Raw genomic sequence first — 72,089 nt, 5'->3', positions numbered from 1 at the left:
TTTCTCATTCTGATTGTCTGCACGACACTGCAAAGTATTGCCAGTGCTAAGAGGGCTTCGACATGAAAGTGAATATCAAGTGATAAACTTATCACACCAGGTCGGGGTACTGTTAACTGTCGCTGGGCTCTGTATACTGCAGGGACAGAATCATTGATGGCCTGTGGGGTAGGGGTGAGGGAGTTAGCATCTGCACGCAACAGAAGGGATCCCGCTAAGATCCATGTGACAAAGATGGAGGTCGTCTTCATCTTCTCTTCATTCTTCTCTTCTCTTCTTGTATCCTTGAGTTCCCAGAGTCCTGTGAACACAAGCATAATACCTGTTATTATCTTGCTTAAGATCTCGTGTGGTTGTCTGTTTGACCTGTATTGCCAATTACCCTTTATAATTGGTCACCATCTCTGACTCTCTCATTTAAAAAAAAACCGAATTGCTCAACAAGACATCCTAGAAAAATACTGACACAGGGCGAGCCGTCTCGCAGCCTCTGCGATTTACCATCCCAATGTTTGAGGATGTAAATAGCATATGGAGATCAACCTAAGGGTCGCCGTGAAACAAACAAAAAAATTTCGAGCCAAAATGAGGTGCGTATGGGCCGCGGCGGGTAAGAAATGTATGGAATCCCCAGGTAGGACGGTGATCACTGCCGTATGAGCTCTACCCGAGCGTAGCTGACCTGAGGGGGAGTCCTCAGGCAGGGCGGGGATTAGGGCCGTTTCTCCACTGCCTGAGCAACCGGCAAGAACAGATAAGAATGTGGTCATTGTGGGGGTTGCAGTAATGCCTCTTCTCTCTCGAAACAGAAGAGCAGTTACGAAATGGTGTCTGGGTGAAATTTCACATTCTCAGAGGTTTCTGTGGACAAACTCGTCGGTTGTCCGTGGACAAACTTGTTCCATTAACTGCCAGGGGGAGTTAAAGGAGTGGTGGCGTGGGGCTGTGAAAAACGTGCAAATTCTAAACAATCAACACTTAACAAACAAACAAACAAACATGGTGCAGGTTCCATCAGAAAGGACACCGTATCTCTATTGGTTCCTTTTTACCATCATCTGGACACCTCATTTCTCAGTAGCGAACAGAGTCGCAAAGGGATTCGTTTGGTGGGAGTCCAACTCAATGTCATCATCTTCTCCCGGCTGCCATACTCTCGACTGGAGTAACCTTTCCGTTCCGGATGAGCCTGAACGAATTGTCTGTCGAATTGCCAGAATCGTGTGTTGAGTATGGAACTGTTGGGGTTCAATCCGTAATCATCGGGCTGTGGGTCTGGGTCAGGGGCTTTTATGTACGTAATCTCGAAGGGGTCACTGGAATCATGCTCGTAACCGCTGGGAGTGGGGCCTGGTACAGGGGGATAGTCATAACGTGGTGTGCTGTGGCTGCCGTTAGTGCTGTCGCAATCACTGTCTCTGCTGCTGCTGTTTGGGGGTGGGGAGATGCGGAGTCGTGCCTCTGGAGGTGGAGTTGAAGTCGTGTCTGAGGACGGGCTGGACTGGCTGGGGGAGGGTAGGAATGCGTCATCTGTGGGCGGGGCATGCTCATCTGCTGCTGCGAGCAAGATGTGTTGTGTGGGGTTATTCTGCGAGCCATAAGCCTTGAGCTGGTTTATGTGAAACCACGCAGACTTTCCATTGGGATATGTGATCTTGTATACCGAGAGGCTGACTGTGTCCGAAACGGAGTACTGTCCTGAGAATTTTGGGGAAAGGAATGAACTTGGGTTGTACAGGGAAAGCATCGCTTTCTGCCCTACTGCCAATTCAGTGGCATGTACTGTCTTGTCGAAACAAGCCTTGCTCTGTTTCTTCCATGTCCCAAGTCTCACAGCTGCTGCGAGTTGGGCTGCCTTAATGTTCTCTATTAGCTACTGTACAGCGTTTTCATGTGCGAGGGCTGTGACTGCGGGGCTGGCCAAATCTAGTCGTAATAAATACTCTGTTGCTTTCATGGGGATTCCGGTCATGAGAGTGTGGGGGGTGTATCTTGTGGATGTGGATACCGTGTTCCTTAAAAACATTAACGCAAATGGGAGGACTGAATCCCAGGTGCTGTTATTCTGCTGTACCATTTTCCTGAGGGTGGCTTTTAGTGTCCTGTTCATTCTTTCGACGATTCCACTTGACTGGGGGTGGTATGCAATATGGAACTTTTATGTTATTCCAAAAATTGTGAGGACGTTGTTCATAACTCGTCCTGCAAAATGAAATGAAATGAAATGAAAATCGCTTATTGTCACGAGTAGGCTTCAATGAAGTTACTGTGAAAAGCCACTAGTCGCCACATTCCGGCGCCTGTCCGGGGAGGCTGGTACGGGAATCGAACCGTGCTGCTGGCCTGCTTTAAAAGCCAGCGATTTAGCCCAGTGAGCTAAACCAGCCGTCATTGGACTCTATACTGCGGGGGAGTCCCCATCTTGTAAAGATGTGGGTGGGTTTGGATTTTTGCGGTTGTCTTTGCTGTATTCGTTCGTGATGGAAAAGCTTCTACCCATTTTGTGAAGGTGTCGATGACCACCAACACATGCTTGCATCTATTTCTGCAAGGGGGTAGGGGTCCTACGAAATCTATCTGGAGATTCGTCCAGGGACCATTAACGGGCGGGTATGGCTAAGTTGAGCCTTTTTTGCATATCTGTCCGGATTGTTCTGGGCACAATTCAAGCAATTCTCCATATAGTGTGTGACGTCGGCTTTTAAATTAGGGCACCAGCAGAGTGGTCTGAAGTGGGCTAAAGTGGGTTCAATTCCTTGGTGTCCATGATTGTCATGGAATTGGCAAATGATCTGGTTCCTGTGGGTGTGGGTGTCGCAGGCTGTGCCAGCATTTATTGCCCATCCTGAATTGCCCTTGAGGGGCAGTTAAGAGTCAACCACACTGCTGTGGGTCTGGAGTCACATGTAAGCCAGCCCGGATAAGGACGGCAAGTTGCCTTCCCTAAAGGACATTAGTGAATCAGATGGGTTTTTACGACAATCGACAATGGTTTCATGGTCATCATTAGACTTTTCATTCCAGATTTTTATTGAATTCGGATTTCACCATTTGCAGTGGCAGGATTTGAATCTGGGTTCCCAGAGCATTACTGTAAGTCTTTGGTTACTAGTCCATTGACAATACCACTATGCCACCGCCTTTCTACTAGTATGAAAAACTAGAACCAGAGGGCACAACCTCAGACTAGAGGGACGATCCTTTAAAACAGAGATAAGGAAGAACTTCTTCAGCCAGAGCGTGGTGAATCTGTGGAACTCTTTGCCGTAGAAGGCTGTGGAGGCCAAATCACTGAGTGTCTTTAAGACAGAGATAGATAGGTTCTTGATTAATAAGGGGATCAGGGGTTATGGGGAGAAAGCAGGAGAATGGGGATGAGAAACAAAACACCCATGATTTAATGGCGGAGCAGACTCGATGGGCCAAATGGCCTAATCCTGCTCCTATGTCTTATGGACTTTCCCCCTTCCCAGCCCAATCCTCTGCTCAACTCTCTAATTCTCTGTGTTTTCTTACAGTCTCTGTGAAGCTGGATGTGAATCTCTGGCTTCAAATGTTTGAGGATCTGAAGAGTTTGAGATACACCAAGATCCGGAGGAACTTCCCTGACACGGACAAGAGGTTTAAAAACAGATTCTGTGTGCTGGGATCAAAGGGATTCACATCGGGCAGGCATTACTGGGAAGTAGAGGTGGTGGGAATCGAGGCTGGAACCTGGGAATAGCTGCAGAATCAGTAGAGAGGAAGGCAGTAGTCAGTCTGAGCCCAGAGACTGGATTCTGGACCATTGGATGGATTACATAAAAGATAGATATGGAATAGTACAGCACAGTACAGGCCCTTCGGCACACAATGTTGTGCCGACCATTTATCCTAATCTAAGATCGACCTAACCTACACCCCTTTAATTTACTGCTGGCCATGTGCCTGTCCAAAAGTCACTTAAAAGTTCCTAATGACTCACCAACTGCACTGGCAGTGCATTCCACGCACCCACCACTCTCTATGTAAAGAACCTAGGGGGGATTCTCCAACCCCTTGCCGGGGGGTGACGTGAATCTCGTCCTGCCACGCCGGCTGCCAAATTCTCCGCCGATGGGTTTTGGGCGGGAGCGGGGATTGCGCCGCGCCGGTCGGGGGCTGTTGGTAGTGGCCCCCCCCCCCCCCCCCCCCGGCGATTCTCCGGGCCCCGATGGGCCAAGTGGCCGCCCGTTTTTGGCCAGTCACGCCGGCGTGGATTAGACAAGGTCCATACCGGCGGGACCTGGCTTTGAGGGCGGCCTGTGGAGTCCTCACGGGGGGGGGGGGGGGGGGGGGGGGGGGGGTGATCTGGCCCCGGGGGGGGGGGGAGCACGGTGGCCTGGCCCACGATCGGGGCCCACCAATCTGTGGGTAGGCCTGTGCCGTGGGGGCACTCTTTCCCTCCATGCCGGCCTCTGTAAAGCTCCGGAATGGCTGGTGTGGAGAAGAAACCCCCCGCGCATGCGCAGGAAACACTGCAGCGGTTCTCTTCATGCGCCAGAACACTCCAGCGCCCCTGCACATGCACCAACTTGTGCCGGCTGGCGGAGGCCCTTCGCCACCGCTTGGCACGGCTCCAACCACTCCAGCGGCGGCCTAGCCCCGGAAGTGCGGAGGATTCTGACACCGGAGTGATTCACGCCACTCTTTGGCGTGTATACGGCCCGCCGCACCGATTGCAGGAGAATCCCGCCCCCTACCTATGACATCTCCCCAATACCTTCCTCCAATCACCTTTAAATTATGTCCCCTCGTGACAGCCATTTCCGCCCTGGGAAAAGGTCTCTGGCTATTCACTCTATCCATGCCTCTCGTCACCAAGTCACCTCTCTTGCTTCTTCGCTTCTGTGAGAAAAGCCCTAGTTCCCTCAACCTTTCTTCGTAAGACATGCCCTCTACTCCAGGCTGTACCCTCTCCAAAGCATCCACATCCTTCCTATAATGCGTCGACCAGATCTGGACACAATATTCCAAGTGTGGTCTAACTAGGGTTTTATAAAGCTGCAGCAAAACCTTGCGGCTCTCAAACACAATCCCCTGTTAATGAAAGCCAACACACCATACGCCTTCTTAACAACAACCCTATCAACATGAGTGGAAACTTTGAGGGATCTATGTACGTGGTCCCCAAGATCCCTCTGTTCCTCCACACTTCCAAGAATCCTGCCTTTAACCCTGTATTCAGCATTCAAATTCGACCTTCCACAATGAATCACTTCACATTTATCGAGGTTGAACTCCATCTGCAACTTCTCAGCCCAGCTGTGCATCCTGTCAATGTCCTATTGTAACCTGCAACAACCCTCAACACTATCCACAACTCTCCCAACCTTTGAGTCATCGGCAAACTTAATAACCCACCCTTCTAATTCCCCCATCTAAGTCATTTATAAAAACCACAAAGAAAATAGGTCCCAGAACAGATCCCTGCGGGAGACCACTGGTCACTGACTTCCAGGTGGAATATTTTCCATCCACTACCACTTGCTGTCTTATGGCCAGCCAATTCTGTATCCAGACAAATTTCCCTGTATCCCATGCCCCCTAATTTTCTGAATGAGCCTACCATGGGGAACCTTATTAAATGCCTTACTGAAATCCATGTACACCACATCCACTGCCCGACCTTCATCAATGTCTTGTCACACCCTCAAAGAATTCAATGAGGCTTGTGAGGCATGACCTGCTCCTCTCAAAGCCATGCTGACTATCTTTAATCAAACTATGTTTTTCTAAATAATCATAAATCCTATCTTTCAGAATCTTTTCCAATATTTTGCTCACCACAGACGTAAGACTGATGGGTCTGTAATTCCCAGAGATTTCCCTATTCCCTTTCTTGAACAGGGGAACAACATTTGCCTCCCTCCAATCATCCGGTACTACTCCAGTGGAGAATGAGGACGCAAAGATCATCGGCAACGGCGCAGCAATCTCCTCCCTCGCTTCCCATAGTAACCGTGGGTATATCCTGTCAAGCCAGGGGTCTTATCAATCCTGATGCTTTTCAAAATGTCCAGCACATCCTCCTACTTAATATCAATCTGTTCGAGTCTATTAACCTGGTTCACACTGTTCTCATGAGCAACAAGGTCCCTCTCTCTAGTGAATACTGAAGCAAAATATTCATTTACCGTCTCCCCATCTCCTTAGACTCGAGGCACAAGTTCCCTCCACTATCCCTGATCATCCCTACTCTCGATCTGATCATCCTCTTATCTCTCACATAAGTGTAGAACGCCTTGGGGTTTTCTCGAATCCTTCCCGCCAGGGCTTTTTCATGCCCCCTTCCAGCTCTCCTCAGTCCATTTTTGAGTTCCTTCCCGGCTACCTTGTAACCCCCTGGAGCCGAGTCAGATCCTTGCTTCCTCAACCTGAAGTAAGCTTTCTTCTTCCTTTTGACTAGAAGCTCCACTTCTCTTGTCATCCAAAGGCTCCTTCACCTTATCATTCCTTCCTCGTCTCAGTGGGACAAAACTATCCAGCACTCGCAGCAAGTGCTCCTTCAACAACCCCCACATTACTGTTGTGCATTTCCCCACGAACAATTGTTCCCACTTTATGCTCCTCAGCTCCTATCTAATAGCAGTATAATTTCCCATCCCCCAATCAAATACCTTCCCATACTGTGTGTTCCTATCCCTCTCCATGACTATGGTAAAGGTCAAGGAGTTGTGGTCACTGTCACCGAAATGGTCTCCCACCGAGACATCTGACACCTGGCATGGTTTGTTGCCGAGCACCAAGTCCAATATGACCTCCCCTCTAGTCGGCCTATCTACATATTGAGTCAGCAATCCTTCCTGTACACATCTGACAAAATCTGCTCCATCCAAACCATTTGCAGTAAAGAAGTTCCAGTCAATATTAGGGAAGTTGAAATCACTCATGACAAAAACTCTGTTATTTCTGCACCTTTCCAAATCTGCTGCCCAATCTGTTCCTCCATCTCTCTGCTGCTATTGGGGGGGGGGGGGGGGGGGGGTCTGTAGAAAACTCCCAATAAAGTGGCTGCTCCTTTCTTGTTTCTGACTTCCACCCATACTCAGTAGTCAAACCCTCCTCAACTACCTCCTTTTCTGCAGCTGTGATGCACTCCCTAATTAACAGTGCCACTCCCTCTCCTCTTACCTCCCTCCCTATTCTTCTGAAAACATCGAAACCCGGAACATCTGACAGCCACTCCTGCCCCTGTGAAATCCATGTCTCTGTTATGGCCAAAACATCGTAGTTCCAAGTACTGATCCATGCTCTAAGTTCATCTCCCTTATTCCTGACACTCCTTGCATTGAAACAGACATACTTTAACCCATTCCACTGAGTGCAACTTTGCCCTATCAGCTGTCTATCCTTCCTCACAGACTCGCTGCATTCTATTTATGCCTGTTCAACAGCTACCCTATCCTCTGATCCATAGTTCAGGTTCCCACCCCCCTGCCAAACTAGTTTAAACCCTCCCGAAGAGCTCAAGCAAAGCACCCACCCAGGATATTGGTGCCTTCCAGTGTAGGTGCAATCCGTCCTTCACGTAGATCCCACCTTCCCCAGAAGATATCCCAATGATCCACATATCTGAAGCCTTCCCCCCTGCACCAGCCTTGTAGCCACGTGTTCAGCTGCACTCGCTCTCTGTTCGTTGCCTCACTTGCATATGGCACCGGTAGCAATCCTGAGATCACTACTCTGCTTGTCCTGCTCTTTCGCTTCCAACCTAACTTCCTGAGATACCCTCAATTACGACACAGGAGAGAAGATTGGTAATTCAAAGGCTTTAATTACCAGAGAACCGGACAGCTGCCGAGAAGTGTGGTCACAGCATGCTGCCCAGTGAGCATCACCTTATCTACCGTTTCCTAGGGGCGGAGTCCCCCAGGGTTCCAAGCCCGGTCTTAAAGGGCCAATGTATTAAAGCAGGGGTGGGCAAACTACAGCCCGCATGCGGGCCGCCAAAGGTCTTTATGCAGCCCACCAAGATCAAGTCATGAAAAAAATTTTTTTTTTTTAAATCAAAAAAATAAAATTTTATTTTTTAATATAAGGTTAATGGGGGGGGGGGGGGCTGTTGGGTTACTGGTATAGGGTGGATACGTTGACTTGAGTAGGGTGATCATTGCTCGGCACAACATCGAGGGCCGAAGGGCCTGTTCTGTGCTGTTCTATATGAGGCGCCCAGAATCATAACCGGGTGAAGCGCCATTTTTGAAAAGTAGAGAAAAAGAGGGCTAAAGGCAGAATGCCGCCAGGGGAAGCGCTGAGGTATATGCCGCACACTAATTGGTTACAACCGGGACGATTAATTAATATACTATGCGGCCCTTTAAAATTGTGAATTTCTGAATGTGAAATGAAAAAAATGAAAATCGCTTATAACGAGTAGGCTTCAATGAAGTTACTGTGAAAAGCCCCTAGTCGCCACATTCCGGCGCCTGGTACGGGAATAGAACCGTGCTGCTGGCCTGCTTTAAAAGCCAGCGATTTAGCTGAGTGAGCTAAACCAGCCCCTGTGGCCCCTGTGAATGTGGCCCGTGCACGGAAAAGTTTGCCCACCCCTGTTCTAGGTGGTAGTGGTCATGGGTGCTATCTAAGGAATCAATGTGAGTGCATCTTGGAGATGGTACACAAGGTTTCCACTTTTCATCAGTGGTGGAGGGTTTGAATGTTTGTGGAAGAGCATTCATGCGGGCTGCTTTGTCCTGGGTGGTGTCGAGCATCTTTGAGTGTTGTTGGAGCTTCACATCAGCTAGGCAAGTGGAGAGTATTCCGTTACACTCCTGACTTGATCCTTGTAGATGGTTGATCGGCTGAGTCAGTTGAGTTACACGCCATGGGATTCGTAGCCTTTGACCTGCCATAGTAGTCACAGTATCAATGTGGCTAGTCCAGTTCAGTTTCTGATCTATGATAACCCCCATGCAAGTCTTGATCGTTCGTGTGCCGGCCCACATGACCTGAACTGGCAGCGCTCTTCCAAAGACCCGACCCAAAAGTTCGACCCCGAGTAGGACCCAATCTCAGGAGCGCACGATCCAGCCTGTTAAGCGAGGCCAGCCCCTGGAGTGCCCGATCCAGCTGCTGGAACACCATTACCCGGCCCCGAGACCTAGCCCGACCTGGAGAGGGCCGCCCAGCACCCCGACTTACGGCCACATGGAGGAAAGGAGAAGAATCCACGTGGAGAACCGACTAGGCTTACTCCAAGGCCCGATTCCAGGAGCACCCGACCAGATCAACGCTGGAACCGAACACGGGACCTGGACCAACCTGACCCAGGAAGATCCTGCCTGCAACCCAAACCCAGATTAAAGACGCCCAAAACATTAAAGACCCCACACGAGGACCCAAAAATGCCAAAAGCTAGACCCATCCTCGCGGAACACCAGGGTCTGACCGGATCACGAGCATGCCCCCGGCGAACCACAAAATTGCAATCAGCGCCTGGGACCCTGCCAAATGTGACCACAAAATCGCAACCAATGCTCAGGACCCTGCTACACGCAACCACTTACCTTCCACAAGGTTAGACTTCTCCCATCGGATTCCAGGACCACCCAGAAGCAGCCCCCAACTGAGGAAGCGTGGGAAACGCGGCGGTCTGCAGCTGAGACTAAAACAACGTGGTTTCAAGTCTTCTCTCCCCAGCATACTCCTGGTATACATCCAAATGATCAAAAACAATCTGGATGACCTTAATGCTAGACTTACTTCTCAGAGGGAAGTAAGATACTGCTGTGTGCTCTGTTTCATGGAGACATGGCTCACCCCTGCCTCAACAGACTGCAATACAACCTGACAGCTTCTCAATGCAATGTTCTTTGATTTGACTGATGTGAACAAAGAACATTAGACTTTGTTTTATAAACAAAGCTATTTATTACTAACACCACATTAACAAATAACTAAAATTTCTAAGATGTATAGAGTTGGAAATAAATTTCCCACTAACTTGCACTAAGATACGAGCTGCTCTAATCTGTGACTGCTATCAACTTCTTACAAACACCTTCTGAAGGAAAACATGGTGTGTCCAGGTCCTGGGACTCCATACTTGCCCCACCTGCTGGTCGAATGATAGAACTGCAACAGTAAAACATATAGAATCATAGAATTTACAGTGCAGGAGGCCATTTGGCCCATCGAGTCTGCACTGGCTCTTGGAAAGAGCACCCTACCCAAGCCACACATCCACCCTAACCCCATAACCCAACCCAACACTAAGAGTACTTTTGGACACTAAGGGCAATTTAGCATGGACAATCCACCTAACCTGCACATCTTTGGACTGTGGGAGGAAACCAGAGCACCCAGAGGAAATCCACGCACACACGGGGAGACGTATTTGACCACACATTTCCTGTAAGGGATATAACTTATAATTCACATGCAGATCATAGAATTTACAGTGATGATGAACTATCCATATTATATACAGATGATAGTCTACCAATCATCACATCCTCCTTTCTTTTGAAAAGATTTTGAATCATTGGTATCTACATTCAAACAGTACACATATACATTGATTTGGTCATGTAAAACTGCATCCATGCAAACGTGGCTGTTCATCAGTTCAATTGATTAGGTTTCCGACTGATTCTGCTGCTGAACTGCCTTTGTTGCCCGATGTGGACTTTTCCTGTGCTTGTGGTATTGAAATGTGTGTTGACGTCTTGTTTTCTTTGGTCTTTGAAGAACCATTGACTTCTTGTTTCTTGAAACATCTGTTGCTGAAGTATGAAGAACTCTTGTTCCTTTCTGTTTTCTCTCTCATGACAGGTTTGGCATCTATATGCACCTTGATCTATATTTTTCTTGAGCGTGAACTGGTCCAGTTGAGACCCGACTTGCTGAGGTTTCACGAAATTTGGGTAGGTTTGCCTAAAACTGCTGTACATCCTCAACTAATTGTATTATCTCAAGGTCTTTTGCTGCCAGTTCAACTTCCTGACTTGATCGTGTTAACATTCGATAGCTTGTCCCCCACCAGGAGCTTTCTGGATCTGGGTGGCCAGCTGTAGGAATTTGTTAGCTGAGAAAGGTTGCCCATGTACGGTCTCGGTCTCTCTTTGAACCATCTATTTCCAGATCTGTCCTGACAACTTTAAACTTCATCCACTTTGGCAGTTGATTCTGTATCATACTTCGGTGTTAAATCACATGGCTCAGTCGGAGTTGATTCCAGGGCTATCTGTAATACTTGGGCCTTGGTGATCAGCCTCCTCAAATTTGGAGGCCAAAAATGTTTGTGTCTTCTGCAATTTCCTGTCCTTTTTTGTGAAGTCATTCCATAATGTCTGCTCTTTCCCAAGAGTAAGACTTTCTGCTTTGCTGCTCATACTCGTTGATTGTTTCTTTAAGCGCTTTTATTGTTGCTTCCTGATTCTTGACTTATGCAAACCCCTTATTGTATTCCTTAAGTGTATCCCACAGTTTCTGATTCTTGGTTTCTATATCTTGCATATGCTGGACTATGAGCGTGAGCTGTTGTCCTGGATCTAATGCTGGAACGGGATCACTGAGGTCACTGTTGCCGATCCGCAGAGTTACATTTTCAGATTGCAATGAGCGGTTATTCTCCAGGATAAATACCTCCAGGGTTTTGGATGTGTCCTGCATCCAGACTCTTCTGATGCTACACTTCCCATCAATTTCAGGATACTCAACTATTTTTTAACCTCTTCATGGTCAGACTGCCCTTTCAGCTTTTCATCTAGTTGCTTGAGTATGCTGTTCTTTGCACTGAGCTGCTGTTCTTTGTTATCACCGAGATTATCCATTACCACTTACAGCTCAGCCTTTTTCTCTTGCAGGCAAGTTTCCATATCTCCTGTCTTTCTATTTAGCTTTTCTTCTTGGCGTTCAGTTGCTGATTTCCTGATACAATTCACCTATGTCAGTGTGTAGCTTCTGCATTTTAAACACAGCATTTCTGTTATTGTCTTCACTTGCTTCAACTGCTTTTTTCAACTGAATACGTTTGTTCTTCAATTCAAGGCAATTCCTTTTCATGTGGTTTCTCCCTCTCTAGAGACTCAATAATTTGATGAATGGAGTTCATTTTCGTGTTCAGCAGGTTTATGATTTGCCGATTCTTTTTTGTTTCCATCAGCTGTTTCTGGTGTGCTAATTCTGCTTGTTGAAACCGAGAGGCCAGTTGCAGGGTTTCTAGTTCCCTCTTCTCCTCTAGTAGAACAACTCCTGTCCTCTCCAGTTTCTTCATGTTTAGCTCCTGGTGCTGTTTCAATTTCAAAAGCTCATCATTTTCTTTTGCAAGGCCATCATACGCTACACTTTGCCAGTTGTTTCTTGTTTGTTGCTCAGGATCAGTGCTTTTAGGCATATGTGATTTCTTTCCGTGCTTTTCAAACCCTTGTTTGTCCTGCTTGCCGCGGCATTCGTTCTTGTTTTCAAGTGTTCTGTCTGGACATTTTCATCCGATGTTTGACGAGCAGCCAACAACATCACAGCCGTGTTGCTCTTCAAGAAGGCATTTGCCTCCAGTGCCTGGAGAGTCACCCACTGAAACAGCCTCTGGCATCGCTTTGAAGACTTTGTTTCTGTCAGCTTCCGACTTGGTGTCTATGCATTGTTTCACACTCTCGAGGTCACCCGTATCTTCTAGTGGCGCCACTCTTTCAGTAGAAGCGCTTTCTTGATGCGCTGTGTGCGGAGCTGCGGCCTGAGTCTTGGATTCTTCTGTTCTGAGTCTGTTCTGACTTTACATCTATGGCTACCGTAAGCGCCATCGGTATATAGTTGGTGTCTGTATAGTCGCCGTATCGTATAATCGCTGTACTAGCTGCAGTGACTCGCATGCTGCTGCACCTAGCAGTGATCACTTGTCTGCTTCCACAATTGCAAATTTAACTGAACAATTGTGCATTCATCTCAACTTGCAGGTTACACGTTCCCAACGTCTTGATTGGTGCGCCATGGTAGTCGGTGAGATTGCAATCGTTATCCTCTATTCGTGGTTGAATCCACATTTTCCGCAGGTCTGCTTCGTTGATTAAATTCTCTCTTGCACCCATGTTCTTTTGATGTTTCTGCTGGTTTGATTAATTATGAGCGGAATAGTCCAATTATCCAAGTGGTTTGCTATTTTTCTTCTATTTCTGTGTTTTGTTGTTCAGCGCCTTCATTGATCATGTCTACAAAAAAGAGCTTTCCAGGCCATCTGGTCATTAAACCAGATTAGGGGTACACTTTGCATGATTGACAAATCACTCATTTTTTTAGTATCGGTTATCACATTAATACTCTTAGATTGCTGCATTCCTGCAATCGACAGGCATTGCTGGGCAAAATGTTTTTTTCTAACTTTCCCTAATTGTTCTCTTTCGACTCCAAAGGTATCATGTAATGTTCTTTGATTGGGCCAATGTGAACAAAGAACATTAGACTTTGTTTTAGAAACAAAGCTATTTATTACAAACACTACATTAATGAATAACTAAAATGTCTAAGATGAATACAGTTGGAAAAAATCTCTAACACTAACTTACACTAAGATACAATGAGCTGCTCTAATCTGTGACTGCTATCAACTCCTTACATACACCCTCTGAAGGAACACACATGGTTCGTCTGGGACTCCATGCTTACCCCACCTGCTGGTCGGATGGCAGAACTACAATAGTAAAACATACAACTTATAATACACATGCAGATCATAAAATTTAGTGATGATGAACTGCTCATATTATATACAGATGATAGTCTACCTATCATCACACTCACTACACCGGGTGGACCACACGACATCAACGACAAAGCAAAGGCTGGAGGGTTTAGCCTCCTAATCACCTCCTCCTGGTGTTTGGGCATGGCGACCCTGGCCTACCACTGCTCCCTGGACCTGGAATACCTGACTGTGAAGTGCCACCCATACAACCTTCCATGGGAGAGAACTCCTGCCATTATGACAGCGACCTCCGATTCCCCCCAGGCAGAAGTTAAGGAGGCGCTTGATGAATTTTACATCTCTATAAATAAGTGAAACCGAATACCCTACGGCCTTGTTCATCGTGGCCAAGGATTTAACCAGGCCAGGACATCTCCTGTTCCACCAGGAGCACCTACACTCTCGACCACGGCCAGCCAATTCATTCCCTGACTACATTTCGGAAAATCAGACCATAAGATGGTGCTCCTTCTCCCGGCATACAAGCAGAAACTTAAGACGGTCGTGCAATGCTAGTCCGAGGCAACAGAACCCCTACGCAACTGCTTAAGAGTCAGTGGACTTGTCCATATTCAAGCACTCAGTGGCCAACCTGAACGATTGTAGCACCACTGTCACAGACTTCTTCAGCAAGTGTGTAGAAGATTGCGTGCCAAAGAGGTTAGTACGTACGTTCCCCGACCAGAAACCATGGCTTAATCAGGAGATTCATCCCGACTGAAGGCCAAGTCTGAGGCATTCACAACCCTGACCTATACAAAAAATTCATGTACAACTTCCACAAAGTCATCAGGATGCTCAGAGACAATATCAGACTAAGCTAGAGTCACAGACTAACGGCACGGACTCTCGACGACAGCTCCGCCTTCAGCTCTAATCCCAACCGAGCTCACATCAAAACTCCAAAACCAAGGACTTGGCTCCTCCATGTGCAACTGGATCTTCGACTTCCTGAGCCATAGACCACAATCAGCAAGGATAAACAATAGTCGATAAACGGTAGTCCTCAATACCGGGGGCCCGCAAAGCTGCATACTTAACCCCCTACTATACTCCCTATAAACACAGGACTGCGTGGCAAAATCTGGCTCCAACTCAATCTACAGGTTTGCTGATGTCATGACCGTAGTGGGTCGGACCTCAGAATTCACAGTGCAGGAGCCATTCGGCCCATCGAGTCTGTACTGGCTCTTGGAAAGAGCACCCGACCCAAGCCCACACCCTATCCTCATAACCCAGTAACCCCACCCAACACGAAAAGGCAATTTTAAACATGAAGGGCAATTTAGCATGGCCAATACACCTAACCTGCACATCTTTTGGACTGTGGGAGGAAACCGAAGCACCCGGAGGAAACCCACGCACACACGGGGAGAACGTGCAGTCTCCGCACAAACAGTGACCCATGCTGAGAATCAAACCTGGGACCCTGGAGCAGTGAAGCAATTGTGCTGACCATTATGCTACCATGCTGCCCAAAGAACAACGATGAGGCAGAGTACTGGAGGGAGATAGACAACCTAGTGGCTTGGTGTAACAAGTCTCTCCCTCAACATCAGCAAAACTAAGGAGCTGGTAATTGACTTCAGGAAGCAAAATACTGTACACACACCTGTCTGCAAAAATGGTACCGAGGTGGAGACGTTGACAACTTCAAATTCCTAGGGATGCACATCACCAACAATCTGTCCCAGTCCACCCATGTCGACGCTACGATCAAGATAGTACAACAGCGCCTATCCTCCCTCAGGAGAGTAAGGAAATTCAGCACGTCCACATTGACTCTTACCAATTTTTACAGATCCACCATTGAAAGCATCCTATCTGACTGCATCATAGCCTGGTATGACAATTGCTTGGCACAAAACTGCAAGAAACTACAGAATCGTGAAAAAGCCCAATCCATCACACAAACCTGCCTCCCATCCATCGACTGTCTACACCTCCTGCTGCCCTGGGAAAGCGGACAGCAAAATCAAAGACCCCTCCCACCCGGCTTCATCACCCTTCAAACCTCTTCTATTGGGCAGGAGATGCAAAAGTTTGAGAACACGCATTAACAGGTTCCAAAAAAGCTTCTTTCCCACTGTCACCAGACTTCTGAATGACCCTATTATAGACTGAACTGATCTCTTCACACAATGTTTACTTAGTACTACACTCCATTCATTAATTTGTTCTTCTAAATAAACCAGAAATTAAGGCTGAAATCGGAAAATGCTGGAAAAACTGAAGTCTGGCAACATCTGAGGGGAGAGAAACAGAATTAACCTCGAGTTCATGACTTTTTCAGAGAAATTCGGACGTCGCTTTGCCTCATGATCCTGAAACTGCCCCCTGATAAGAGCCACAAAAAGAAACTTAAAACATTATGAGAATAAACCTGTAATAAAGAATATTATCGATGCGTTTCGTGGCAATGCAACTGATTAGCAGCATCACGTTCCGAGGTTTTGAATAACCACTTGGTTACTTTATCTTCCTCGATTCTTCATTAAGTTCTTCAGTCACACAAACAAACTATCATCTCAAGTCAGGTAGTATAATCTATACTCTTCATCCTGTCAAATGTCATCGGGTTTTCTCTCATTTTAAATGCCTTTTTGTGACCAGCAGAGTCAACACAACCGCAGCTGACCAAAGCGCCGTTCAGACTGCTGAGCGGTTGCCAGCTGAATATTCAAACCTGAACGGTCGCAGCCCGCGCGAGCGGCCCGAGAGCGCGGGATGTGCCAGGCTGTGATTGGAGGAGCGGCGAAGAGCGCGATCCCGAGTGGGGGATGGAATGGCGAGGCGGTCAAACACCAACGGCCACCGCGCGAGCGGCCCGAGAGCGCGGGATGTGCCAGGCTGTGATTGGAGGAGCGGCGAAGAGCGCGAGCCCGAGTGGGGGATGGAATGGCGAGGCGGTCAAACACCAACAGCCACCGCGCGAGCGGCTGAGGAGCGCGGGGAAGGACTTGCGCACGCGCAGTGGGGAGGGTGGCTCTGTTTGAAGCTGGTCTCATTGCTCAATGCATTGGAGAGCGCAGAGCCTGATTGGAAATGAAGGAAGAGGTTTTCAAAATTAAAAATGTATTCCTCTTTCACAATATTGAACCACCCATAGCTGCAATAAAAACCAGGTTAATCTATTACCTGCACATTCAAGTTACAATTCCATGGCGGGAAACAAGCAGGTTGGAAAAGTTTTTAATTTCAGACAGATAAAAAGAATGTAGGATTTATATATACACACCATCTGTAATAAAACATATTTTTAAAATCCAGTACAGGAATTGCAAAGGAAAAGATAAATGGTTGAAATCATTTAATGTGGCCCGAAGTTGTAAATGTCAATCAGGGATTTAAAGGGATAATTGATTTAAGTATTTAAAAATCTCGACTGCAGTTGGAGTTCTCAGTGATTGTCATAATATTAATGGGACGACAAGGAAGGTGCTTTTTTCAAACTACTTCCATGTAATACCTCTGCTGTGGATTTGTGCTGAGTTGGTTGAGCTCAGGAGTAGAATCAAAGAATTCCCACAGTGCAGAGGGAGGCCATTCAGCCCATCGGGTCTGCACTGGCCCTCCGAAAGAGCACCCGATCTGGGCCCACTCTCATAGAACAGACAGTGCAGAAGGAGGCCATTCTGCCCATCGAGTCTGCACCGACCTGTGGTGATCACAAGTTAACCAGATGCAACACAACTGAGCGACCACTAGAGGGAGCACGGGAGAGCCATATAAATAGATCAGGACAGGAAGTGAGGACACACTCTTCACAGCAGGGGGGCTGGTAAGCAGGACACACAGCAAGCAAAGCTGGTAGTTAGCACTGGAAGGTAGTTCTAGGTCGAGCTCTGGAAACTGAACGAACCCACAATAAAGCATCTTCTCCACACTTGAGACTGCGAGCTTTATTAAGACACGAGGAACAACACATGGTACCAGCAGTGATTTCAGGACGCTTACGACAGGACAACTCAGCTGCAGATACAGAAAGCACAAAATGGCATGGAAATCTCCTACTGGACATTTGACTGGGGAAGACATCGCTAATTCGAGGATGTGGCATGGATACCCACCTCAGCTGGACACGACTGGTAATGTAAGAAATGTCTGGAAAAGGTTTAAACAAATGTTTGATTTTTATCTCATAGCTAATGATGTAGCAGAAGCCTCAGACAAAATTAAAATAGCAATTCTCATCGAAGGGCCTGTCAATAGGAAAGTGTATAATGGATTTAAACACTCAAAAGGTCAAGACAGGAACAGCTTACAAACGTTACTAAACAAATTTGAAGAGTACTGTGAGAAATTTGAACAGCAAGGCATGCTCACAGTCCAACCTGCACAGAGACTGAGTGATGCAAGACTTAAAAAATCACAAAAAGATCAGGAAATCGCGAATGCACAGTACAGATCAAAAAGAAGAAATAACAGGAATTTTTCACAAAGCCAAAACGCTGAAATCCAGTCCAGATCGGTAAGAAAAGGTAACTTACAACTTTTAGAAAGAAAAAACGCTGAAATCCGCGATAAAATGGCGTCGGAGCACATTTTGCAGTCTCTGGTAAGCAAAGAACTACAAATCGCGTCTGCGCATGCGCCGGAACCGGAAGTTGCGCATGCGCCGGAACCGGAAGTCACGCATGCGCCGGAACCGGAAGTCGCGCATGCGCAGTTTACAAAAGATCGCGGCGCCGATCGTTATGCGCATGCGCAAGCCGCGCATGCGCAGTCAAAAAAAGTCTTCGTTGCGGACCGTCATGCGCATGCGCAAGCCGCGCATGCGCAATGGACACCGAACCGCACAAGGAAAGAAAGCCGATTTGCGCATGTGCAAGTCGTTCCTACGCGTGACGTCATGACGTCTGAGAATCCTGACCACGCCCACTTAAAAGGGAAATGCCCGAAAATTGAAAACAAGACACTTAAAGTGGTAAAACCAAATTTTCTTGCCTCAGAACACAGAAAAACGCCTGAACTTAAACCAACAGTGAAAAACAACTTGCACAAAACCTTGGAAAAAGCTGCCTTCACCACACACAGTGAAGCGAACAAAAAGAATTCCGAAACAACAAAAGATGATTTGTTTTTCGACGATTACCTCTCAGACCTGACTGGGTCAGTCGGATATGCTTATCACAGCATCAGCGACACGGTCGCAAAGCACAACACGAACCAACTCGTGGTAGATGAATCCAACCAAGATGATTTGGTTTTCAAAGAATACTACTCAGACATGGCTGAGTCAGTCGGATATGCTTATCACAGCATCAGCGACACGGTCGCAAAGTTCAACACGAATCAACTCGTGGTAGAAGAATCCAACCAGGATGATTTGGTTTTCGGAGAATACTACTCAGACACAGCTGAGTCAGTCGGATATGCTTATCACAGCATCAGCGACACGGTCGCAAAGTTCAACACGAATCAACTCGTGGTAGAAGAAGCCAACGAAGATGAAATGGGTTTCAAAGAATACTACTCAGACATGGAGGAGTTATTTGGACATGCTGATCACAGCATCAGCGACACCGTTGCAAAGCTCAACACGACTCTACTCATGGTGGATGAATCCAACACCATGGTGCCATGGCAGCTCGTCGATACATTGGATGACAGCAATACCCAAGACGAAGACGACGCCACACAGAGAGCACAGGAAGACTCCACGGAGCGAGCGATGACAGGCTCCACAGTGCGAGTGATGAAAGACGCCAACAGGGATGCAAGCAAACACTCCCCGGCGGACACCAAGCATGAACAAGACCATGAAGGTAAACCCGCTGTACCTGAGCAACCGCAAGCAGACTATGAAAGTCTACCAAGCTCACAGGAACAAGAAGAAAGAGCGGACTATGAAAGTCCAACACGCTCACAGGAACAAGAAGAAGACAATGCACCTCTGCCCACTGCATGCGAAGACAGTGACAAGGTGATCACACTCAACGTACAGGATCACAGTGAGACTGACAGTTCTCAGCTTGTCTGTACCGAAGCACAGAGCGAAAACAGTGACAAGGTGCTCGCACTCGACGTACAGGATCACAGTGAGACTGACAGTTCTCAGCTTGTCTGTACCGAAGCACAGAGCGAAAACAGTGACAAGGTGCTCGCACTCGACGTACAGGATCACAGTGAGACTGACAGTTCTCAGCTTGTCTGTACAGAAGCACAGAGTCGGGCCACCCAACAGCCCAGAGAGACAACGCCAAAAGAAAACATGCAGATTTTGACTCCAGAAGAGGAGCACCTGGAGTCCACAGAGACAATGCCGAAAGAAACCATGCAGATTCTGACTCCAGAAGAGGAGCACCTGGAGTCCAGAGACATCAAACAAAAAGAAACCATGCAGATTTTGACTCCAGAAGAGGAGCACCTGGAGTCCAGTGAGATAACATCAACAGAAATCATGAAGATTTTAACTCCAGAAGCGGAGCACCAAGAGTCTAGAGAAACCACGTCAACTGAAATCATGCAGATTTGGACTCCAGAAGAGGAGCGCCGAGAGTCCACAGACACCGCGTCAAATGTAATCAAGAAGACTTTGACTCCGGAAGACGAGCACCAAGAAAGCAAAGATGCGGAATCCAATTCTCCACAACTGATTGATGTCACCTGCACCGATGCAACATCAGATCATTCGCACCACTCGCGAGACGGAATGCTCAATGACTCAAATTATCCACTCGGGACACTCATAGAGTATAACAAGAAAAACAAAAGTCAAAAGAAACACAGCAAGAACAAAACAACATGAAGCGCGACAAGACCAACAACAATAGCAAGAAGCACAGCAGAAACGAGAACGACAACAGCAAGAAGAAAAGCAACATGAAGCGCGACAAGACAAACAACAATAGCAAGAAGCACAGCAGAAACGAGAACGACAACAGCAAGAATAAAAGCAACATGAAGCGCAACAAGACAAACAACAACGTCAGGCACAAAGATAGCGACAACGACAGAGGCAGAAACAACAAGAATGGCAACAAACACAACAAAGTCAGGAGCAAAGATAGCGACAACAACAAAGACGGAAACGACAAAAACAGCGACAAGTACGGCAACGGAAACAACAAAAACAGGAACGACAGAAACAACAGCAATGAAACAACGACTTGTACACAATGGCACTACTTGGCACATGATGGACGATGCCACAGAACACTGCAAAACGATAACAAGACTACAAACATGTCATGGGATGACAACGAATCGCACAAACTCACGTCTGCTCCAGAACAAGCAAGCACACCAGCATCCAAGGCGGATGAGACAATAAATCAACACCACAAGCACAAAAAAAAAGTCCATGCCAGTCAACATCAGTGATGTGACCATGCAAACACCTCGGGATGACGCATTGGGTACTTAAGATAACAAGGAACACCAACAACATTCACAGCGGACTTGCAATATCAATATCACCACGTCATCAACAACAAAAAGAAAAAAAAAAAAAGCTCTGAACAAATTCATCAAGTTTGGACTCATAAATGTGTTTATTAAGTTTGGACATATAAATACATTGGCTTTGTTAACCAAGGCAATAGCATCATCACTTGTATAGATACGCATATCATAAGTTACTGTTTTGTATAATTTTCCTTAATGATGTACAGAAACTATGTAATGAGAAAGAGGGGGATGTGGTGATCGTAGATTGACCAGATACAAAAACAACAGAGCAAACACGAGCGGGAGAGCTATAAATACACTGGGACAGGATGTACAATTTTCTTTAACGATGTTCAGAAAATATGTTAAGAGAAAAAGGGGGATGTGGTGATCACAAGTTAACCAGATGCAACACAACTGAGCGACCACTAGAGGGAGCACGGGAGAGCCATATAAATAGATCAGGACAGGAAGTGAGGACACACTCTTCACAGCAGGGGGGCTGGTAAGCAGGACACACAGCAAGCAAAGCTGGTAGTTAGCACTGGAAGGTAGTTCTAGGTCAAGCTCTGGAAACTGAACGAACCCACAATAAAGCATCTTCTCCACACTTGAGACTGCGAGCTTTATTAAGACACGAGGAACAACACACGACCCACCTAAGCCCTCACTTCCACCCTATTCCCCGTAACCCAATAACCCCCTCCTAACCATTTTGGTCACTGAGGGCAATTTATCATGGCCAATCCACCTGACCTGCACGTCTTTGGACTGTGGGAGGGAACCGGAGCACCCGGAGGAAACCCACGCAGACACGGGGAGAACGTGCAGACTCCGCACAGACAGTGACCCAGCGGGCAATCGAACCTGGGAAGCTGGCGCTGTGAAGCCACAGTGCTAACCACTGTGCTACCGTTCTGCCCTATCCAGTAATCCCACCCAATCAACACATCTTTGGACGCTAAGGGCGCGACTCTCCCAAAAGGAAACAAAGTCCCCTAGCAAGCACATTTAGCCGCGTGTTTCGTGGTGCTCGCAATGCTAAGAAACACATGGCTATTCAATGTGGCCTGGCAGTGTCCATATCAACTGGCAATGCCACCTGTGCAACGTGGCAGTGCCAGGCTGGCAGCCAGGTGGCACTGCCAGGGAGCTCAGGTGGCACCAGCAGTGCGAGGGCACACCCTGCTCAAAGGGTATGCAGTTGGGGCCACCGATCCCCTGGGAGACCCTACAAATGCCGTTCCCCTAGTCCCCATTTGTGGAGACCAGTGCTGAACAGTTCTCACCCAAGGTCTGCAAGGAAAAGGGGTTGAATCTCAAAGCCTCAGGAATCTGCACATTAGAGTGAGGCTTACTGCCTCACTCTATCTAATATGCAGATTTGCCAGAAAGTGATCCCGCCCATAATCGACAGGATTCGCATCACAACGTCTCGCGTTAAATCACATGAGCCGGTAGATCCCGGGGGCGGGGCCTCCTGGCTTTCAACGGCCATGCTGCACTGCAGTGAGCTGTTTTTCAGGTGCAGTGTGGCCGATGGATCGTATCCTAAGAGGCAATTTAGCATGGGAACCTGCATACCTTTGGACTGAGGAGTCTGGACTGTCAGTGACAGTGTGTGTGTGTGTGGGTGGCAGCTACAGTGTGTATGTGTGGGTAGCAGAGCGGGTGTGTGGCAGTGCGATTGAGTGAGTGTGAGTGCAGTGAAAGTGGATGTGCATTTGTGGCAGTGATGGAGTGAGCGGGAGAGTTTCAGGATTATCACTCACCATCCCACACAAGCATATAGACATGTACTCCCTCAGAGGGTGAGTGAGTGAGCACCCTGAGACTGTGAGTGAACCCGGCACACGCCCTCTCACCTGGTCATTTTTATTAATTACTCTTTCTAATCTATCAGATTACTTTCATTCTGCAGTTTTAAAAATTAATACAGCACTGTTGCTTCACGGCGCCAGGGACACAAGTTCGATTCCCGGCTTGGGTCACTGTGTGTGCGGAGTATGCACGTTCTCCCCGTGTCTGTGTGGGTTTCCTCCGGGTGCTCCGGTTTCCTCCCACGAGTCCCGAAAGACATGTTGTTCGGTGAATTGGACATTCTGAATTCTCCCTCTGTGTACCCGAACAGGCGCCGGAATTTGGTGACTGGGGAATTTTCACAGTTACTTCATTGCAGTGTTAATGTCAGCCTACTTGTGACACTAATAAAAATTATTATTATTAAACCTGCATTTGCAGACCTCTCCCTCTTTCCAATTGTCTCACTGATCCTTTTTAAAAAACTAGCTCACCAAGTGTGAATATAAAACATTTTGCAACCCTGTCTGTGTGGTGCAAGGTAGGTGGATTGGCCACTCTATATTGCCCCGTAATTGGAAGAAAAAGTAAAATAAATAAAACATTTTGCATATTCCCCTTTAAAATTGGCCACACCTATTTGTTTTGTTGCAATAATGCAATATTTTCACTGCTACCCAATCTTGGTTTATGTGGGGTGAAACCTCCACTCCTCAATGTTAATCTTAAAAATATGGGATCTTTAATCTGTGACCAACTTTGATTTTACATGAAACACAAACTTGGAAACCCCATACCATCAGCCAGTATAACAGGGACGATTCCAACAAAGTCCCACAATAATTGTCACCATCACCCATTAGCATTTTAAATCTTATCTTCAAATGAAAAATTAGCTTCAATATTTGACAGATTTCTTTGACTGACTGTGCTTTCTTGGAAAGTATTTTATAGAAGCCTCAAGGCCAGTGTCTTTTTAAAGAGCTAACCTTGAACTGGGCAGATTCTCAGCCATTTGTCACAATGCATCGTACTGAAGAAAGGATAAAGTTTCTCTGTGAATTCACACACAGCGAAAGTGTAGAGGTAAGACTTTGTGTCTGCACTATAGAATGAAACTATACTGCAATCACAACTCAGATAAACCCCAATCTTCCTGGGAATCTCATGGACATGAATATCGAATTTATTGGCAGAGTTTGCCTGAAATTTATCCTTTGCCCTCCCAATTGTCCAGAACCCTTTTCCTGGTATCAGTTCAACATCTGTTTTCCTCTCCACGGACTCTGTGGCTACTCCCAGAGTCCAATGTCGATTCCCCGCAACCTCTACCTCCCAGTAGTGTGCGCCTGATGTGAATCCCTCTGATCCCAGCACAGATTCCCAGACTGTAAACCTCTCATCATTCTCATCGACACTCCTCTCTGTCCGGGTCAATCTCACGTTCTTCAGATCCTTAGATACCTCAAGCTTTGGATTGGCTGTTTCTGTATCCAGGGTTACAGGGGCTGGATGAAAAGGGAGAATTATTCAGAGCTTAAATACAGACTGTGAGGTTTGCTTAAACCAATTAACAAAAATGTTTGAAAAACCAAATGAAACAAGAGGTATCGTAACAATAATCACAACGTGAAGAACAACCATTTACATTTCGATTGCATTCCTGGCTAATAGAAAACACTTTAAAGAAAGGCAGCAAATAGGGAACAACAGGATTTCAACAGGAAGTTTGGAGAAAAGTGTCAGAATGGACAGATTTGAGGAGAGAGATCCAAAGGGACAGGATGTGGTTGATAAAAGAACGGCCAATAGAGTTTAATTTGTGAAAGTAAGGAGAAAGCAAGGCTCAAGTTGACGAAAATGCAGATGAACGTAATAGCGATGATGCTAGGAATGTATAATTAAAAGTGGTCAATGTAACAGAGATGGTAAAAATAATAAAGATTGGGTTGGAATCCCCATATCAACGGCTACGTGCCGGCTGAAATGGAGAATTCCCGGGCGTTTTACGATGCCAAAATCGGCGCTGAACCCTCACCGTTGAGGGGCTAGCAGCGGCGCCGGGTAAAACCCCCGTGCCAAAAACAGACGGGTCAGTGGCCACGCATGCGCAAGGCGATGACCTGAAGCGCTTGCGCCGTACAACATGATGCTGGCCATGTGCAGACCCAACCTGCCAAATACGGTCCTGCAGGCCATCTCCTCCCCCCCCCCCCCCCCCTCAGATTATGCTAGGAGTCCAACAAAGGACGAGTGACAATAATTCAAGTGTCAGTCACAAAATCAAGAAAATTAGAAAATCAAACTAAATATTTCTCAGGATCTGCCCTCGAAAAGGCAAGAATTATTTCGAGCCTTGGAGAAGAAAGATACATTGTCAGTGAGCACAGGGCTGAGTAGAGGAAATGTCTGCTCAGAAGTGGAAAGGATGAAAGAGGCAGAGGCTGGTGTGTGAAGGACCTTGGCTTTTCACTAAAGAAAACCATGATTTCTGCACATTAGAGAGCTGGCTTTTTCTGGGTTCGCTGCCTGGATAGACCCCCAGCCATGCGCACAGGATCATTTTAAAGACACTGCCCTCAATTTGGCAGCCATTCCAGATGACAGATGAAAAACTGTGATCCGGATACCTGCTGTTTGCCAATATGCTGGTGTTTAAGACTCTCATCCAGCAATATAAAGGGGGGATCAGTTGCAGTCAAATTGACCTAAATATTCATCACCATAACTTGAGGATCTTACCTTCACACTCAGAAATCTTCTTCCAATCTGAAAACAGAGATAATAAACAAATTAAACTGAAGAAATCAGCATGTAAAGAATTCCACAGAAAAATAATTCATGTGCGTTTTTAACTGATGGCCGTAAACAGGAATACATACGCCGCTCGGGCTGGGCGGCTCGTATTTTAGCCGGCGCAGACATGATGGGCCAAGCAGCCTCTTTCGGTGCTGTAAACTTTCCATGATGGGATGATTCAAAATGACTCGGGCACCGGTGGTGCAGCAGAGCCACTATCCAAATCGGCAAGGGAGAAATGTGGAGCATAATCTCGTCCCACTGGGTCACTGCCCTTTTCAACATTGCATCAAATTTCATGACAATTGGGGCAGGTGCATTTTGTGTCCTGCTGATGTGCAGGGACAAGGAAGGAGATGGGACAGATCGGCTAACATCAGCCAGAGATCCTGATACAGTAGTTTCTCTGAACGCTACACACTATTGCGAACCAGCCAGCCAGGACTTGGTCCCAGGGGAAGTGGGTTTGTAGATTTAAAATTTCTGTGTCTGAACAATACACCATGAATTTCAATGTCTGTGTTACCAATTTCCTGATATTCAGAATTGATGTGGGCAGCCACAGCAAGACACACCTTACATTTTACACACACTGACGACGGTGCACAATTGTTAACACATACATAAACACACCACATACATTGCAGGAAGGGGCTGAATTAATTACATCAATTCTAAGTGTATAAAATTGCCCCCACTAGAAATCCTTTAATGTTTTCAGAAGATAGAGAGGAATTCTCGGTTCTCTCGGCGGTGGGAGGCGGGGTGCTGTTCACTGGCAGCGGGATTCTCTGTTCTCTCGGCGGTGGGAGGCTGGGTGCTGTTCACTGGCAGCGGGATTCTCTGTTCTCTCGGTGGAGGGAGGCAGTGTGCTGTTCACTGGCAGCGGGATTCTCTGTTCTCCCGGCGGTGGGAGGCGGTGTGCTGTTCACTGGCAGCGGGATTCTCTGTTCTCTCGGCGGTGGGAGGCGGTGTGCTGCTCACTGGCAGCGGGATTCTCTGTTCTCTCGGCGGTGGGAGGCGGTGTGCTGTTCACTGGCAGCGGGATTCTCTGTTCTCTCGGCGGTGGGAGGCGGTGTGCTGCTCACTGGCAGCGGGATTCTCTGTTCTCTCGGCGGTGGGAGGCGGTGTGCTGTTCACTGGCAGCGGGATTCTCTGTTCTCTCGGCGGTGGGAGGCGGTGTGCTGTTCACTGGCAGCGGGATTCTCTGTTCTCTCTGCGGTGGGCTGTTCACAGGCAGCGGGATTCTCTGTTCTCTCGGCGGTGGGAGGTGGTGTGCTGTTCACTGGCAGCGGGATTCTCTGTTCTCCCAGGGGTGGGAGGCGGTGTGCTGTTCACTGGCAGCGGGATTCTCTGTTCTCTTGGCGGTGGGCTGTTCACTGGCAGCTGGATTCTCTGTTCTCCCGGCGGTGGGAGGCGGTGTGCTGTTCACTGGCAGCGGGATTCTCTGTTCTCTCGGCGGTGTGCTGTTCACTGGCAGCGGGATTCTCTGTTCTCTCGGCGGTGGGAGGCGGTGTGCTGTTCACTGGCAGCGGGATTCTCTGTTCTCTTGGCCGTGGGAGGCGGTGTGCTGCTCACTGGCAGCGGGATTCTCTGTTCTCTCGGCGGTGGGAGGCGGTGTGCTGTTCACTGGCAGCGGGATTCTCTGTTCTCCCGGCGGTGGGAGGCTGGGTGCTGTTCACTGGCAGCGGGATTCTCTGTTCTCTCGGCGGTGGGAGGCTGGGTGCTGTTAACTGGCAGTGGGATTCTCTGTTCTCTCGGCGGTGGGCTGTTCACTGGCAGCGGGATTCTCTGTTCTCTCGGCGGTGGGAGGCGGTGTGCTGTTCACTGGCAGCGGGATTCTCTGTTCTCTCGGCGGCGGGAGGCGGTGTGCTGTTCACTGGCAGCGGGATTCTCTGTTCTCTCGGCGGTGGGAGGCGGTGTGCTGCTCACTGGCAGTGGGATTCTCGGTTCTCTCGGCGGTGGGAGGCGGTGTGCTGTTCACTGGCAGCGGGATTCTCTGTTCTCCCGGCGGTGGGAGGCGGTGTGCTGTTCACTGGCAGCGGGATTCTCTGTTCTCTCGGCGGTGGGAGGCGGTGTGCTGTTCACTGGCAGCGGGATTCTCTGTTCTCCCAGCGGTGTGCTGTTCACTGGCAGCGGGATTCTCTGTTCTCTCGGCGGTGGGAGGCGGTGTGCTGTTCACTGGCAGCAGGATTCTCTGTTCTCTCGGCGGTGGGAGGCGGTGTGCTGTTCACTGGCAGCGGGATTCTCTGTTCTCTCGGCGGTGGGAGGCGGTGTGCTGTTCACTGGCAGCGGGATTCTCTGTTCTCTCAGCGGTGGGAGGCGGTGTGCTGTTCACTGGCAGCGGGATTCTCTGTTCTCTCGGCGGTTTGCTACTCACTGGCAGCGGGATTCTCTGTTCTCTCGGCGGTTTGCTACTCACTGGCAGCGGGATTCTCTGTTCTCCAGGCGGTGGGAGGCGGTGTGCTGTTCACTGGCAGCGGGATTCTCTGTTCTCTCGGCGGTGGGAGGCGGTGTGCTGTTCACTGGCAGCGGGATTCTCTGTTCTCCCAGCGGTGGGAGGCAGTGTGCTGCTCACTGGCAGTGGGATTCTCTGTTCTCCAGGCGGTGGGAGGCGGTGTGCTGTTCACTGGCAGCGGGATTCTCTCGGTTCTCTCGGGGGTGGGAGGTGGTGTGCTGTTCATTGGCAGCGGGATTCTCTGTTCTCCCGGCGGTGGGAGGGGTGTGCTGTTCACTGACAGCGGGATTCTCTGTTCTCCAGGCGGTGGGAGGCGGTGTGCTGCTCACTGGCAGCGGGATTCTCTGTTCTCCCGGTGGTGGGAGGCGGTGTGCTGCTCACTGGCAGCGGGATTCTCTGTTCTCTCGGCGGTGGGAGGCGGGGTGCTGCTCACTGGCAGCGGGATTCTCTGTTCTCCCGGCGGTGTGCTGTTCACTGGCAGCGGGATTCTCTGTTCTCCCGGCGGTGGGAGGCGGTGTGCCGTTCACTGGCAGCTGGATTCTCTGTTCTCTCGGCGGTGGGAGGCGGTGTGCTGCTCACTGGCAGCGGGATTCTCTGTTCTCTCGGCGGTGGGAGGCGGTGTGCTGTTCACTGGCAGCGGGATTCTCTGTTCTCCCGGCGGTGGGAGGCTGGGTGCTGTTCACTGGCAACGGGATTCTCTGTTCTCTCGGCGGTGGGAGGCGGTGTGCTGTTCACTGGCAGCGGGATTCTCTGTTCTCTCGGCGGTGGGAGGCGGTGTGCTGCTCACTGGCAGCGGGATTCTCTGCTCCAGCCATACTCATGGGAATTCCCATTGATGTCACCCCACATCACTGGGAAAACGGGACCAGAGAATGCTGTCGCCAGTGGACGGCTGGGAATTCTGGCCATAGACTCTGGGAAGGAAATATTTCATTGAATGTTACAGAACGTTCGGTGATCTTGACTGTGCTGGTGCTTTGAAAGTGTCACCCAATTTCCCTCTCTCCCACTCTTTCCCTGTAGACTTCCACATTTTTCCTGTTCAAATATATATCCAGCTCTCTTTAGAAAGTAACAAAAGTCTTGCTGTTGGATGGATTGGACATTCTGAATTCTCCCTCGGTGTACCCGAACAGGCACCAGAATGCAGCGGCTAGGGGCTTTTCACAGTAACTTCATTGCAGTGTTAATGTGAGCCTACTGTGACAATGAAGATTATTAGATGCTGCTTCTACCACCCTTTCAGTAATACATTCAAGATCACAAACTCACGATGTAAAATGTTTGCACATCTCCCATCTGGTTCTTTTCCATCCCTCCTGCCGATAGTTTCTCCTTATTTACTCCATGAAAACCCTTCATAAACCTCTCTCTGTATTTGCCCATTCAATTAGCCACCGAAAGTTATGTCTGGTCATTAACAGTGCACTTTCAAAACTGACAATTGTTAAAGACTGCAATCAACCTTTCCAACAATGAACACGTCGCCTACAAATACACCAACAAAGTGTGCACATCACCACCAATCTGTCCTGGTCCACCCGCGTCGCGCTACGACCAAGAAAGCACAACAACGCCCATACTTCCTCAGGGAATTTCCGTGTCCACATTGACTCTTACCAATTTTTACAGATGCACCATAGAAAGCATCGTATCTGGCTGCATCACAGCCTGGTATGGCAACTGCTCGACCCAAGACCGTAAGAAACTACAGAGAGTCGTGAATACAGCACAGTCCATCACGCAAAACCGCCCCCATCCATCAACTCTGTCTACACCTCCCGCTGCCTTGGGAAAGCGGGCAGCAAAATCCAAGTCCCCTCCCACCCGGGTTATTCTCTCGTCCAACCTCTTCTACCGGACAGGAGATCGAAAAGTCTGAGAAATCGCACAAACAGATTCAAAAACAGCTTCTTCCCCACTGTTACCAGACCCCTAAATGACCCTCTCAGGACTGAACTGATCTCTCCACACATCTTCTCGACTGAGTAATACTACATTCCACATGCTCAACCGATGCCTGTGCCTATGTATTTACATTGTGTATATCTCGTATGTCCTATGTTTTTTCATGTATGGAATGATCTGTCTGGACTGTACGCAGGACAATATTTTTCACTAGACTTCGGTACATGTGACAATAAACCCAAATCTAAACCCAAATCCAAATTTAACCAAAACAATCTCAGTCTTTCAGGTTTTGAATTTTCCAGAGAGACTTTTTAAAAATGTTACATTTTTAAAGTGCATTCCTTTCTTTCCATCTCTTCACTCCTCTGTTGTTAATCCAATTTTTATTCCCCTCTCTTTTCTGTTTACAGTTCAATATTGAATTTATCCCCTTGCATTTACCCTCCTCAACGTTTCTGAGTTTATTCCTCAATCTCATTGGTTCAGGAGATTGACTGTTTGCTCCATCGTTCTCTCAGGTCCCAGATGGTGTTTCCCTCCTTTTGCTGTTATCAGTTGGCGTCTTCAGTAACTTTTGTGGGTGAAGCATATTTGAGGTGCAAGGTTCAGGAGAATTCTCACCAAGTCCTCCTGAAGCAACGTCTGACTCTCTGGATTGAAGTTTCATTCAGGGGATAGGAACCCAACATGTGTGCGAGTTCCAGGTCCCGAGTGGCATGGTGTGTTCTAGACACACCCACCATGATTTTGAAATGGCAGTTAAAGGCAGGGAGCAGGTTTGCCACCCTGGGCAAGATCTCAAAACCAGAGGGCCAATGGGAGGCCCGACAGCAGACACAGATTGGCAGGTCCACTGGTGGTGGAGGTGGTGAAGAAGGCCAATTTTTGACATTTTAAATGGCCACAGCTGTCTGGATGTGATCCTGGAGGGGCACCCACTTTGTGGGATAGCCAGAGATCACACCTGTTTCCTGGCAGTATGATGGGTTCACGGGAACAATCATGGGCTGCACCGTCCCAGTTCCCCGTTAACATGCTCCAGATTAATCGCATCGCCACAGGGATGAGGCCTTTATTAAAAAATGTTTTTTATGGGATGGAGGTTTCGCTGGTGAGGCCAGCATTTGTTCCCCATCCCTAATTGCCCTCGAGAAGGTGGTGATGAGCTGCCTTCTTGAACCGCTTCAGTCCCTGAGGTGCAGGTACACCCACAGTGCTGTTAGGGAGGGAGTTCCAGGATATTGACCCAGCGACAGTGAAGGAACGCCGATATATTTCCAAGTCAGGGTGGTGAGTGACTTGGATGTGGTGCCCAGGTGGTCGTGTTCCCGGGTATCCGCTGCCCTTGTCTTTCTAGATGGTAGTGGTCGTCGGTTTGGCAAGTGCTGCCTCAGGAGCCCTGACACGTTCCTGCAGTGCACCCTGTTGATGGTACACACGGCTGCTACTTTTTTTGCAGTGGTGGAAGGTTTGTATGTTTGTGGAAGGGGAGCAATCAAGCAGGCTGCTCTGACCTGGACAACATCGAGCTTCTTGACTGTTGTTGGGGCTGCACTCATCCAGGCAAGTGGGGAGTATTCCATCACATCCGGACTTGTACCTTGTAGGTGGTGGTGGGAGTCAGGAGTAGAGATACCCCCAGAATTCCTAGCCTCTAACCTGCCCAGGTAGCCACAGTGTTTATATGGTTAGTCCAATTTAGTTTCTGAACAATGGAAACATTGATAGTAGGGGCTTCATTGAGGTTAATGCCACTGAATGTCATGGGGCGATGCTTTGATTCTCTCTTGTAGGAGATGGTCAATGCCTGACACTTGTGTGGTACAAATAGAACTTGGCACTTGTCTGCCCAAGCCTGGATATTGTCTAGGCCTTGCTGCATTTGGACGTGGACTGCTTCAGTGCCTGAGGAGTTGTGAATGGTGCTGAACACTGTGCAATTTTCATTAATAGGATCCTTAATTAAATTAGTTTGCTAATAATTGCCTCGCTGCCGCTTGACCGTGCATAGCTAATCTGGTCCTGACTTGGCCTGTTTGAAGATAGCTTGGGATCAGGGTCATGGCAGAGAAATGCCACGATGACTAGTGCCAAATTGTGGGCTTGCCCGCCTCTGATCCAAACTCTAACCTGACTGAAAATCCATCCCTCTATTTCACATCAAATTATTGTTATTGTGGCAGATGCATTGGTGAATACAACTAATGCTGGAACCTGCTCAGTATATTCATATACAGCAGCTGTTTATGTAAAAGAGGATGTCCTACCTGATTCAATACGAACTTTCCACTCATCTAAAAAAATAAAAGAAATATGATAAATACATTTGATTAATTTTATCACCACAAACATTCAAATATTGGCAGGCTCTCCATATTTGAAATGGTTTGAACAATTACATTTTAACACATAGGTTTTAGCCTTGATTTCAGCTGTATCTCTCTCACCTCCAAATCAGAGGTTGTAGGTCCTATTCCAAGGACTTGAGCGCATAGTCCAAGCTGATACTCCCAGTGCAGTACTAAGGGAGTGTCACACTTTCAGATATGACTCCCAGTTCAGTACTGAGGGAGTGCTGCACTGTCACAGATGACTCCCAGTGCAGTACTGAGGGAGTGCCACACTTTCACAGATGACTCCCAGTGCAGTACTGAGGGAGTGCTGCACTGTCACAGATGACTCCCAGTGCAGTACTGAGGGAGTGCCACACTTTCAGATATGACTCCCAGTGCAGTACTGAGGAAGTGCTGCACTGTCACAGATGACTCCCAGTGCAGTACTGAGGGAGTGCCACACTTTCAGATATGACTCCCAGTGCAGTACTGAGGAAGTGCTGCACTGTCACAGATGACTCCCAGTGCTGTACTGAGGGAGTGCTGCACTGTCACAGATGACTCCCAGTGCAGTACTGAGGGAGTGCCGCACTGTCACAGATGATTCCCAGTGCAGTACTGAGGGAATGCTGCACGGTCACAGATGACTCCCAGTGCAGTGCTGAGGGAGTGCCGCACTGTCACAGATGACTCCCAGTGCAGTACTGAGGGAGTGCCGCACTTTCAGATATGACTCCCAGTGCAGTACTGAGGGAGTGCTGCACTTTAAGATATGACTCCCAGTGCCGGACTGACGGAGTGCCGCACTGTCACAGATGACTCCCAGTGCCGGACTGAGGGAGTGCCGCACTTTCACAGATGACTCCGAGTGCAGTACTGAGGGAGTGCCGCACTTTCACAGATGACTCCCAGTGCAGTACTGAGGGAGTGCCGCACTGTCACAGATGACTCCCAGTGCAGTACTGAGGGAGTGCCGCACTTTCACAGATGACTCCCAGTGCAGTACTGAGGGAGTGCCGCACTTTCACAGATGACTCCCAATGCAGTACTGAGGGAGTGCCGCACTGTCACAGATGACTCCCAGTGCAGTACTGAGGGAGTGCTGCACTGTCACAGATGATTCCCAGTGCAGTACTGAGGGAGTGCTGCACGGTCACAGATAACTCCCAGTGCAGTACTGAGGGAGTGCTGCACTGTCACAGATGACTCCCAGTGCAGTACTGAGGGAGTGCCGCACGGTCACAGATGACTCCCAGTGCAGTACTGAGGGAGTGCTGCACTGTCACAGATGATTCCCAGTGCAGTACTGAGGGAGTGCCGCACTGTCACAGATGACTCCCAGTGCAGTACTGAGGGAGTGCCGCACTGTCACAGATGACTCCCAGTGCCGGACTGAGGGAGTGCCGCACTGTCACAGATGATTCCCAGTGCAGTACTGAGGGAGTGCTGCACTGTCACAGATGACTCCCAGTGCAGTACTGAGGGAGTGCTGCACTGTCACAGATGACTCCCAGTGCAGTACTGAGGGAGTGCTGCACTGTCACAGATGACTCCCAGTGCAGTACTGAGGGAGTGCTGCACTGTCACAGATGACTCCCAGTGCAGTACTCAGGAAGTGCTGCACTGTCACAGATGACTCCCAGTGCAGTACTGAGGGAATGCTGCACTGTCACAGATGACTCCCAGTGCAGTACTCCGGAAGTGCTGCACTGTCACAGATGACTCCCAGTGCAGTACTGAGGAAGTGCTGCACGGTCACAGATGACTCCCAGTGCCGGACTGAGGGAGTGCTGCACTGTCACAGATGACTCCCAGTGCAGTACTGAGGGAGTGCCGCACTGTCACAGATGACTCCCAGTGCAGTACTGAGGGAGTGCTGGACTGTCACAGATGACTCCCAGTGCAGTACTGAGGGAGTGCCGCACTGTCACAGATGACTCCCAGTGCAGTACTGAGGGAGTGCCGCACTGTCACAGATGACTCCCAGTGCAGTACTGAGGGAGTGCCGCACTGTCACAGATGACTCCCAGTGCCGGACTGAGGGAGTGCCGCACTGTCACAGATGATTCCCAGTGCAGTACTGAGGGAGTGCTGCACTGTCACAGATGACTCCCAGTGCAGTACTGAGGGAGTGCTGCACTGTCACAGATGACTCCCAGTGCAGTACTGAGGGAGTGCTGCACTGTCACAGATGACTCCCAGTGCAGTACTGAGGGAGTGCTGCACTGTCACAGATGACTCCCAGTGCAGTACTCAGGAAGTGCTGCACTGTCACAGATGACTCCCAGTGCAGTACTGAGGGAATGCTGCACTGTCACAGATGACTCCCAGTGCAGTACTCCGGAAGTGCTGCACTGTCACAGATGACTCCCAGTGCAGTACTGAGGAAGTGCTGCACGGTCACAGATGACTCCCAGTGCCGGACTGAGGGAGTGCTGCACTGTCACAGATGACTCCCAGTGCAGTACTGAGGGAGTGCCGCACTGTCACAGATGACTCCCAGTGCAGTACTGAGGGAGTGCTGGACTGTCACAGATGACTCCCAGTGCAGTACTGAGGGAGTGCCGCACTGTCACAGATGACTCCCAGTGCAGTACTGAGGGAGTGCCGCACTGTCACAGATGACTCCCAGTGCAGTACTGAGGGAGTGCTGCACAGTCACAGATAACTCCCAGTTCAGTACTGAGGGAGTGCCGCACTGTCACAGATGATTCCCAGTGCAGTACTGAGGGAGTGCCGCACGGTCACAGATGACTCCCAGTGCAGTACTGAGGGAGTGCCGCACTTTCACAGATGACTCCCAGTGCAGTACTGAGGGAGTGCTGCACAGTCACAGATAACTCCCAGTTCAGTACTGAGGGAGTGCCGCACTGTCACAGATGATTCCCAGTGCAGTACTGAGGGAGTGCCACACTGTCACAGATGACCCCCAGTGCAGTACTGAGAGAGTGCCTCACTTTCACAGATGACACCCAGTGCAGTTCTGAGGGAGTGCCGCACTGTCACAGATGCCATCTTTCAGGTGAGATATTAAATTGAGGTCTGTCAGGTGGGTAAAGGTCCCATGACAAGAGAAGGTGTTTTCCTCAAGTCTTGGTCATGATTTGTCCCTCAACCAACATCAGAGTGACATTTAGTTGCTCATGAATCTCATGGCTGTTCCTGGGGCGATTACTGTACACAATTTGGCTACTGTATTTCCTACTTTACAACAGTTACTGCACTTCAGAAAAACATGCCTTCTGAATTCGAGAAAGACACTAGATAAATACAAGATTGTTCTTTGTGTAACCCTCATAAAATAAGCAAACAATTGAAAAAAAATCACTTATACACTTGCAAGCAATTATAAAACCTACTAGTCTGGGGCTGGTTAAGCTCACCAGGCTAAATCGCTGGCTTTTAAAGCAGGCCAGCAGCACGGTTCAATTCCCGTACCAGCCTCCCCGGGCAGGCGCCAGAATGTGGCGACCAGGGGCTTTTCACAGTAACTTCATTGAAGCCTACTCGTGACAATAAGCAATTTTCAATTCATATGATTTTCTCTTTCCATTTTCTGCCTTCTTTTCGCCCTGTGTATTCTGACACGCTGTATATTAAAGGGTTGCCCTATCGTCTTTTGCTCAAGAGGTCATTCTTAATGCATGAGTTTCGAAAATAGCACCAGATGATTCAGCCACCGAGGCCATCAGGTTTCACTGAATGACATTCACAGGGCGAACACTGGTTAATTTTCTTTCTCCCCCATTTCCCTCATGCAATTTCAGCTTTCGACTCCAAACGGCTCACTATTATATTGGACAATAGCTGGGCTGTTTCAGGGCTGAAAGCAGGGGAGACAGCCCCAGATCGACCTGGGTGCTGCATTTTACAGGGAGAAGTCCAATGAAGCACAGCAGCCAATTCCAAGTACTGTCAGCCCAAACCTATCGTCAGCAGCACCGTTTCGTTATTCTTTCATGGGATGTGGGCATCTGTCTGGGCCGGCATTTATTACCCATCCCGAATTGTCCTTGAAATGAGTGGCTTGACAAACTTGTTTTTAAATTCTGGATTTTTATTGAATTCAAACTTCATTATTGTCCTGGTGGGATTTGAACTTGTGTCCCCCAGGTCCCCACAGCCACTTGATACTTGTCCAGTGACAGCACCACTATGCAATCAATGAATATGCACCACCACAGCCAGGTAAGTGGGACCTATGGGCCAGTCAGGCAGGCCCTGGTAAGGGGTGGGGGCAGGGGTAGCCATTGCCAGCGGTTAGTCCCTTTGTGAGCCACATCCCTCCAGAATGGTGACAGGTCGATGAGCCATTGCCACCGTTCTGGCCACTGGCCCAATGACATAGCAGCAGGATGACATCAGTCACGCTGTCCAATGCCTTTCCCATGCCATTTTACCTGCACTTCCCACCACCCACCTGTCTATAAATACTCCCTAAAACTTAAAGAGTTTACTCTAAGTGTGGGGGTCTCAGTGTGGGGAGGGAAGGCAAGATACAGAGAAGGGGAATGTGGGGGGTGGGTTGGGGCTGGGTTGGAATGGGTCTGATCTGCCTCTGGTACAGGAGTTTTCAATGGAAATAAGGTACATAATTGTAACACTGTGTGCTAATATTCAAAGATGTGAGAGATATGGGCTGAAATAACGTAGCTAATAGAAGGTATTCTTCTGTTTTAAAACTTGGCCGGAGAAGGTATTCACTTTTCCTGCTGGCACCCTATTCCAGTTTCCCGATGGTCTGGGGGCTTTAATAGGAAATCCCATCGATAAGCAGCAGGAAGGGAGAATCCCACCACAGGTGAATGCCGCGCCGCCGAGAAACACGGGATTGGGGGAACCAGAGAATCCAGGCTCTTATTTGTGAGCTCTTTTGTAGTAATATATTTATGTCAAACACTGAAAGGTTATGCAAATATACTGTTCATATGGTGAAATGTACAAACTGATATTAAAGAGTCAGTTTTTTAGTCTTCATTTAGTAGTATAATTGTGCCCTCCTGTACATCTAAATTCCCAGGCTTCATTGCGGATATTTAAATGTTAAAACCTTACCAAATTGTTTGACAGATTTGTCGACTTCAAGACCTGGAATAAATATAATAAATAACAGTTCAGTTGATATCAAACAGTGAATTATTCGACCAGACATGCTTTTGCTTCCTAACACAAATGATGGTATTAATTTAATTTGAGAAAAACCATCATCGGCGTTTTCTCCAGAATACCATTCATCCGCACCTATCACCTTTAAGTGTTTAAGTGATAAACTGTACTACAGTACATGTGGTGCTACACTGTTTAATTGCTTCCTTTCTGGTGTTGGGAACTATGTTATATGTGTATCTGTGGGTGTTAGGAACAAGATATAGCTTTAAGTTTAATTTTTTGATTTATGTGTTTAACAGAGGTGAAAACTGGGCTTGATTTCAGTTTGGAGTTTTGTGAGATGAAGCCAGAAAGTCTGGGGTGCTGTTTGTATCCATCCATTTTAAATTAGGTTTTATGATTCTTGAAGTGAAGAGATAGGTCACCAAGGCATTAGAATTTTAGAGAAGTTAACAAAAACACTAAGTAGAAAAAACTGCGCTGTTGCCTAGCAACAGGGTATACAGGGAGAGACAAGGACAGCAGTTTTTAGTTCTGATTTATATGTGTGTACAGTGACAATGGTCTCAGATTCTCTCTTTGGAAATTAAGGGACTTGTTATGAAAGTAATAGGGAATTTAGAGCTCATTTTCTGGATTTGTCAAGGAAGACACCAATTGTGGAAGAATTTCTAGTGAATATTCAGAGGTTTACTGGAAAATAAACCACTTTTCAACTGAAACTAATTCGACCTGTGGTGCTAAAATAGAGGATTGACTTCTGATACTGGGTGCTGAGTCTGTGAAGATATTGCCAAGATAAAGGGATAGCATAAATTTGCATAATTTTTGTCTTGTTATCCAGTGTAATATAATTAATGGTTCTTGTTTATTAAATGCTGAAAAGACCAGAGCAGATTCCTGCGAATCTGTTTCAGTAAGTACCTTCCACCATTTAAAAAAAAAAATTATGATCTGTCAATTAGGTTCTATTCTGGGATCGGACTTGTCCACTGATAACATAACTGGGATCATAACACTGGAGAGGATTAGATGGAAGAACAAATTGAAGAAAATATTGTTGAAGTTATTGAGCAAATGGGTGGCACAGTGGTTAGCACTGCTGCCTCACAGCGCTGAGGACCCGGGTTCGATGGAGTCTGCACATTCTCCCTGTGTCTACATGGGTCTCACCCCACAACCACCCAAAAGATGTGCAGGGTAGGTGGATTGCCCATGCTAAATTGGAAAAAAAAGATATTAAGCAAAATTAAAAGCAAAGTTATCTCCATGAAACATTAAAATAACCTGATCACTTGGGTATGCCACTGGCTCTTTGTGGGACAACAGCTCCCCCCCCCCCCCCGCCAGATCAAAAAATAAAATGTCTGAATTATTAAAAGATATGAACAAACACAAACTGTTCATCCGACTTTAACATTAATACGGTGTCTCTGTTTCCACATGTTAATTCCTGACCTGTGTTCACCGTTGTCACTGAAGCTGATACCATACCTTTGGCATATCTGTATTTTTTCCCAATCCAAACAATCCCAGCAGTAAATGTTGCGATTAGAAGACAGAGGATCACAGATAAAAACACCAGCCAGCCTGAGACAGTTGGGAAGAAATCGTCTGCAAAGTAAATGTTGTTGAATTAGATAATATTACTGCCAATATATTCCATAGCAATCATTCTTATTCATTGCCTAACATTAATAAAGTTAATGCAAGTTAATTAAGTTATGCAAGAGTTTTTAACCAGTTGAACAGGCATTCCACTAATCTGATTTCTGCACAGGCTTCTCACGGCTAATCCACCCTCCCAAAATTGGCTTCTTTAAATAAGTGGATGAGGGTTGGATAGCATTATTGGGCCCAGATTTCAATTTTAAACTTGGGAAGTCAAACTGAATCAAGTCAGAATGTCGAGGACGGGGTGTGAAGAGATTCTGATGGCTAAGGTATTTACTCATCTTTCTGGGGCCAGTAGAAGCTGCAGTGCTCTTCTAGGCCCCACAGGAATGTTTGGGCCTCCCTTACCCGAGATAGTCCACTTGCCACCCAATCCCCCAGATCCACTTCCAAGTTGGTCAGCAGCAACTGGTTGCCCAATTTTCCACAGGCCTGCAGCCGCTTCCTGCTCATTCCAAGAAGGAATAGCAGCAACATGGTAGTACAATGGTTAGCACTGTTTCTTCACAGCGCCAGGGTTCCAGGTTCGATTCCCGGCTTGGGTCACTGTCTGTGCGGAGTCTGCACATTCTCCCAGTGTCTGCGTGGGTTTCCTCCGGGTGCTCCCACAAGTCCCAAAGGACGTGATGTTAAGTAATTTGTACATTCTGAATTCTCCCTCTGTGTACCCGAACAGGCACTGCAATGTGGCAACTAGGGGATTTTAATAATAAAAATCTTTATTGTCACAAGCAGGCTTAAATTAACATTGCAAAGATGTTACTGTGAAAATCACCTCGTCGCCACATTCTAGTGCCTGTTCAGATACACAGAGGGTGAATTCAGAATGTCCAAATGACCTAATAGCACGTCTTTCGGGACTTATCATGAAGAACACAGCATCTTAACAGAGCAATATAGAAACATAGAAAAATTGCACATAAATACTCACAGAAACAAATACAACACAAGTAAAAACTCAGAAGGAAAATTGTACAAATAAATAATTAAATGAAGACTGTAAGAATGAAAAGATTAAAAGTGCATTTAAACACCCTCCCATGTGAAGACGAAGGAAATATGATCAATATTTAATCTGTTGCTGGACTGAAGAACAAAAACCAGTTTTAAATATCAAAATGTAGCAGTTGATTCAGATTATAATCCCCAGAGGCACGAGTTACTCGGGAAAGTAAGCAACAGGGCTGTTTAGCTCACTGGGCTAAATCACTGGCTTTGAAAGTAGATTAAGGAAAGCCAGCAGCACGGTTCAATTCCCGTAACAGCCTCCCCGAACAGGCGCCGGAATGTGGCGACTAGGGGCTTTTCACAGCAACTTCATTTGAGGCCTACTCGTGACAATAAGCGATTTTCATTTTTTCAATTGGGGAAAAGTTATTTCTATTTTTGGCCCTAATAGTGCTGGCCTTGGTGTGATAGACATGCAGGAACTGCTGCAAATAGTAAACTGTCCACTATCCTCTTTAAAGAAATGATTCTCATTCTGAGAATTGGAACAGTTTATGTCTGGAGGTCACATTTTTGACTAATATCCATGAAGTTCACCCTGTTTACACAAAAATCCTGCCGGGTTCAAGGGTGACCGTCTGTGCGGAGTCCGCATTTTCTCCCCGTGTCTGCATGGGTTTCCTCCGGATGCTCCGGTTTCCTCCCACAGTCCAAAGATGTGTAGCTAAGGTGGGTTAGCGATGGTGGATTGGCCATGATCAATGAGTGGTGTTCAGGGGATAGGGACTGGAATAAGGCAGGGGGGAGTGGCCAAGTTAGAGTGCTCTTTTGGAGGTTTGTTACAGACTCGATGGTCTCCTTCTCCACTGTATGCATTCTAAGGATTCTATCAAGTTTAATGCTCTCAAATTAATTAATAGGGGAATACTGTAATACGTTCACAGAGGCAGAAGTCCCTTCTCCAGAATTCCATTTATTTACAAAACCAACAGCCAAACAACCAGGGGCTTTCAGCTTGCTGGCTACACTGGGAGTGCAGAGGATCTGACACTCCCTGTTATATACAGAGAAAGGGGTTCCCTGATTGGACCACTAATCAGGGAACTCATATTCTAATTGGCCAATCTCAAAGGCCTGGCTTAAGTCATTACAACCCTGCCCCCCAAAGTCCGAGGAGCCCCCATGGTGTTCATGACTCACAGGTCTCTTGCTTCGTTTCTGCGCCGGGTCCAGCTCCTCCACTTCTGCCTCCAACCTGGGGGGGGGGGGGGTTATAACGGCTAGGCGGCCATCTTTTCCGATGTAAGCGCCTAAAAGGCGATTCGCCCATTTCCTCCGGCGGCAGGGGCACAGCTGCGGCATCATCCATTGTGTCCATATCAGAGTCCAATGACCTCACCAGTTGTGTCGGAGGGGCATGAATGGTTTGTCGGAAGGACTCTCCACAGTCTTCGGTGTATTGGCCTGAGTCAGCTCCGGGGGAGGAAACAAATCTGAGACCTGCACCTGGTCGAGGTGTTTTTTTATTACATGTTTTCCCACACGTATCTCATACGACACAGGTCCTGTCCTGGCCTTGACTGTTCCTGCTACCCATGTGGGGCCATTGGCATAATTTCTTGCCTCTTGGTGTCGCTCTACTCTTCCTCCCAAGTTTGAGAATAGTAAACTCAACCTGGTTCGGAGTCGTCTGCCCATGAGTAGCTCCGCCGGTGCTATTCCCGTTGTGGCGTGTGGGGTTGTCCTGTAGTCAAATAGCCAGCGCGACAGTTTGGTGTCTAATGATGCTGCTGACTGGTTCTTCAACCTGACTTTCACGGCCTGGACGGCTCTCTCCGCCAAACTATTCGATGCCGGGTGGTATGGTGCCATCCTTATGTGCCGAATGCCATTTGACTTCATGAATTTTGTGAAGTCCTGGCTGGTGAAAACCGATCCATTATCTGAAACCAGCACCTCCGGGATACCATGAGCTGCGAACGAGGTGCAGAGTTTTTCAATGGTAGTTGTTGAATTTGCAGAGTTCATTTTGTAGACGTCCAGCCATTTAGATGGGTGTCTACGATTATAAAAAACATTGAACCCATAAACAGGCCTGCAAAAATCGACAGGAAGTCGCGACCTTGGTCTACCCGGCCATTCCCATGGATGCAGCGGTGCTTCTGTCCCTGTTGGCATTCTTGGCACCGATCTACCAATGCCGCTATGTCTGTGTCAAGGCTCGGCCACCAGACATAGCCCCTTGCCAACATCTTCATTTTTGAGACTCCAGGGTGCCCATGATGTAGTTCAGCCAGTATGGCTCGATGGCTTTGACTTGGAACTATTATTCGAGCCCCCCATAGCAGGATCCCATCTTCCACAGTGATCTGTCCTCTCCTGCTTCAGTAAGGGTGGAATTCCGCCTGGACCGGTCTTTCCACCTAACCTGTTACCACCATGTGTTTTATTTTTGATAAAACCGGGACAACAAACAAATGTTTTGTGCGGCCACTGGAAGGGTGTCCAGGAAATGTAATGTCATCACAGTTTCCCTATTCTGGGTACTAATGGTGGGGTGAGCGGTAATGGCAGCCAGCTTAGTGCATCGGCGTTTGCCACCCGGGTTCCCGGCCGATGCCCCAGTTGATACTGGTACGCCGCCAGTAGTAGGGCCCAGCGTTGGATCCGGGCTAAAGCTATTGGTGGCACCGCTTTGTCTTCTTTCAGCAAACCCAGCAATGGCTTGTGGTCTGTGACGATGGTGAATTTCCGCCCATACAAATACTGGTGAAATTTCTTCACGGTGAAGACAACAGCCAGTCCTTCCTTTTGAATTTGGGCTGACTTCTGTTCTGCTGCTGTAAACATCCTGGAAGCAAACGCTATCGGCCGTTCCTGTCCGTTTGGCCCTTTGTGTGCCAGAACTGCACCAACGCCATATGGAGACGCATCGCACGTGAGCACCAACTCTTTCCTGGGGTCATAGTGAGTGTGCCAAGACGTTCTGAGGAAAGCTGTTCTTTGATCTTCTTGAAAGCCCTGTCTTGGCAGGCGGACCACTCCCAGGCTTGCCCCTTTTTTAATAATTGGAGTAGGGGATCCAGGATGGAAACCCTGTTCTGTATGAACTTTCCAGAGTATGTCACCAGTCCTAAAAAAGATCTTAACTCTTGGATTGTGGTGGCGGCCGGGGCATCTTTAATCGCCTTCATTCGATCCTTCAAAGGGTGTAACATAGAATTACATAGAATTACATAGAATTTACAGTGCAGAAGGAGGCCATTTGGCCCATCGAGTCTGCACCGGCTCTTGCAAAGAGCACCCTACCCAAGGTTAACACCTCCACCCTATCCCCATAACCCAGTAACCCCACCCAACACTAAGGGCAATTTTTGGACACTAAGGGCAATTTATCATGACCAATCCACCTAACCTGCACATCTTTGGACTGCGGGAGGAAACCGGAGCACCCGGAGGAAACCCACGCACACACGAGAAGGATGTGCAGACTCCGCACAGACAGTGACCCAAGCCGGAATCGAACCTGGGACCCTGGAGCTGTGAAGCGATTGTGCTATCCACAATGCTACCGTGCTGCCCGTCTTGTCAACCTTGTACCCAGATAAGTTACTGGAGGTGCTAAAAAAAACATCAGGACGTCAGGACACGGTATCCCTCTGGGATCTGGCACCCGCCGGATCCAGCGCCCCCTCTACCCCCACAGAAGGACCCCTCACCCTACACCCCATGCTGCCGCTCCCGTTCCCACTCCATCAGTTCCGTGCACCCACGCCGGCCAGCCCCCAGCGCCCCCAGTCCCCGATCGAACTAGGAGAGTATGAAGCTCGGATACAACCCTCCCTGGAGTCCGCCATCGTACCCCAGCACACGACACCCATCCAGCCACCGCAAGAGGCTGCAACCCCGGTGCTCCGCAGATCACAGCGGACAGTTCGACCACCGGACAGACCGACTTTGTGAACCACCACCCCCGCCGGACTTGATTTTTTTGCAGGGGGTGAATGTGGTGAATATAACATGGTAATTCACACTTTATCTTGTAAGCGCAATAGCGTTATCCGACCACTAGGGGGAGTAGCTCTGGGAATGCTCAGGAGCTTGTACAGGGCTCCACCCTTGGCTCCGCCCACGACTCCTCCCCCTTGTGCTGCCGAATAAGTACCCTTGTCCAGAGTCAGCCTGCAGTTCACAGCGAGTTCATCAACGGGTAACAGGCTGGCTCTGAAGTAAGTTGATTAAAGCCTAGATTCATATCGGAAAACACGTGTCTGGTGAATTGATGGTTCCATCACCCCTATCACTGATACAGCTGCTCCCGTGTCAACTTCCATTAGTGTGGGAAGTCCAATCAACCTTATGGATAATTTAATTGGTTTTGATTTAACCATCGTTACACAATTTAGTTGTTCCTCGTCGGAGGTAGGTGGGTTTCCAGGGTGTGCATTCTCCTGTACCCCGGCCTACGTGTCCTTCTCCAAGATGTTGGTTTTGGGCTTCTATTTCTCTCTGGCTCCAATCTCTGGCAACAACTACAATATTTTGCTGGGCAAAAAGCTGCAGGGGCTTCCGTCTGTCTGGATTTAATTTTCCTTTGCATGGGAGGGCTTCTGCGAGTGGGCTTGGGTAACTTAGTATGCGAGTCATTCCTGAGGGTGGCTGTGCGGTTGCCTGTCCCCCAGCGGTAGTCCCTTAACTCAGTTTCACTGGTGTGGGCTTCCACCTCCATCGGAGTTCCCTGTAACTCATGCGTTCCGCTTACCACTTTTTCTAAGGACAAAGCCAACTGCAATGCTTGTTTGCAATCCAGCTCAACTTCTGCTAACAGACATTTCTGGATTGCTAAATTGTTTATTCCACATACCAACCGGTCTCGGAGCATCTCATTTAGCGTCAGGCCAAATTCGCAAGCCTCTGCTAATCACCTTAATCATGTTAAAAAGTTTGTAACTGACTCCCCAGTGTCTCGGAATGCTGAGTAAAACCAGTACCTTCACAGAATCAGAGGTGGCAGAGGGTCATAGTACTCTTTTACTAAATCCGTCAATTCCTGGAAAGTTTTTCTGTCCTGTGCCTCCGGAAAAGTGAGACTGTGCATAATGGCAAAGGCTGCTGGCCCACAGAATGACCCGATGCTTTTCATCCAGAATTATATAATTTGCTCTAAAGAAATACTTCATCCACTCTGCATATTGGGCCCAGTCTTCCACTGCAGGGTCAAAAGAGTCCAACTTTCCGAATAAAGGCATTTTGCCTGTCAATGGCTTACACTCAATATGCAGCAGCTGCTGACGAGCAGGTTTCTTCGGGTTGTTCAATTTTCCTCGTCGCCACTGTAATAAGTCCACGGAGACAGAAGTCCCTTCACCAGAATTCCTTTTATTTACAAACCCAACAGCTGAACAATCATGACCATTCAGCTTGCTGTCTACACTGGGAGTGCAGAGGATCTGACACTCCCTGTTATATCCAGAGAAAGGGGTTCCCTGATTGGACCACTAATCAGGGAACTCATATTCTAATTGGCCAATCTCAAAGGCCTGGTCTAAATCATTACAAATACCTTAGTCCCAGTTTGCTTTATGGCATTATTGAAATTAGAAATCAATCACTATTGCCGTATTTTATAACTTACAGACCTGATATCTGAATAGTTGCTTCTTGTTCTTTTCTCAACAGTTTGTTCTGTATGAGGCACTTGAACCTGTTTGATGAATCTCTCATTACAGCAACACTGCTCTGTACAGTTACAAGACCTTTCGAGTCCACCTGGAATTTTATTTCAGACTGTGCAGTGAGATCCTGTCCATTTCCACCAGTCCACAGTATCTCCGGCTCAGGGAACCATCCATTAGATTCACACACGAGCTGGATTCCATTTTTCTGATATCCCTCTATCTGGACCCAATGCTCACGTCCCAAACCTGCAACAATTAATACATATATTTAAGAATAACATTTGTTGTTAACACACCATTCTCTTGCGGGTATGGAGTATAATGGGATCATTTTTTGTGACGTAACTGGGTGCACCCCGAAAGCAGAAAGAAAACACTGAAGATGCAAAAGCAATTGATTCTCAACTGATTGTACCAACTGGCTGGCTCCAACCTTCATTCACATTAAAGAGCAGGAGTCAGGATAGGATTTAATTTTATTTTAAAATAATCTTTATTGTCACAAGTAGGCTTACATTAACACTGCAATGAAGTTATTGTGAAATGCCCCCAATGTGAAAAACTTAACCAGGTCTAGCAACTTTTCCAACAATGATACATGCTTATCAGGGGGAGGCCTTGGCATAATGGTGTTGTCACTTGTCAAGAAATGCAGAGACTTGGGACAATGCCCAGAGCACCCGTGTTCAAATTCCACCATTGCACCTGATGAAGTTGGAATTGGCTGTGCGGAGTCTGCACGTTCTCCCCGTGTCTGTGTGGGTTTCCTCCGGCTGCTCCTGTATACTCTCACAGTCCAAAGGTGTGCAGGTTTGGGTGGATTGGCCATGATAAATTACCCTTAGTGTCCAAAAAGATTAGGTGGGCTTACTGGGTTACAGGGATGGGGTGGAGGTGTGGGCTTTAGTGGGGTGCTCTTTCCAAGAGCCGGTGCAGACTCAATGGGCCAAATGGCCTCCTTTTGCACTATAAATTCTATGATTCCAAGACCAAACTTCATGCAGTTGAAACTGCTATCGGGCAGCACACATTTTCTAACATCAATGGCATTGAAATGGGTGCAGACCTAGGAAAGAAGCACACTCGCTCTGTACCAACATAAAGGACATGCAGGTTCAATGGGTGAAGCATCATTTCACTGCAAAGTCAAATTGAAACAAAGAGACAATTCACTACCTTCTGAAAGACCAATATCTGAAAAAATGGAGTAAAGCAGTTGGAAACCACACAGAAATGTGTGGTCAGGTGGTTCTGCTCCACTCACTGCAGGATCCAGTTGATTTTATCTCTTCTGGCTGTGTTGGTTTCTTGAAGGAAACATTGAGCACTTCCTTCGGAATTGTGGGGCTCTGGAAGGTGCAGTGATGTTGCCTAATGCTGTGGATATTTAGATCAGCGACGATCATTCTCATGTCAAATGTTTAAATGACACCAACATCACCAGTGACAACTTTGCAATGATCACACTTGCCTGATGAGGTACCCTTCCAACCAGCATTGTGCAATGAGCTAACAAATAAACGAATAACAAGCGCAAAAGAAGGATAAAATTAAAAGCAAATTACTGCAGATGTTGGAATCTGAAACAAAAGCAGAAAATCTGGACAATCTCAGCAGGTCTGACAGTAACTGAGAGAGAAGGGAGCTAACGTTTACAGTCTGGATGGCTCTTTGCCAAAGCAGAAAAGAAGGAATCTCCTCCTTAATTATTTCATTAGTTAGCCTGTGGGGCAAAACGCAAACACAGTGTAGCTAATTCTGTCTTTAAAGGTTAAAAACAGTAATGAGCAAACCATGAAGATTAGATATCTGGGTGACTAACCATATTCAAGGGCAGCATTGAAAGCAACTATCTTAACCTATCTTACTTCCTCAATCTTCATTTTCCAAACGCACTAGGATACGACCAGCAATGATTGTCAGGAATTATTTTCTGCTGGACTTACTTTAACTTCATGATATCAATAAAACCTCACTATCATTAGCTTTTCTCTTCAATTAAAGAATGATAAACTTAACTTGAACTTCCCTTGGTTTGTGTCCTTTTGAACATTCTCATTGAACCAATCTGGGCTGAGAGTATTTTCTGAATGAAATGTACCAATGCAAAAACATTAGAAGAGGGAGTGAAGATCTTTGTTCAAAAAGAATTTTGATCAAAACAGTTTTAAAAAAGCAGGTTATTTTCCCATGTTAGTCATTTTTAAGTAGATGTGTTCACTAACCTCCAATCTTCAGCTCAATCGTCGTTTCTTTAAAATCTGTTTCACTGTCAGCTGAACATATGTATTTCCCTTCATCCTGCACCCTTATGTTCTTAATTCTAAGAGAAATGTTTCCTTTGGTCAATTCATCTTTAAACAGTTCAGTCCGTCCTCTGTAATTGAGATCCTGATCAGCAGTGTTATCTTCCCTATTTCTGTACGTGTGTACTGCTGAACCCAGGTCTGATTTAAGCCATCGCACCACCACATTGCTGACGACAGACATTTCTGGCTTAAGCCAACATTCTAGGAGAACATCTTCGCCCACAATGGCCACAACAGGATGACTTGGCCCATTAACTGTGAATTTACCTGTGGAATTATAATCCAATGAAATTACTTCAACTCCCAGTGTCTTAAATATTAAACTTTAAAAAATTGTTGTTCCCATCCCTTCTCAAACAGCTATAAACAAAGCTGCTCAATTTGAATAGAGAACTAAATGCATTGTGTCAACCGAGGTTTTGTGCAGAATTGAAATGAGGATTGTCATACCAATGCCTAACTTAGATTGTTGACAAATGGCTGTTTAGATTCTGTGTTGTTTCTGTTTTTTATTATTTATTCTGGAATGTGGCATCGCTGCCGATCCTAACTGCCACAGTGGCTTGCCACACCCACAATTAAGAATCAATCAATGAGTCTGGAGTCACATGTAGGCCAGACCAGGTAAGGATGGCAGATTTCCTTCCCTAAAGGACATTAATATACCAGATGGGTTTTTATCACAATTAACAAGGTGTCATGGTCACCATTGCCAAGACCAATGTATTACTTACCAGCTGCCGTAATGAGATTTGAACCTGTGCACCCCAGAACATTAGCCTTGACCTCTGGATTACTAGTCCAGTGACATTACCACTGTGCCACCATTTCCCTTGTAAGTTTAATGAGATAAAGTCACCAACCATGGTGCCATTAAGTAAACAATAAGGCACGAAGCCATATTCGGAGATATTGGAAGAGGACAGAAGATTGGGCAAAGAGGATTTTAAGAAAGCCACTAATGGGAGAGCAACTATAAATCGGGAATATGGGAGCAACATGCGGCATAGTGGTTAGCACTGCTGCCTCACGCTGCCGATCCCAGCCCCAGGTCACTGTCCATGTGGAGTTTGCAGATTCTCCCAAAATCTGCTTGGGTCTCACTCCCACAACCCAAAATGATTTGTAGGATAAGTGGATTGGCCATGTTAAATTGCTCCTTAATTGGAAATAGAAGAAAAATAAATAAATGAAAAAGCCATGATTAATGCACGCAGATATCTCAGAGGATCGTGGGGCTAGAGGAAATGACCTAGATGGTGAGGCTATGGAGGGATTTGATAACCGGGGCGAGAATTTTAAAATCAAGCATTCTCTTGATGGAGAGCCAGTATAGGTCAGGGGCCACACGGCTGCTAGGTGAACAGGCCTCGGAGTAAGGAAGGACATGAGCAGCAGAGGTGGTTTGAAGTAGAGAAAAGAAGTTTGGGGTTATCTTTGCCTTCGAGGATGATCCTGGAATGTTGAGCAGTTTTAGCAGACAACAGCAGGATCCAATGGTCTTTAATGTGCTCTGGCTGGATCTGATGGTGAAAGTTCAAACCAATTGTCCTCCATATCCATTCAAGTCTGGATTATAATAATAATCTTTATTAGTGTCACAAGTAGGCTTACATTAACACTGCAATTAAGTTACTGTGAAATTCCCGAATCGCCACATTCCGGCGTACTGTTTGGGGACATTGAGGGAGAATTCAGAATGTCAATTCACCTGACAAGCATGTCTTTTGGGACTTGTAGGAAGAAATTGGAGCACCCGGAGGAAACCCACGCAGACACGGGGAGAACGTGCAGACTCCGCACAGTGACCCAAGCGGGAATCAAAGCTGGGACCTTGGCGCTGTGAAGCAACAGTGCTAACCACCGTGCCGCATTAACAGAGTGAAGATCAGTACCAGCCTAAGGGGAAGGGTGAAAGAGAGAGTAATGATTTTATCATCATGTAATGACTGCAGCACCAATGCTGAAGCTGTGATTGAGCAACTCAGTATCTGTGGTGGTGACCGGATGGCCAAAGACTTGGCCGCTGCGATGTGCTGTTGTTGGTGAATTAGGGAATAGATTTCCCACCGTCCCATCCGCAGCCCCGAGTGACAGATAGAGAAGGGGACAGAGTCAGGATGTGAGAGGGGAGAGTGGGTGGACCGTGAGAACAAAATGATTAGATCCAACCTTATCAGTGATCAATATGATGGGGAGAGCTCTCTAAATGGAACATAATACATACTCATCAACCCTTCCAAGGCCTATGAGTCATTTTCAGTGTATGAAACACTAATAGTCTCACCTCCCTCTCCTTACAGGTAAAGTGTCTGGAAACAGGGTAGTTCCTGTAATTTTGTATTTAACTGCAAGCTGATGTCACACTCTGTATTTATTATACCTGCACGAGAACCTTGCGATGCAGGCTGTTGCTGAATATCTTTCTAGTTTGCAGCCTGAGACTGTGATGTGTTTTTCCACAGTTAACCTACTGACCAAACAACAGCTAAATTCTGTAATAGCTGGTGCTAACTTAATAATAGATGTTAGAGACACAGTTCCATCCACACAGCAAAATGCAATGTTGTTTATTGCATATTATCTATAAGCATAATTACATTCCTAAATGTTAATGATCCTTACCATATATGGACAGCGGCATCCCAAAGAGAAAAATCACAATGAGGTCTATTATTTCCATCTTTGTGAGATCTTAGCACAATAAACATCCCTGAAACATAGAAACATAGAAAATCAATATAGCTCTGGCTTCAGATGAGCACTTGAAACGCCGGAGTGCAGAAGACTAAGGACCAAGTGCTGGAAAGTTGGATGAGAATTGATAGGTGCTTGATGGCTGGCACAGACAGGATGAGCAGAAGGGCCTCTTTTTGTGTTGTTAAAAATCTCACCATCACCTGAATCCGCTTCGATTTCCTCTGGAGTCTCCGGTTTCCTCCCACATTCAAACGATGTGCGGGTTAGATGGAATGGCCATGCTAAATTACCCGAGGGCGGGATTCTTCGGCCGCTCCGGCCAGAGACCAGAAATTCCAGCCCGAGTTCAACGGGCCTTTACATGGTGCCCGTCCATGACGATCTAGTGGCGGGCACGGCCGAAGAATCCAGCCCTCAGTGTCCAAAGGTTAGGTCAGGTTATGGGGATAGGGTGGGGTAGTGGGCCTAGGTTAGGGTGCTCTTCCGTAGGGTTGGTGCAGATCGATGGGCCAAATGGCCTCCTTCTGCATCATAGGAATTCTATAGAACATACCATTGTTTTTTAAAATTTTATTGAACATTTTTTGAGTACTACAAAATGATAAAACAAGATAACAAATAAAAAAACGATAATACCCCACCCGCGCCCCACCGTCGCCCCCAAGAACCCTGCCCCTCCCAACAGCTGACAGTGACAAGGGGCGGGATTCTCCGAACTAGCCGGGGGGCGGCGTGAATCCCACTCCACCGGCCGCCGAGTTCTCCGGCACCGGAGATTCAGCGGGGGGCGGGAATCGCGCCCCCCACCTCCGGCGATTCCCCGGCCCACGATGGGCTGAAGTCCCGCTGCTTCTATGCTGGCCATGCCGGCGTAGATTGAACCAGGTGCCTTACCGGCGGGACCTGGCGGCGCGGGCGGGCTCCGGGGTCATGCGGGGCGATCTGGCCCTGAGCGGTGCCGCCACAGTGGCCTGTCCCGCGATCGGGGCCCATCGATCCGCGGGCGGGCCTGTACCGTGGGGGCACTCTTTTCCTACGCGTCGGCCGTGTAAGCCTCCGCGATGGCTGAGTAGGTGATCCCTCCCCTGCGCATACGCAAGGATGTCGTCAGCAGCCGCTCACGCTCCCATGCATGCATGGACTCCCGCCAGCCGGCAGAGTTCCTTTGGCACCGGCTGGCGTGGCGCCAAAGGACTTCCACGCCAGCCGGCTGGGCGCCAACCACTCTGGGGCGGGCCTAGCCTCTAACGGTGCGGGCCTAGCCCCGAAAGATGTGGAGGAATCTGCACCTGTGGGGTGACCCGACGCCGGAGTGGTTCACGCCACTCCGTCCCGCCGGGACCCCCCCTCCCCCCCGCCCCAGGGGTAGGGGAGAATCCCGCCCAAAGTCTTCAAAGTATAAAATAAGTCACTGCTATCTTTTGTAGAATCCCTCAAATGCACCCCTTATGCTGTACATTCTTAAGGTATAAAAACTCCACAAGATCCCCCCACCATACTGAGGCAATGGGGGGAGAAGCTTACCTCCACTCCAACTGAGCCCGCTTGTGTGTGACCAGAGAGGCGAAGGCTAAAACATCCCTCCCTCAACCCCCTGGCTGCCATCTGCAGTTCCGGCAGGTCTGACACCTCAAATCACCCCTGAGGGACTGGGCTCCAATTCAATTTTAGAATCGGCAACACGGTGCTGAAGAAGGAGACCCAGAATCTCACCAGCTCAGGACACGCCCAGAATATATGCAATGGTTTGCCGGACCCCTCCTCCACCAGCACTCACTCTAATCCTCCACTCCCTCAAACAGCCAATTCAGTACACAATTTGTTTTTTCCAATTAAGGGGCAATTTAGCGTGGCCTGTCCTGCACATCTTTGGGTTGTGGGGGCAAAACCCACGCAAACACGGGGAGAATGTGCAAACTCCACACGGACAGTGACCCAGAGCCAGGATCAAACCTGGGACCTCGGCGCCGTGAGGCAACAGGGCTAACCCACTGCGCCACCGTGCTGCCCAGCCTAGACCTTGATAAATGTGCCTGGTGTACCACCTTGAACATAAGAACATAAGAACTAGGAGCAGGAGTAGGCCATCTGGCCCCTCGAGCCTGCTCCGCCATTCAATTAGATCATGGCTGATCTTTTGTGGACTCAGGGTGAACACCATAATCCTTAATCCCATTATTCTTCAAAAAACTATCTATCTTTACCTTAAAAACATGTAATGAAGGAGCCTCAACTGCTTCACTGGGCAAGGAATTCCATAGATTCACAACCCTTTGGGTGAAGAAGTTTCCCCTAAACTCAGTCCTAAATCTACTTCCCCTTATTTTGAGGCTATGTCCCCTAGTTCTGCTTTCACCCACCAGTGGAAACAACCTGACCGCATCTATCCTATCTATTCCCTTCATAATTTTAAATGTTTCTATAAGATCCCCCCTCATCCTTCTAAATTCCAACGAGTACAGTCCCAGTCTACTCAACCTCTCCTCATAATCCAACCCCTTCAGCTCTGGGATTAACCTAGTGAATCTCCTCTGCACACCCTCCAATTGTACAAGTCCAAGTCTCACACACTAAGTAGTGGCGTTCACCCTTTGCAGGGATTCACATCCCCACCGCCAATTGCACCCCAACTCCTCCCACTTGGCCTTAATCCTCTTGAGGGTTGCTGTATCCTCCGCCAGGATCCTCCCGGAAAATCCCGACGTACTCCCTTCCTCCCTCCCCTCAAGCAACTGGACCCTTTCCGACAGCGACGATGGTGGCACTACCGGCAAAGACGGGAAGACCTTCCTCACAAAGTCCCGACTCAGCTATCACCACCATAGAATCATAGAATTTACAGTGCAGAAGGCCATTCAGCCCATTGAGTCTGCACCGACCCTTAAACCCTACTGAAGCCCACGTATCTACCCTATCCCCGTAACCCAGTAACCCCCACTTAACATTTTGTTTTTGGATGCTCCCATCCCCAAACCAATCTCCAAAAACTAGCGCACACCTAAGATGGCACCCACCACCCACACCTTCGAATAGGACAAAGCACAGCTCCCAGTCACTGTCAGCAAACTACACCACCCCCCTCCCCTTCCCCAGAAAGCACCCAACCACTTCCTCTTAATACAGCATCTTTCTCTGCTAACCCATCCCCCCACCATTCACACCACCTCGGCATGTTGAAACCTACCTGAACTGGTTCAACTGGCCACGTCCCCTCGCCCCACCCCATTTACTAGCAAACGGCAGTTTGCTAGCAAGGTAGCTCCCGTAACCTCCACTCCAGCCAAAGACCCCCCTCCCCCAAATTTACAACAAAGGAAAAACAAACGCTCCACACCCACTCCATCCACCTCAAAGTAATGAAACACCCCCACCCCCCCACACCACCCCAGCAACTGCTAATCCCCTCTCCGTTTCCAGACATCCTCACAAACCCATGGAACCTCTTGGAAAGGAGAGAATTAACCCAAGTAAAAAGAACAAACCCCAAACATATTTTGAATTGATAATAACTATGTACAAAGAGAATAAGGGACACCAGAAACAATAAACAAAGAAAACACACCCCATATTACAACAACATCCCCAAACACACCCATCCTGAACAACAGTCCCTCTTCCACCATTCATAGCATCCCAACAGTGCGGGAGGCCATTCAGCCCATTGAGTCTGCACCGACCCTCGGAAAGAACACTCCACCTAAACCCACTTCCCCACCCTATTCCAATAACCCCTTAACCTAATCTACACATCCCTGAACACTCAGGGGTAATTTAGCACGGCCAATCCATCTAACCTGCACATCTTTGGACTGTGGGAGGAAACCGGAGCACCCGGAGGAAACCCGCGCAGACATGGGGAGAAAGAGCAAACTCCACACAGTGACCCAAGGCCAAAATTGAACCCAGGTCCCTGGTGCTGTGAGACAGCAGTGCTAACCACTGTGCCACCATGCCGTCCCAAAAGGAAATTCGTCAAGCAGATGGGTTTTTAACAACAATGGGCCATATAATTCTAGATATTTAATCAAATTTCACCATTTGCCATTTGGGATTTGAACCTGGGTCCCCAGAGCTTGCATTGGGTCTCTGGATTATTAGTTTCGTCACAATACCACTGCCTCCCTAGTTCAGTCCAAAGCCTTCAGCTTTCACGACGTCTCAGCCCCCTGTGCCATCTCAAAGAAGTGATCCCGGAGTTATGTGTGACCCTCAGCTTTGCTGGGTAGATCACTCCGCTCTTATAAAGTGCTGCCTTCTCGCCAGCTCCACCCTAACACCTTGGTATTCGAATACCACTGCCTTTCCACCTCACTTCCCGATTCTGCTTGGCCCATTTCAGAACCTTCTCCTTCATCTGGTAGCTGTGAAAACAGACTCATCATATTTTTGGTGGCTCATTTGACCATGGTTTCGGCCGGAGTGACCGATGGGCTCTATCCATCTCGAAGAGGGACATCATCCTCCGCCCCGATCAGTTTCGCAAACATTATCAAAAAGACAGAGGGAGGCTCGGGCCCTCCGCCCCCTCAGGCAGCCCCATGATCCTTAGGTTCCATCACCATGACCTATTTTTCTCGACCTTTGCGCTTAGACCCTTATTCCTGTCCTCCACCCTCACCAGCTCTACTTCCAGCAAGGCAAGCTTGACAGTGCTTCCTCCACCCCCTTCAACACCTCACGAGGCTCCCGCACCGTCTACAACTTCTTCTAAGTGCCTCCTTTATCGGGACCAGTGAGTCTTCCACTGACTGCGTGAGAGTCTCCAGCTTTTCCCTCCCATGCCTTTCAAAGTGTTTGCTGAACTGCCATTCAAATTCAGCCACCAATCACCTCTGCCAATGAATCCACTGTGTTAGGAGCAGCCCCAACCAGTCTGATTGCCCCCCGCCATCTTCCCTCCCAATGCACTCTGCACTGAGCTCGACTCTGCCAGTGGACTAGCATGCACACCTTTCCTCCTAATAGTCTTTCTTTGGATCTTAGACATCCTCTGACAACCAAATCTCAATTGGGACGAGTTTGTGTACAAATTCTTCCCCAAAAATCGGGTGAAAAGGGCCAAAGGCTGCTCTCTGGCCAGAGATATCCAACGTGCGACCTCCTCCCACATGTCGCCACCGGAAGGCCGGAACATATCATTGTTAAACAGGCTTTGTTTCACTTCTACCAAGTGTCTGGTGACATGTAAAACAAATGTAACCATTTTATGACCAAATGTATGAATGCATTCAATAATTCTGAAAACATTCTCCAGATTGATAGAATTCTGTTTTCACCTTGATGTCTTTACGATTGTTGGATATATTTTGTTACATGAGAAATATGTTTGTTTTAAATAAACAGCACAAGGATATAAGAAGCTGAGGTGAAGGATTGCCTCAAGAGATGTCAGGTCAACTTGAGCAAACGTTTGTTCAAAGTGAGAAGTTTTCAGAACCATAGGTAAGAGTGACTGCCCTTAACATCATGAGTGAGTATGGCATCAAGGCACCCTCGATAAACTGAAGTCAATGGGAATCTGGGAGTAAATATTCCACTGGACGGAGATGCAGCAAAAAAAAAAGAAAGGTGGTCATGTTTTTGGAGGTGAATCATCAGGAGTTGCTCAGGGTAATGTCCTAGGCCCAACCATCTTCAGCTGCTTCATTTATGACCTCGTTTCCATCATAAGGTCAGAAATAGGATGTTTGCAGATGAATGCGCAAGTTCAGCACCATTCAAAATGCCTCAGAAAATGAAGCAGTCCATGTTTAAATGCAGCAAGACCTGGACAATCTCCAGGCTTGGGCTGACAAGTGGCAAGTTACGTATGTGCCACACAAGTGCCAGGCAATGACCATCTCCTACAAGAGAGGATCTAACCATCACCCTTGACATTCAATGGCATTACCATCGCTGAATCTCCCACAATTAACATCCTGTGGTTACCATTGATCAGAAATTGAACTTGACTCGCCACATCAATACTGTGGCTACCAGGACAGGTCAAAGACTAGGAATCCTACGGCAAGTAATTCATCTCCTGACCCTCCAAAGCCTGTCCACCATCCACAAGGCACAAGTCAGGAGAGTAATGGAATACTCTCCACTTGCCATAATCCAGGACAAAGCAGCCCTGATTGCTCCTCCTTCCACAAACATTCAAACGCTCCAGGACCAACCAACAGTGGCAGTCGTATGTACCATCTACAAGATGCACGACAGTGACTCACCAAGGTCCTTAGACATCATCTTCCAAACCCACGGCCACTACTATTTAGAAGGCCAAGAGCAGCAGATACCTGGGAACCCCACAACCTGGAGGTTCCCCTCCAAGCCACTCACTACCCGACTTGGAAATATATTGCTGCTCCTTCACCGTCACGGAGTCAAAATCCTGGAATTCCCTCTCTAACAGCATAGTGGGTGCACCTACACCTCAGGGGCTGCAGCGGCTTCAAGAAGACAGCTCACCACCACTTACTGAAAGGGCAACTAGGGTTGGGCATAAATGCTGGTCTATCAAATGATGCCCACATCCCGGAAATTAATTTTTTTTAATATGGAAGAAGAATCGGAGGTTTTAACACAAGAGAAACTCTGAAATTAAAAATTTGTTTCCAGAAAGAAGGCGACACAACTACCGACAGGGTTATATTATAAGAAATATAAATGTGTAAAGTTTAATGTAATGGCCGTCACATGACTCTGTTCCTCCTTTTTATTTCCGTCTCTCTTTCTGGTCGCTGTGTTTGACTCTGACGGTTTCAGCTTTGAAATCTCCTCTGGCTCCCATTCCCTTATCCTGATAGGACCCAGTTCCACTCTCCCTTCAGGATTACAGACATTTTAGAAAGTTTCTCACTTCTCCCTGGACAATCTCCAGCCGCTCCCAGTTCAATTCCTTCCATTTGATCGGCACCTTTCAGCCTGAATAAAAAACACCCAATCCCACAGGAAATAAACCCTCCCCAAAATAAAGAAGATTTGGGACTCACCTCTGACTTTCCCACAACCTGATCCAAGATTTTCTGCCTTTTTCCAACAGATCTGTGAAGAGTAAAAATGTTCCCAACAACAGCTCGTCCCTCGCTGCAAACATTTACTTTCGTTTTCACTGACTTCCTGAATTGAGAAACATTTCCTGGTTTGGACCCAGTCTGTAATCGCACATCGATCACTATTTAATAATAATCCCCATTCACAATGTGTGGCCTCAAAACAAGGATTTCATTCAGAAAGTGAAGATTGTTGAATATATTTCACGGCGGCACCATCATTATTTTCGGGGTTAGTTGAATGCCACACTTTGACTGCAGTGAGATCTGGATTGGGTAAGAGGCTGAGAACCACTTGTCCAGAATTCCAGAACATTCTCCCTCAATCACTGACCCTGCCTCACAATCTCACAACCTCACAACAATCAATTCTTGCTGGCAGCAGTGGCGGGAAAACTCGGACCAGTGAATTCCAGCCAACGGTTCAAATATGACTCTTTACACAATTACACAGAGCTGGACTCGAACTATTTGCTCAGAATCACAGATTTGGTATGGGGCAGGAGGAGGCCATTTGGCCCATCATGTCTGCATCAGCTCTCCAAACAAGCATCGGCACACAGTGCCATTCCCCTGCCTTGTCCCCATACCCCTGCACATTGTTTCCATTAAATAATTATGCAACCTGATGAATGTCTCCAGTGAACCAGTCTCCACCACACTTCCAGGACCCGAGTTTCAGGCTCGAACCACTCACTGTGTGAATAAGATTTTTTTCATGTCACATTTCAAACTTTGTTTCTCTCCACAGATGCTGCCAGACCTGCACAGTTTATCCAGAATTTGCTCTTTTATTTTAAATATAGGTTAAAGTTTAGGCTGAACACTTTGAAAATGTGCAATCTGTGTGGAACAATAACAGGAATGCAAAATTGAAGGAAACATTGTCAAACTGCTTGTCCAACAAACACTATTGGATGTGTTAAAACCTCCTCCTGATAAACATTGATAAGTCTAAAGTCATGTCTCTGGTCTCCGTCACAAAGCTCATTCTCTCACCACTGAACCCAATCCTTCTCCACATTCGCTGTTGGGTTGTTTTCAGCCAGGATGTCCCATTTAACTTGGAACAGAGCTTCAGATTACAAATCCTCACCATCACCAAAACCAGCTAAATTCATCATCACAACATCACCTCACTCCAGCCCTGCCTCAGTTCATCAACTCAAACTCTCATCAATCCCTTTATCCCCTTTGGACTCGACCATACCCTCCGATGCCAAGGGTCTGAAATCTGTGAAAAACACAGAGAGACAATGTAAGATAAAGGGGACAATTTTAAAGCGAGTGTAGGAGCAGAGGGACCTGGATGTAAATGTACATAAATCATTGAAGGTGGCAGGAGAGTTTGAGAAAGTGATTAATAAAGCAGACAGCATCCTGGGCTTAATTCATAGCGACATAGAGTGTAAAAGCAAGGAAGTTATGTTAAACCTGTGTAAAACCCTGGTTCAGCCTCAACTGGAATATTGTATCCAGTTCTGGGGGCAACGCATTAGGAAAGCTGTGAAGGCATTAGAGAGAGTGCAGAAAATATTCATGAGAATGATTCCAGGAATGAGGAACTTTAGTGACATAGAAAGATTGGAGAGACTGTGTGTGGTGATATGATCTGCATACTCGTCTGCCATTGGGCCAGAACATCGGCTTACCATTGGCCCTGGTTGGTCATGTGCCTCTCGACCGATTGGCCGAGAGGCTGAGTTAACCACGCCTCTATTAACGAGGTATAAATGGTCAGACGCCTGACGATTGTCCCTTTCCATTGTAGACGATCGCAGAGCTGTGTTCTAGTCAATTAAAGCCAGACTTTGGTAAATCACTCGCCTCGCGTACAATTGATGGTACATCAATTTAATTGACTACGACTTTGAAGATGGAGTTCCGCATCAAGCCCGAATGCCTCCGCATCAGCCCACAAACTCCGAACTCTGCAGAACTTTTCCAACTCTGGCTGACTTGCCACGAAGGGTTCCTAGCATCTACAACCACCCCCCCCCCCCCCAACCGGGGCACAGAAGCTGCACGTCCTCCACTCCAGCGTGGGTATTGACGCTTACGCAATAATCAAAGAGGAAACGGATTATGATGACGCTATACAAAAGCTTAAAGGACAATTCATCAAACCGGTCAACAGGGTATTCGCTCGACATCTGCTGGCCACCAGAAAGCAGGTCCCCGGTGAGTCTCTAGGCCAATATGCCCGGGCCCTCTATGCCCTGGGGAGAGGTTGCTCCTGTGTAGCGGTGTCCGCTACAGAGCACATGGAGCTACTGATCAGAGACGCTTACGTGGCTGGGATGCTGTCTCCCGTGATCCGCCAGCGGATGCTGGAAAGAGACGATCTCAGTTTAACTGAGACGCTGACTCTCTCCGCCTCCCTGGAGGTCGCAGATCTAAGCGATCGCACCTATGACCCTGGCCAGGCCGCCTCCTGGCACGCTTCCCACCCGCCACCCGCCGCTCCCGACCTCCCTCAGGCTTGTGCCGCGGGACGCCCCGATAAATCTGCGGGGCCCCGCTGCTACTTTTGCGGGTACGCTAAACACCCTCGCTCGCGCTGCCCAGCCCGCTCCGCCCTCTGTAAGAGCTGCGGGAAGAAGGGCCACTACTCCACGGTCTGCCAGGCCAAAACGCTGGCTGCAGCGCTTCTGGAAGCTGCACAGCACTCCCCCCCCCCCCCCCCCCCCCCCCCGCCCCCAGGCCTCTGCGAACGGCCTGTGTGTCTCTCTCTCTCCCCCAGGGCCGCCCCAGCCGCTCCCGACTCACGCCCCGCGGGCCAACAAGCGCACCTCCCCGGCCCCTCCAGGCCTCTGCCGGCCTGCCCCGCACGTTTCTCCCCCCCCCCCCCCCCGCCCCCGGGCCCCGGCGCCCGACCGGCTCGCCTCTCCGGGCCCTCCCGGTCCCTGCCTGCCCGCCGCGCGAATCTGCTCCCCCTGCCCCCGGCCTCCCGCACCCGGCCTGCGCGCCTTACCTCCTCCCGCAGCTGATGCATCTAACTCACCTCCTGGAGCCGGCCTACGCATCCTCGCAGCTGATGCATCTAACTCACTTCCTGGACCCGGCCTGCGCGTCCCCGCAGCTGATGCATCTAACTGGCCTCCTGGAGCCGGCCTGCGCGCCTCACCTCATCCGCTGGCAGCGCCGGCAACGCTAGCTCCGCCACCAGCGGCCACGAGGGCTTCCTGGGCGCCGCCATCTTGGGGCGCCGACCCCACGTGCGGGTCCTGGGCGCCGCCATCTTGAGGCCCCGACCCCACGTGCGGATCCTGGGCGCCGCCATCTTGGGGAGCAGACCTCACATGTGGATCCTGGCCACCGACTTCCAGGTCTGCCACGCAAGGTCCCTCCAGCATCGACTCGGACGGTGACGACGGATTTTCTCCACGGCTCGCGGCCGTTCAACTCGACCAGTCTCGTCCACGCACGCTCGCCAAAACGACTACGGTGATCACCTCAATGGCCACGAGACGGACTGCCTGCTGGACTCCGGGAGCACGGAAAGCTTCGTTCACCCTGACACGGTAAGACGCTGCGCGCTCCCTGTCCATCCCGTAACACGCAAAATCGGTTTAGCCTCAGGTTCGCACTCCGTCCACATCACCGGGTGCTGCATCGCGGACCTCACGGTCCAAGGGAAGGTTTTTAAAAATTATAAATTCCTTGTCCTCCCTGACCTTTGTGCACCGGCACTCCTAGGACTGGACTTCCAGTGCAACCTGCAGAGCTTGACCTTTCAATTCGGCGGCCCTATACCCCCCTCACTGTCTGCAGCCTCGCGTCCCTCAAAGTGGACCCCCTTCCCTGTTTGCTAACCTCACCCCCGATTGCAAACCCGTCGCCACAAGGAGCAGACGGTACAGCGCCCAGGACCGATCCTTCATCAGGGCCGAGGTCCAGAGGTTGCTGACGGAAGGGGTCATCGAGGCCAGCAACAGTCCCTGGCGAGCCCAAGTGCTGGTGGTCCGGACGGGGGAGAAAAACCGGATGGTCATCGATTATAGCCAAACCATCAATCGGTTTAGGCAACTGGACACGTATCCTCTCCCCCGTATTTCTACCATGGTAAACGAGATCGCGACATACAAGGTCTTCTCCACTGTGGACCTTAAGTCCGCTTACCACCAGCTCCCCATCCGCGCGAGTGACTGACTGTACACCGCGTTCGAGGCTGATGGGCGCCTCTACCACTTCCTTAGGGTTCCGTTTGGTGTCACAAATGGGGTCTCGGTCTTCCAACGGGAGATGGACCGAATGGTCGACAAGTACGGATTACAGGCTACCTTCCCGTATCTTGATAATGTCACCATCTGCGGCCACGACTAGCAGGACCACGACGCCAACCTCCAGAAATTCCTCCAAACCGCAAAACTCCTTAACCTCACATACAATAAGGATAAATGCGTGTTTAACACCGACCGCCTAGCCATCCTCGGCTACGTAGTGCGTAACGGAGTGATAGGCCCCGACCCCGAACGCATGCGCCTCCTGATGGAACTCCCTCTCCCCAATACCCCCAAATCCCTCAAACGCTGCCTGGGTTTCTTCGCTTACTACGCCCAATGGGTTCCCAATTACCCTGACAGGGCCCGTCCCCTCATGCAAACCACGACCTTCCTGCCGTCGACGGAGGCCTGCCAGGCCTTTAGCCGCATCAAAGCGGACATCGCAAAGGCCACGATGCGCGCCATCGACGAGGCCCTCCCCTTCCAGGTCGAGAGCGATGCATCAGAAGTAGCTCTGGCAGCCACCCTGAACCAAGCGGGCAGACCCGTGGCCTTCTTCTCCAGAGCTCTCCAGGCTTCCGAACTCCACCACCCCTCTGTGGAAAAGGACGCCCAGGCTATAGTCGAAGCCGTGCGACATTGGAGGCACTATTTGGCCGGCAGGAGGTTTACCCTCCTCACAGACCAACGGTCAGTAGCCTTCATGTTTGATAATGCACAAAGGGGCAAGATCAAAAATGACAAGATTTTACGGTGGCGGATCGAGTTGTCCACGGACAACTATGATATCTTGTATCGTCATGGGAAGCTCAATGAGCCTCCTGATGCCCTGTCCCGCGGTACCTGCGCCAGCGTGCAGACAGACCGCCTCCGCTCCCTCCACGCAGACCTCTGCCATCCAGGGGTGACCCGCCTACACCATTTCATTAAGGCCCGCAACCTGCCCTACTCCATCGAGGAAGTCAGGTCAGTAATCCGTGACTGCCACATCTGCGCCGAGTGCAAACCACACTTCTACCGCCCCGAGCGCGCACACCTGATCAAAGCATCCCGCCCCTTCGAACGTCTTAGCATTGACTTCAAGGGGCCCCTTCCCTCTAACAACCGCAACATTTACTTCCTGGCGGTTATCGACGAACACTCCCGCTTCCCCTTCGCCATTCCCTGTCCCGACATGACCACATCGACCGTCATTAAGGCCCTACTCTCCATCTTCTCACTGTTCGGCTACCCCGCGTACATACACAGCGATCGGGGGTCCTCATTTATGAGCGACGAGCTGCGTCAATTCCTGCTCGACAGGGGCATCGCCTCTAGCAGGACGACCAGCTATAACCCCCGGGGTAACGGACAGGTCGAGCGGGAGAATGGTACCATCTGGAAGACCATACTACTGGCCCTCCGGTCCAGAAATCTCCCTATTTCCCGATGGCAAGAGGTGATCCCCGATGCCCTGCACTCTATCCGCTCACTCCTCTGTACTGCAACTAATCAGACACCTCATGAGCGTCTTCTTGTTTTCCCCCAGGAAGTCGTCCTCCGGATCCCCTCTCCCGACGTGGCTGGTCACCCCCGGGCCCATCTTGCTCCGGAAGCATATGCGGGTGCACAAGTCCGATCCGTTGGTGGAGCATGTCCAGTTACTCCACGCTAACCCGCAGTACGCGTATGTGAAGTACCCCGACGGTCGGCAGGACACGGTCGCCCTCCGGGACCTGGCACCCGCCGGCGTGCGCCCCCCCTCCCCCCCCACCACGGACCCCCCCCCTCCCCTTTTTCACCCCAGCACCCCACTCAGCTTCCCCATCCCTCATCCATGGCGTCTCCGCGGCCAGCTCAGGTGACGGAGACAACTCGAAGTCTATCACTCCCGGACTCCAGGACATCAGCAGGACCATCAGCCGATCCAACGTCAACCCCTCCACTGCGGCGCTCGGCCAGGACGTCAAGGACCACCAAAAGACTGATCGAATCCTTCTAGAGTTCTACAGCCCCATGGACTTTCTTTTTGTAAATATCGTTATGTCTGGGCCAGTGGGAAGCCCCCAAATTCGATAAGGGTACGGAGAGAAAATTTATTCTCCCGACGGCTACTCATATCACCAGTTCTCCTCCCCCCCCCCCCCCCACCCCCACCCTGGGTCTCGTTTACACACACCCCCCCCGCCTTCCTTCTCCGTAAGGGGTGAATGTGGTGATATGATCTGCATACTCGTCTGCCATTGGGCCAGAACATCGGCTTACCATTGGCCCTGGTCGGTCATGTGCCTCTCGACCGATTGGCCGAGAGGCTGAGTTAACCACGCCTCTATTAACGAGGTATAAATGGTCAGACGCCTGACGATCGCCCTTTCCATTGTAGACGATCGCAGAGCTGTGTTCTAGTCAATTAAAGCCAGACTTTGGTAAATCACTCGCCTCGCGTACAATTGATGGTACATCAATGTGACTGTTTCCCTTGGAGAAGTGGTTGAGAGAAGGTTTGATGGAGATGTTCAAAATCATGAAGGGTCTGGACAGAGTCAATTGGAAAAACCTCCCATTGATGAAAAGATCGAAAACGAAACGGCAGGGATTTAAAATAATTTGGATAAGATTCAATGGTTATATGAAGAAAAAAACTTTTAACACAGTGAGTGGTGGAGGCAGGTTCACACAGCGAGTGGTTAGGGTCTGGAATGCACTGTCTGACAGTGTGGTGGAGGCAGATTCACACAGAGAGTGGTTAGGGTCTGGAATGCACTGTCTGACAGTGTGGTGGAGGCAGGTTCACACAGAGAGTGGTTAGGGTCTGGAATGCACTGTCTGACAGTGTGGTGGAGGCAGGTTCACACAGCGAGTGGTTAGGATCTGGAATGCACTGTCTGACAGTGTGGTGGAGGCAGGTTCACACAGCGAGTGGTTAGGGTCTGGAATGCACTGTCTGACAGTGTGGTGGAGGCAGGTTCATACAGTGAGTGGTTAGGATCTGGAATGCACTGTCTGACAGTGTGGTGGAGGCAGGTTCACACAGCGAGTGGTTAGGGTTTGGAATACACTGTCTGACAGTGTGGTGGAGGCAGGTTCACACAGCGAGTGGTTAGGGCTGGAATGCACTGTCTGACAGTGTGGTGGAGGCAGGTTCACACAGCGAGTGGTTAGGGTCTGGATGCACTGTCTGACAGTGTGGTGGAGGCAGGTTTACACAGCGAGTGGTTGGGGCTGGAATGCACTGTCTGACAGTGTGGTGGAGGCAGGTTCACACAGCGAGTGGTTAGGATCTGGAATGTACTGTCTGACAGTGTGGATGAGGCAGATTCATACAGCGAGTAGTTAGGATCTGGAACGCACTGTCTGACAGTGTGGATGAGGCAGATTCATCAGCGAGTGGTTAGGATCTGGAATATACTGTCTGACAGCGCGGTGGAGGTAGGTTCACACAGCGAGTGGTTAGGATCTGGAATGCACTGTCTGACAGTGTGGTGGAAGCAATTCACACAGTGAGTGGTTAGGGTCTGGAATGTACTGTCTGACAGTGTGGTGGAGGCAGGTTCACACAGCGAGTGGTTAGGGTCTGGAATGCACTGTCTGACAGTGTGGTGGAGGCAGGTTCACACAGCGGGTGGTTAGGGTCTGGAATGCACTGTCTGACAGTGTGGTGGAGGCAAGTTCACACAGTGAGTGGTTAGGGTCTGGAATGCACTGTCTGAGAGTGTGGTGGAGGCAGGTTCACACAGCGAGTGGTTAGGGTCTGGAATGCACTGTCTGAGAGTGTGGTGGAGGCAGGTTCACACAGCGAGTGGTTAGCGTCAGGAATGCACTGTATGAGAGTCTGGTGGAGGCAGCTTCACGCAGCGAGTGGTTAAGGTCTGGAATGCACTGTCTGAGAGTGTGGTGCAGGCAGGTTCACACAGCGAGTGATTAGGGTCGGGACTACACTGTCTGACAGCGCGGTGGAGGCAGGTTCACACAGCGCGTGGTTAGGGTCTGGAATACACTGTCTGACAGCGCGGTGGAGGCAGGTTCACACAGCGAGTGGTTAGGGTCTGCAATGCACTGTCTAACAGTGTGGTGGAGGCAGGTTCACACAGTGAGTGGTTAGGATCTGGAATACACTGTCTGACACTGTGGTGGAGGCAGGTTCAAACAGTGAGTAGTTAGGATCTGGAATGTACTGTCTGACAGTGTGGATGAGGCAGATTCATACAGCGAGTGGTTAGGATCTGGAATATACTGTCTGACAGCGCGGTGGAGGTAGATTCACACAGCGAGTGGTTAGGATCTGGAATGCACTGTCTGACAGTGTGGTGGAGGCAATTCACACAGTGAGTGATTAGGATCTGGAATGCACTGTCTGACAGTGTGGTGGAGGCAGGTTCACACAGCGAGTGGTTAGGGTCTGGAATGTACTGTCTGACAGTGTGGTGGAGGCAGGTTCACACAGCGGGTGGTTAGGGTCTGGAATGCACTGTCTGACAGTGTGGTGGAGGCAAGTTCACACAGTGAGTGGTTAGGGTCTGGAATGCACTGTCTGAGAGTGTGGTGGAGGCAGGTTCACACAGCGAGTGGTTAGGGCTGGAATGCACTGTCTGACAGTGTGGTGGAGGCAGGTTCACACAGCGAGTGGTTAGGATCTGGAATGCACTGTCTGACAGTGTGGTGGAGGCAGGTTCACACAGCGAGTGGTTAGGGTCTGGAATGCACTGTCTGAGAGTGTGGTGGAGGCAGGTTCACACAGCGAGTGGTTAGGGTCTGGAATGCACTGTCTGAGAGTGTGGTGGAGGCAGGTTCACGCAGCGAGTGGTTAAGGTCTGGAATGCACTGTCTGAGAGTGTGGTGGAGGCAGGTTCACACAGCGAGTGATTAGGGTCGGGAATACACTGTCTGACAGCGCGGTGGAGGCAGGTTCACACAGCGCGTGGTTAGGGTCTGGAATACACTGTCTGACAGCGCGGTGGAGGCAGGTTCACACAGCGAGTGGTTAGGCTCTGGAATGCACTGTCTGACAGTGTGGTGGAGGCAGGTTCACACAGTGAGTGGTTAGGATCTGGAATACACTGTCTGACAGTGTGGTGGAGGCAGGTTCAAACAGTGAGTATTTAGGGTCTGGAATGCACTGTCTGAGAGTGTGGTGGAGGCAGGTTCACACAGCGAGTGGTTAGGGCTGGAATGCACTGTCTGACAGTGTGGTGGAGGCAGGTTCACACAGCGAGTGGTTAGGATCTGGAATGCACTGTCTGACAGTGTGGTGGAGGCAGGTTCATACAGCGAGTGGTTAGGGTCTGGAATACACTGTCTGACAGTGTGGATGAGGCAGATTCACACAGCGAGTGGTTAGGGTCTGGAATGTACTGTCTGACAGTGTGGATGAGGCAGATTCATACAGCGAGTAGTTAGGATCTGGAATGCACTGTCTGACAGTGTGGATGAGGCAGATTCATACAGCGAGTGGTTAGGATCTGGAATGCACTGTCTGACAGTGTGGTGGAGGCAGGTTCACACAGCGAGTGGTGAGGACCTGGAATGCACTGTCTGACAGTGTGGTGGAGGCAGGTTCACACAGTGAGTGGTTAGGATCTGGAATATACTGTCTGACAGCGCGGTGGAGGTAGGTTCACACAGCGAGTGGTTAGGGTCTGGAATATACTGTCTGACAGTGTGGTGGAGGCAGGTTCACACAGCGAGTGGTTAGGGTCTGAAATGCACTGTCTGAGAGTGTGGTGGAGGCAGGTTCACACAGCGAGTGGTTAGCGTCAGGAATGCACTGTCTGAGAGTGTGGTGGAGGCAGGTTCACGCAGCGAGTGGTTAAGGTCTGGAATGCACTGTCTGAGAGTGTGGTGGAGGTAGGTTCAGACAGCGAATGGTTAGGATCTGGAATGCACTGTCTGACAGTGTGGTGGAGGCAATTCACACAGCGAGTGATTAGGATCTGGAATGCACTGTCTGACACTGTGGTGGAGGCAGGTTCACACAGCGAGTGGTTAGGGTCTGGAATGCACTGTCTGACAGTGTGGTGGAGGCAGGTTCACACAGCGAGTGGTTAGGGTCTGGAATGCACTGTCTGAGAGTGTGGTGGAGGCAGGTTCACACAGCGGGTGGTTAGGGTCTGGAATGCACTGTCTGATAGTGTGGTGGAGGCAAGTTCACACAGTGAGTGGTTAGCGTCAGGAATGCACTGTCTGAGAGTGTGGTGGAGGCAGGTTCACACAGCGAGTGATTAGGGTCGGGAATGTACTGTCTGACAGCGCGGTGGAGACAGGGTCACACAGCGAGTGGTTAGGGTCTGGAATGCACTGTCTGACAGCGTGGTGGAGGCAGGTTCACACAGCGAGTGGTTAGGGTCTGGAATGCACTGTCTGACAGTGTGGTGGAGGCAGGTTCACACAGTGAATGGTTAGGATCTGGGATACACTGTCTGACAGTGTGGTGGAGGCAGGTTCAAACAGTGAGTATTTAGGGTCTGGAATGCACTGTCAGACAGTGTGGTGGAGGCTGCTTCACACAGTGAGTGGTTAGGGTCTGGAATGCACTGTCTGACAGTGTGGTGGAGGCAGGTTCATACAGTGAGTGGTTAGGATCTGGAATGTACTGTCTGACAGTGTGGTGGGGGCAGATTCATACAGCGAGTGGTTAGGGTCTGGAATGTACTGTCTGACAGTGTGGATGAGGCAGATTCATACAGCGAGTAGTTAGGATCTGGAATGCACTGTCTGACAGTGTGGATGAGGCAGATTCATACAGCGAGTGGTTAGGATCTGGAATGCACTGTCTGACAGTGTGGTGGAGGCAGGTTCACACAGCGAGTGGTGAGGACCTGGAATGCACTGTCTGACAGTGTGGTGGAGGCAGGTTCACACAGTGAGTGGTTAGGATCTGGAATATACTGTCTGACAGCGCGGTGGAGGTAGGTTCACACAGCGAGTGGTTAGGGTCTGGAATATACTGTCTGACAGTGTGGTGGAGGCAGGTTCACACAGCAAGTGGTTAGGGTCTGGAATGCACTGTCTGAGAGTGTGGTGGAGGCAGGTTCACACAGCGAGTGGTTAGCGTCAGGAATGCACTGTCTGAGAGTGTGGTGGAGGCAGGTTCACGCAGCGAGTGGTTAAGGTCTGGAATGCACTGTCTGAGAGTGTGGTGGAGGCAGGTTCACACAGCGAGTGATTAGGGTCGGGAATGTACTGTCTGACAGTGTAGTGGAGGCAGGTTCACACAGCGAGTGGTTAGGGTGTGGAATGCACTGTCTGACAGTGTGGTGGAGGCAGGTTCACACAGCGAGTGGTTAGGGTCTGGAATACACTGTCTGACAGTGTGGTGGAGGCAGATTCACACAGCGAGTGGTTAGGGTCTGGAATGAACTGTCTGACAGTGTGGTGGAGGCAGGTTCATACAGTGAGTAGTTAGGACCTGGAATGCACTGTCTGACAGTGTGGATGAGGCAGATTCATACAGCGAGTAGTTAGGATCTGGAATGTACTGTCTGACAGTGTGGTGGAGGCAGGTTCACACAGGGAGTGGTTAGGATCTGGAATGTACTGTCTGACAGTGTGGTGGAGGCAGGTTCACACAGTGAGTGGTTAGGATCTGGAATATACTGTCTGACAGCGCGGTGGAGGTAGGTTCAGACAGCGAATGGTTAGGATCTGGAATGCACTGTCTGACAGTGTGGTGGAGGCAATTCACACAGTGAGTGATTAGGATCTGGAATGCACTGTCTGACAGTGTGGTGGAGGCAGGTTCACACAGCGAGTGGTTAGGGTCTGGAATGTACTGTCTGACAGTGTGGTGGAGGCAGGTTCACACAGCGAGTGGTTAGGGTCTGGAATGCACTGTCTGAGAGTGTGGTGGAGGCAGGTTCACACAGCGGGTGGTTAGGGTCTGGAATGCACTGTCTGATAGTGTGGTGGAGGCAAGTTCACACAGTGAGTGGTTAGCGTCAGGAATGCCCTGTCTGAGAGTGTGGTGGAGGCAGGTTCACACAGCAAGTGATTAGGGTCGGGAATGTACTGTCTGACAGCGCGGTGGAGACAGGGTCACACAGCGAGTGGTTAGGGTCTGGAATGCACTGTCTGACAGCGTGGTGGAGGCAGGTTCACACAGCGAGTGGTTAGGGTCTGGAATGCACTGTCTGACAGTGTGGTGGAGGCAGGTTCACACAGTGAGTGGTTAGGATCTGGGATACACTGTCTGACAGTGTGGTGGAGGCAGGTTCAAACAGTGAGTATTTAGGGTCTGGAATGCACTGTCTGACAGTGTGGTGGAGGCTGCTTCACACAGTGAGTGGTTAGGGTCTGGAATGCACTGTCTGACAGTGTGGTGGAGGCAGGTTCATACAGTGAGTGGTTAGGATCTGGAATGTACTGTCTGACAGTGTGGATGAGGCAGATTCATACAGCGAGTGGTTAGGATCTGGAATGCACTGTCTGACAGTGTGGTGGAGGCAGGTTCACACAGGGAGTGGTTAGGATCTGGAATGTACTGTCTGACAGTGTGGATGAGGCAGATTCATACAGCGAGTGGTTAGGATCTGGAATGCACTGTCTGACAGTGTGGTGGAGGCAGGTTCACACAGCGAGTGGTGAGGACCTGGAATGCACTGTCTGACAGTGTGGTGGAGGCAGGTTCACACAGTGAGTGGTTAGGATCTGGAATATACTGTCTGACAGCGCAGTGGAGGTAGGTTCACACAGCGAGTGGTTAGGAACTGGAATGCACTGTCTGACAGTGTGGTGGAGGCAGGTTCACACAGCGAGTGATTAGGATCTGGAATGCACTGTCTGACAGTGTGGTGGAGGCAGGTTCACACAGCGAGTGGTTAGGGTCTGGAATGTACTGTCTGACAGTGTGGTGGAGGCAGGTTCACACAGCGAGTGGTTAGGGTCTGGAATGCACTGTCTGACAGTGTGGTGGAGGCAGGTTCACACAGCGGGTGGTTAGGGTCTGGAATGCACTGTCTGACAGTGTGGTGGAGGCAAGTTCACACAGTGAGTGGTTAAGGTCTGGAATGCGCTGTCTGAGAGTGTGGGAGGCAGGTTCACACAGCGAGTGGTTAGGGTCTGGAATGCACTGTCTGAGAGTGTGGTGGAGGCAGGTTCACACAGCGAGTGGTTAGGGTCTGGAATGCACTGTCTGAGAGTGTGGTGGAGGCAGGTTCACACAGTGAGTGGTTAGGATCTGGAATACACTGTCTGACAGTGTGGTGGAGGCAGGTTCAAACAGTGAGTATTTAGGGTCTGGAATGCACTGTCTGACAGTGTGGTGGAGGCAGGTTCACACAGCGAGTGGTTAGGATCTGGAATGCACTGTCTGACAGTGTGGTGGAGGCAGGTTCAAACAGTGAGTATTTAGGGTCTGGAATGCACTGTCTGACAGTGTGGTGGAGGCAGGTTCACACAGCGAGTGGTTAGGATCTGGAATGCACTGTCTGACAGTGTGGTGGATGCTGCTTCACACAGTGAGTGGTTAGGGTCTGGAATGAACTGTCTGACAGTGTGGTGGAGGCAGGTTCATACAGCGAGTGGTTAGGATCTGGAATGTACTGTCTGACAATGTGGTGGAGGCAGGTTCACACAGCGAGTGGTTAGGGTTGGAATGCACTGTCTGACAGTGTGGTGGAGGCAGGTTCACACAGCGAGTGGTTAGGATCTGGAATGTACTGTCTGACAATGTGGTGGAGGTAGGTTCACACAGTGAGTGGTTAGGATCTGGAATGCACTGTCTGACAGTGTGGTGGAGGCAGGTACACACAGCGAGTCGTTAGGATCTGGAATGCACTGTCTGACAGTGTGGTGGAGGCAGGTTCACACAGAGAGTGGTTTAAAACCTGGAATGCACGTGTCCAGCAGTGGATGTGAGCAGAGGACATGCACTGGGAGATGTTCCGACCCGCTTTGCAAAGTGAATAATAGGCAGCGCTAGCCAAAAACAAATTTAAAGTGAAGACCAGGGGAAACATACAGCATCTTAACCTCGCCAAAAATAACAAAAACAAGAGAGGGGGGAGCCAAATGTGCTCCTCAGACTCGGAGGCTTCAGG

General features: G+C 49.0%; 1 protein-coding gene across 2 annotated transcripts; it reads right to left on the bottom strand.

Annotated features, from left to right (window-relative positions):
* Positions 1-23,169: 23,169 nt before the first annotated feature.
* On the bottom strand, positions 23,170-58,223 carry LOC119976630 (butyrophilin subfamily 1 member A1-like). Of its 2 annotated transcripts, XM_038817265.1 has the most exons (9): positions 57,791-58,222; positions 50,739-50,826; positions 48,030-48,380; positions 45,766-46,050; positions 38,999-39,118; positions 37,451-37,483; positions 32,330-32,356; positions 25,637-25,663; positions 23,170-24,402 (listed from the first exon to the last, which is right to left on the bottom strand). In XM_038817265.1, exons 2-9 carry the CDS (start codon positions 50,794-50,796, stop codon positions 23,879-23,881), a joined length of 1,425 nt encoding a protein of 474 aa, XP_038673193.1. In that variant the 5' UTR covers positions 50,797-50,826; positions 57,791-58,222; the 3' UTR covers positions 23,170-23,878. The 2 variants fall into 2 exon arrangements, with proteins under 2 accessions (XP_038673193.1, XP_038673194.1); XM_038817266.1 differs by lacking the exon at positions 48,030-48,380 and having other exon boundaries at positions 57,791-58,223.
* Between the last annotated feature and the right edge of the window lie 13,866 nt (positions 58,224-72,089).

Source organism: Scyliorhinus canicula, chromosome 13 (genome assembly GCF_902713615.1).
Source record: "Scyliorhinus canicula chromosome 13, sScyCan1.1, whole genome shotgun sequence".
Classification (NCBI taxonomy): domain Eukaryota; kingdom Metazoa; phylum Chordata; class Chondrichthyes; order Carcharhiniformes; family Scyliorhinidae; genus Scyliorhinus; species Scyliorhinus canicula.
The sequence above is the reverse complement of the archived record's forward strand: the minus strand, read 5'-3'. Positions and strand labels throughout refer to the sequence as shown.

Excerpts from the sequence above, each read along its gene's own strand:
- LOC119976630 (XM_038817265.1), bottom strand. The coding sequence starts at position 50,796 with ATGGAAATAATAGACCTCATTGTGATTTTTCTCTTTGGGATGCCGCTG. Across the intron at positions 25,664-32,329 it reads GAAAGTTCGTATTGAATCAG|ATTGGAAGAAGATTTCTGAG; the intron begins GTAGGACATCCT and ends CTCTGTTTTCAG. Across the intron at positions 24,403-25,636 it reads GAAGATTTCTGAGTGTGAAG|CCCCTGTAACCCTGGATACA; the intron begins GTAAGATCCTCA and ends CTTTTCATCCAG.